The 72089-nt window shown below is 38.0% G+C and overlaps 4 protein-coding genes across 5 annotated transcripts; 1 reads left to right on the top strand and 3 right to left on the bottom strand.

The window, feature by feature from the left end:
* Nucleotides 1-1881: 1881 nt before the first annotated feature.
* Nucleotides 1882-15708, bottom strand: LOC139139826 (uncharacterized). The gene is made up of 9 exons (XM_070708763.1): nucleotides 15331-15708; nucleotides 10993-11067; nucleotides 7476-9366; nucleotides 6373-6706; nucleotides 5742-5924; nucleotides 4901-5262; nucleotides 4060-4567; nucleotides 3702-3756; nucleotides 1882-3479 (listed from the first exon to the last, which is right to left on the bottom strand). Exons 1-9 carry the CDS (start codon nucleotides 15647-15649, stop codon nucleotides 3214-3216), a joined length of 3993 nt encoding a protein of 1330 aa, XP_070564864.1. The 5' UTR covers nucleotides 15650-15708; the 3' UTR covers nucleotides 1882-3213.
* Nucleotides 15709-26502: 10794 nt separating this feature from the next.
* LOC139139825 (uncharacterized) lies at nucleotides 26503-42598 on the top strand. The gene is made up of 9 exons (XM_070708762.1): nucleotides 26503-26890; nucleotides 29025-29072; nucleotides 29402-32312; nucleotides 34386-34713; nucleotides 35018-35200; nucleotides 37111-37520; nucleotides 37801-38308; nucleotides 38928-38985; nucleotides 41860-42598. The coding sequence occupies exons 1-9, from the start codon at nucleotides 26569-26571 to the stop codon at nucleotides 42159-42161; spliced, it is 5070 nt and encodes a 1689-aa protein (XP_070564863.1). The 5' UTR covers nucleotides 26503-26568; the 3' UTR covers nucleotides 42162-42598.
* Nucleotides 42599-45291: 2693 nt separating this feature from the next.
* LOC139139823 (uncharacterized) lies at nucleotides 45292-60131 on the bottom strand. 2 transcript variants are annotated; one of them, XM_070708760.1, is made up of 9 exons: nucleotides 59971-60131; nucleotides 57391-57775; nucleotides 52468-54886; nucleotides 51707-52025; nucleotides 48344-48526; nucleotides 47432-47862; nucleotides 46356-46878; nucleotides 46016-46070; nucleotides 45292-45638 (listed from the first exon to the last, which is right to left on the bottom strand). In XM_070708760.1, exons 2-9 carry the CDS (start codon nucleotides 57713-57715, stop codon nucleotides 45367-45369), a joined length of 4527 nt encoding a protein of 1508 aa, XP_070564861.1. In that variant the 5' UTR covers nucleotides 57716-57775; nucleotides 59971-60131; the 3' UTR covers nucleotides 45292-45366. The 2 variants fall into 2 exon arrangements, with proteins under 2 accessions (XP_070564861.1, XP_070564862.1); XM_070708761.1 differs by having other exon boundaries at nucleotides 57391-57799; nucleotides 59971-60122.
* Nucleotides 60132-63029: 2898 nt separating this feature from the next.
* LOC139139822 (galactosylceramide sulfotransferase-like) lies at nucleotides 63030-68665 on the bottom strand. The gene is made up of 2 exons (XM_070708759.1): nucleotides 68363-68665; nucleotides 63030-64306 (listed from the first exon to the last, which is right to left on the bottom strand). Exons 1-2 carry the CDS (start codon nucleotides 68512-68514, stop codon nucleotides 63211-63213), a joined length of 1248 nt encoding a protein of 415 aa, XP_070564860.1. The 5' UTR covers nucleotides 68515-68665; the 3' UTR covers nucleotides 63030-63210.
* Between the last annotated feature and the right edge of the window lie 3424 nt (nucleotides 68666-72089).

Raw genomic sequence — 72089 nt, 5'->3', positions numbered from 1 at the left:
TGAGTTTTGAGTGCAGACAGAAATAAGTTTTGAGGCAACATGGCTGCGACCCCATGTTGACCCCTAGCCCTGCGTACGATGCTATGTGCTACAGCTAACACACAGCATCGTACGCAGGGCTAGCGAGAGAGTTGCCGACATCGACGGTTATTTACGAGAAGTGAATAAAAGACTGTCATTTTTGGAAGCGATCGAGTAGCTGAGGTACGCTGGGATACGACTTGGGCCCAAGAACGCTGAATTTCAGCAGTAATTTGGCTTTTTTCGTCAAGTCCCAAAACGGATTTGAAGTCAGCGACCCTACGTACGCGTACGGGTCTTTGCAGGGCTGTGGTGAGCGGGGCGATTAGCTGTAGCGGAACACACAGCATTGTACGCAGAGCTAGTTGACCCCAAGTGAAAATGTGTTCGCGATCAAATCTTCCTATATTTTTTTCAGAATTTTCGACAAAATCATTGCTTCTTACATCTTTTGTAAAATATAAAATATTAAAATAAAAATGCGATGTGCCATGTCTCCAGATTTCTAAAATATCGTTCGTTGACCGTTCGACGGAATACTCATTTCGCAAACTTGTGACGCAGTTGAAATTCAATACTGACCGCCAAATAATCTTAATGAGACGAGATCATTCTAGACATCCTCCAAATTATCCAACCATTGGCGTTAGAGTTCAGCTCGCTTAGAGGATCATAACATTCTTCGGCCTTCGTTTAGATCGACCCTAATCTCTAGCTCCCATTTGGGAAATAAATACACAAGCTACCTTGACAAAACTTCGTGCACCATCCAGGACCAAACACACTACAAATCTGTCTTGACGTCATCATCTCCTTACATGGTAATCGGCATACCGTATTTTTTAGCAAAGGAGACACAGAATACCTGTACGTCGGAATATTCAGTTTCAAAACGTATTACATTGTGTGATGTTGTCAAAAAAGGTAATGTTACTGCAGTGGTATAAATTACAAAACACAAAAGTTCAAATCAGTTTATTTTGGACTGGCTTTACCCAACATTTCATATTGTTTCTTATGCCAGATTTGACCACGTGCTTACTGGCGACCCCTTTACATGCAAATTTTGTGTCAAATGGTGTGTTCTCCTGGAAAAACAAACGTACGATTTCTATATGAAGGAGGCGAAATTTGCCCTCAAAACTCGAAACCACGCCTTGGGGTGTACATAGCTATTTTGAACGAGCTTCTCGAATCTGCAGCTCTATTTCGAAATGATGGTCTGGTTTTCTCAGCTCAAGGATAAGTGTTCTCCATCGCTGTGGGCATTACTATTCTCAACTGGGGGTACAGTTTCCAGTCGTAATGTTTTTCATTGTGTCCGGGATATAAAACCTTTCCTTTTCACAATTTTACTTCGATTAACACTAGTCCACATCTTGTCAGCGATTAAACATGTTTCAAGTTTAAATGTTAAATTCTGGTCTCGAGCCCTCCTGTTCGACCAAAACCGAAATTACCCCTCCCACTTTGGCTCGTCCAGTGGTGTGTAACAAGGGTCGTGCCATCGCCTAGGAAACGGAGGGTGCATTAATTGTTGCATTTCGATGCACATTTTGATTATATTCAGAAGATTTTGTGGCAAAAACTCAGATAGAGAAGCATTAATATTCACATCTCACTTATTCAAGACTGGCTGAGAGCAGCACTTCCATTCAGTTAACATCATTACGCCATTTATTATGCCAAGAAAGATGAAGCCAAGACATTTTGCCCTCCCTGGTCTCAGCCAGGAATGGTTATACCTTACAGAGTTTTTCCCACGGAATGAAAACAAATGTACTTGGGCTGAGGCCCAAGTACAAAAATGTACTTTGGCTGAGGCCCAAGTACAATAATAATAATAATGATAACAACAAATTTACTGAGTCCAAATATTTTTTATTTTCTTCACTTTTTAAATATTTAATCATCATCATCATCATCATCATCATCATCATCATCATCATCATCGGAGATCGAGGGCTCTATGGTTATTATATTAATTGACATGCACTCACAACAAAAACAATATTCATTATTACAGCAAAAAATTAAACATAAACGAACAACAATAACAAAACTAAAAACAAAAGGTATCCTTACACTTTATTCAAGACGAACCAAAGAAACGACGCGGTAATATTTTTTTTCTCTGCTCTTGACAAATACAGTTTTTCAAAAGTTAACTTCCCAAGGTTCTGTCATAATTATGTTGTTGATATATTACAATTGCTAAATGATTTATTTTGTAGAAGTCGTCTCATCATTTAATCGGGGTTATCTCCATGAGAAGGATACGTTACTGGGTAAAATGTTCAATGTGTAAACGAGTTGATTCCGTGTTGGTATTTCGTGACGTCAGTATTGTTATAGTCCAAATCGAGAGGAATTGCGACGGGATTGATTGCGTCCAAAGAAATATTTACTTTTGCGCTAATTTGGAAGATTATGACAAACTTATCGAAGAGAAAACATTTGAATGGAAGAAACATGGAAGAATAGAATACAAAAGATATTTATTAAAGAGACATTTGATATATTCTATTCAATTTCGAAAATAAGTCTCGTGGACGAGTCATCTGCATCTTATACTGTAAACGATACAAATGGTATATAAGGCGTCGTCGATGGCATTGATGAATCTACCTGTAAACAGTCCTTCATGTGTTTGTGTGTGACTCAATGATATTCAAAGTTTGCCTTTTTTGTGATACTTTCCTTAAACCATCAAATTACACTATGTCAAGATACATCAGATATACGAAAGTGTAAAACTTTTACTCATGTTTGATCTTAGTCCGAGAAAAATAAACCTGCTAAGATTATCAAGAAAAAATCAGAGGCCACAGTACGATTCTTTTAATTCGAGAAGCCACGCCCCTCAACTTGACCGATACTTGAAATTGAATTTTTGTTTTAAAAACGGAATATCTGTCTACACTGCTCCACTGTGTGAGTATTAAAAATATTGCATCTTTTACTCCTATCTGCAGTACACATCTACTTAATAATGTTTACATAAGTTCATCTCTGTGACAATGGAATTCGATAATTTCTATTTTCTTATATCACAAATGTGAGATCAAACAATAACAGTAATGTTTCAGCACACAAGGTAAGTAAACAAGCCACACGGAAAACAAGCAAAATTTGAATAATATTGAAAGACATTAATTTATATTACAGGCCGTAGCATGCCATCATTAAATATTACGAACTTTCAATTTTTTCAGCCAAATCGACCCGTTCAGCTTTCGTTAAGGCCTTCTTCAGGAGTTTTAGCTTGTCAGCAGATCTTGGTTGGCTCTGTCTCCAAGTGACAAGCATCTCAAATATTTGATCTTCTGTATTGCCGGCGTGATCTTTCATTATTCGTTGCATGCGGGCGTGCTTGATTCCGAGGTGAGACGCAAGCTTCCTGAATTCGAGTCCAATATGCTGTGCAAGGTCCCGTAGTCCTGCATCGCTGAGTGTACCTGATGAATGATGGTGAGAAAGAGGTTTAAGCTGTCATGAACCAGTTTAAGTTCAAGGACATTCATGATCACTTTTCTTCTTGCTGGCGGGTACACCATGTTTAATGCAATGGAATAGATGAATCCATTGAAAAGACTATATGTTTTCATTCATAAGTAGTTGCATTGTAATTTGAGAATTCACTTCGTATCGAGGATAAATGATTGCAAAACCTCGTTTACCTTTGTAATCTGTCTCGCAGAACGTCCTCTCTCGAGTCATGTGCTTTATTTCTTTCTGGAATTTGAATGAAAAAGTTGGTCAGAAAAACTGTAGAAACATAGAACATGAATATTAATTTTGTTATAAATGAATAAGATGTTAAATAAATATGGGTTGTACTAGTACCGATCCCACTTATCCATTCACACACACACACACACACACACACACACACACACACGTATGTATGTATGTATGTATGTATGTATGTGTGTGTGTATGTATGTATGTATGTATGTAAATAGGATCGGTGCTAGTTGACTAAGGAGTTATCAAAACACAAAAGGTATGTATTTCAATATTTCTATTGACACTTACCTTTGGAATCATAACAGGAAGAGACTCTTGCAATTCAAACTTCTCTTCAATCGTTGTATCGTATTTCGTCGCTTGTCGAACTGCCTTGGCATGTATCTCTACCACGCCTTTATTGAAGTCTCCCTTGTTGCGATACGGATCCTTTTCCTTGATCCAAAACTGAACTTTGTTTGAACGTCCTCGGTAAAACTTTAGTCGTTTCTCAACTCCTTCGCAAAACTCGACATTACCGTTGTTTTTGAACCTAATCGAAACTTCTTGTTCTTCTCTGAGTTCGAATTCGTTACTCGGCTCAGGTGGTCCATTGTAACCCGATTTTGATAGGTCGTCTACCAGCTGCTGGCAACCATTTTGTGGCACGATTTGAGCAATGACGTTGGTTCTGTCTTCGTCGTGGTGGTGAAAGACAAAATTGACGACAGAGACTGTTTCAGTCCATTCTTCGACTTCCCTCGCCATCTCTGTTTTTGAAGAACGCTCGTTCCCTGACGATTTTAACACCAGCAATCTTTACAAGGAAGCAAGAACATTCAGCTTTGTCAATCAATTTATAGAAACACTCTGCATCAAGTACACAGAATATCCCTGCTTGGGTTTTATGCTTCTACAAGAGAATTTGCGATTTTATTTACTTGCTCCCCATAGAAGACACGTCAACGGGACATCATCGGGTAAAACTAGAGAAGGCAAGTATAGGACAAGAAAGTACCGGGTATGAGGTATGTACAACCAATAATGATGTAAAAATGAAAAGACAGCAAATGCGCCTCTGTATGTATGTATGTATGTATGTATGTATGTATGTATGTATGTATGTATGTATGTATGTATGTACACTCACTTTGGATATGGCTGAGTCACATCAAACGTCACTACATCATTTTTATTGATGATAATGTCGTCATCTTTTAGCGCCAGTTCTTGCCACTTTTCTTCAGTGTTCTTAACCATGACATGAATGGCTCCGCCTTGGCCCTGGTCCTCGGATTGTCGCTTGCCATGACCTGGAACAGGCAAGGTGTTCGGCATAGGAGGCGCTTTTGAAGCGTTTGGTAGTGGAACTGCCATTGTCACTGGTTTCCCCAAAGTAGGTATAGGCGAGTAGGTAACGTTAATGATGGGACTGCTTGATTCAAGGTCGGCTACTTGTACTCTGTGTCGTTCTTTTAACTGATTGAAACTTGCTTGTTCAACAAGTTGCACCTGGAATTTGGATGTTACGAACTTGTTAGAGACAAGGATTTCCATGGATTGAGGAACATTGAAAGTACTCACCTCGAAATTGAAAGACTTAAAACTTTTGCTAAAACTTTCCGTAAGGAAGAAAATATTCTCCTTCAAAATCAAGAATAACGTTTTGTTTCATAGTGCAAAATTTGGTACTAAAACAATTGCCAAAAATTCCCAACACTTAAAATTCAAAATGGCCGCCATCCCTGTGTCAAATGGTCGTCTTGGGGAAAGAGAGGCTTTGTAGCTTGTCAAATATAATTTTAATTTTGTGGCGAGTCAGAGGGCAAAGAAATCTACGGGATTTCATATGTTGCATTTCCTCCCCCATACGATCCAAGTGGGTTCATGATATAATTTTAAGATACTTGAAAAAGGCTTGTAAAATAACAAGAAAGCAGCAATTTTGTAAGTTTCTGGCAGATAAAAATAGTCCGATTATGATGATGTACCTTCAATGCAACGTCAACGGCAGATTTCATGGTTCCACTAAGATACTCCAGACAAACTCTTTGTTCAACTGATGACGTTATCGTTTCCCCCTTCTTGTCGATCGTGGCATTGTCTTCGACCACTCGTGATATCACTACGTACGTTGATAGCTGTTTGGTTGCAAGTTCTGCAAACACTAAACCCTGGAATTGCCAAAATGGTAAACGGAATGACACTTTATGTAGGCGATTTAAGGTAAACGTATCGATTTGCAGATTCTAAAAGGTTTTGAGGTCAGCAAAAGAGACCGGGCATTGTAGTCAATTTGATTGATAGAACATTTACTTTAGCATATTCACGGTATTGACGAAAAGAAAAATACTATTTTGTTTATCAAGGTGCCAATTCAAAACTAGAAAAGAAGGAGAGTAGTCTCTAAGGGATTGCCCCAAAAGCATTTGAGTCTCTTGGCCTTTATTTTTGAATTTGTTTCATAAGAATTTATGTTATTTATTGTTCGACGGGCTGACTTTCAGTTTCATTTTTCCTCAGAGCAAAAAAAGACAGATCAGTTCAATGACAAAAATTCTGAATCTATAGATATAGTAGCAAGTAGATTCTACACAGTATCTTCAAGTTTCTTAGTTATACCTTAAATTGATTGATGGATCTGTCTGTTGAGTTTGTATGAGCTACATGCCATTTGGAACCATCCACTGTATTTTTCACCATGATGCTGCGGTCTCGTTTACGCTGTGGGTCGTATTTTGAGTATGGTATGCCAACAAGAACGAACTTGGCGAAAAGTTTGTCTTGTGGTTCGATTTTGATGACGGGACTAAAGACACGATCATGAGGTCCGAGGGCGCTGTGCAGTAAGTCATCTGCTATGTTGCATTGGATGGATACGTCATCCAAGATTCCTGGTGGTGATCTGATGACACACAGCAATTCATCATCGACTTCTTCACCTCCATGGTAAAACCTGTAAGTGTAAGTCAAACGTCAAATGATACTGTCGTACTTTTTAACATTAGGAGACCTTTGTTTGTTAAGTGTGCTTGATTTCATGTCTCCGATAGATCAATGCATTCCAGTGTCCAGGTCTTTGCATCGTCCTACAAAGGCCATGGCATCAACTTCTCCAAGTGAACGCGTTTGTTAACAACGCTCGATGATTAGTTAGGTTACTGTGCTCATCGAGGAAAACAAGAAAGCCTAAATTACGGTAGAACGCGCCTCGGGGACAGAAATTCGGGCTTTCAAATTTTATCAATTCTCTTCTGATCTACCACTTGTGTTGGGCTTATTTTAAAGCTCTTTGTGGAAGAAAAGTTTTCACCGTCTTAGTTTTTAAAATGTTTTATTCCCCTCCCTTAGATTTAACACTGCCATTGCAGTCATTTTCAATTCCAAATATCTCAAAATTTTAAATAAGTTGTCTCGCTTGTACCAAATTTTGCATGGTGACCCCTGATTTTTATTCTTGCTCTAGTAAAACAATGGTCGAAAGTTTCATTGAGGAAAGTTTGAGCAAAGTCCTTCACTTTCAAGGCGCATATTACCTTAGCTTTTTGAAGTTTTAACTTTTCATTTCAATTTATTCAAAGATTTTCATTGAATGAAACAGGTGATGATGCTTCTGAACGATTTTGCATAAGAACGGAAAGTGTACAAAACTTGGTAAAATTTTATTTCTCCTTTCTGCATGCCCTTATTTGAAAACTTTTTTCTTCCAAAATCACACGACTTACTTGAAAATGTCCCAGTTTGTTGGATTTTTCAGTTCCATTTCTTCTACGCTGGCGTTCAATTTGCCCACAGCACCCTTCACAGTTTCAGCAGTCTTAGTAAGATGTTCAACATTCTTGTCGATAGTTTCTTTGACTTCACTGATTTCGTCGATGGAAGGTTCGTCCTTTTTAGCTTCAGCCTGTAATTTTGCTGTCAGGGCTTGGGTTTTGTCATAGTTTGTTTTGCCTGTTTGGAGAGATTTCTTGACGCGGTCGGTGTTTTCAGTAACATGTTGAATAGCCTTTCGTGCTTCGTTCGTGTCGCGACAGCAGTTTTTGGCGGCAGTTTCTGCTCTTTCAACTGCAGTTGTGGTTTCTTCTTCGACTCTGCTATACTCATCCATACTTGTTTCGACGCGTTTCAAAAATTCCGTTATGCTGTCGTTGATCTTGCTCCTTCGTTGGCTCTTGAATCGAGTTTCAGCTTCATTGGTCCACCGACGTCGTTTTACCTTTTCCGTGTCTATCATTTTCGACATGTCTGCAATGTCGTCGCCCGTTTTCTTGACAACCTCCATCTGTTCGACGAATTCCTCATCCTCGACTTCATCAGTTTGAAGAAGAGACGTGAAATTCCTGATAACTTCTTCTGATTGACTGATCTGCTCCAGAGCGCCCTCTATGGCGGTTTGTACTTCCTTTGCAGCGATGCGATACTCGTCAATCATTTCTTTAGAGTTTTCTTCATCGTATTTGATGTCTTCAAAGAAGTTGTCCATCCTTTCCGCGATTTGTTTCAATTGATCCGTGCTGGTCTCGACGGCCTTGACGTCTTTTTTCAGTTTGTCAATAGACAGCGCCCCCTTTCCAATCGTGCATTTTCGCTGGACATCACTTGTGGAGTCCTGGACAAGATTGTTTATTTCCTCCACTTGTTTACCGAAGTTTTCCCTTGCCTTCCCCATCTCTTTGTTTTGTCGTTTGATTCTATTCGCTATTTTCGGAATTTTGTCTTTGGAATTTGGCTCTTTAGTGACGATTTTCAGCTGTGAAGAACTTTCTTCTACTTTCTTCGAAAGTTCCTTGATTTCGTCAAGACAGATCTTGCACTTGTCTTTCTTGACATCCACCTGTTTACCAATGTCAATTGCATATTCTTCCGGTGTTTGACCATTTAGTGACCTTGCTGCCCTCAATTCACTCAGATTGCCCTTCACCATCTGTTTGAATTCCTCTTGAAATCTGGCGACTTCTTCTGACATTCGAGTAAAGTCTGAATTTGAGTCCTCAACTAATTTTGTGGTTTCCACCAAAATTGCATCGACATCTTCTATCTGTGTGGCATTTTCTATGTACTCTTTCCCCATGGCAACCATATCTTCATTCGTCTCCATTAACATCTTAAGTCTGTCGCTCACCACAGTGGCTTCCTGTTTTCTTTCCTCAAGTCTTGTAAGTGTGCCATCAACATTTTCAGCCGACGATTCATCACCACTAATTGTCTGCGATTTCAGCTCGTCCCCCACCTCTTCCAACATCTTTGTAACTTCTTCTACTCTAGCTTTGATGTCTTCCGTTTCTCTGATTTTTACCGTCAATTCTTCTACCATTCGTTGATTTTCAGGCGTATCTGGTTTGATTTTTTCACACAGTCGTTTACACTCATCGGCCGCGTTTTCAGCACGCTGGTAATCTTTCTGTAGATTTGCAACCACCTTTTCAATGGCTTTGACCTTTGACTTGACTTTTGTCTCGATTTGATTTTTCTTTTTTTCTCTGTCTGCTTCTTTGGCATTTTCCAAGATCATATTCACCCTCCTGTGATCTTCACTGTCCTGATCCTTTCGATCTACTCCTTCAAGGGCCATCTGGACTTTATTCAATTGCAGGTAGAGATCTTCAAGACCAATACCTGCACAGTCAGTAAAATTAGAATAGTTACATTTTTATTCGACAGAAAAAAACTCTCAAGGCATACATCATAATAAGTAGAATATCAGCTCCGGTGCAAAGTCTTTGTATATAGAAACATTTAAAAACAGATCAATTATTGGATAGAGCAATTATTTTCCTATATGCGTTATATTAGTGAGCATTGAAATTGTAGGGACAGCCAAACTGTGATATTAGATATTACTATGTTGACAAGCATATTTTGCATTGGTTCAATGATTTTGGTGAGATGTTTGACAAAGTTGACGTTTTTACATAGGCTAACAGAAATCACTTCTTTATACAGTGATTGTACCATGTCGATGTTAGGGACTGGTCAGTTTCTTCGGCCGGGGGGGGATGGATTTATATTTTAACAGTCATTCTGTGTTTTAAAGAAATTGTTGACATGTCAGTTGTAAGGTAGGAATTTCAACGTGTCAATCTTAAAGTTTGAATACAGTACATTTTGAATGAGCTGTGAATGTATTTCACACTTTCTGTGCTTAACCAGACGTCCTGGACTGTTGTACAGAAATGGATGTCAATTATTAATATCGAAGAGGAAAAAGCAGTACTTCAAAAATTTTGATGGGTGTTAAGATTTGCCAGTCATCCAATTAAATCTCCTGAGGAGCCATAGAGAGGCATTTTAGCCAAATCTGATGTGTGCAGTGTCTGAGATGACCTTTTCTTGTAACATTGAAACCATAAAAGCACAGCTAATAATGACAAAAACTGCCGTTTTTAACTGTTATTTTGGTCATAAAAAAGCATCATTCTACAGAAAACCTGTGACACAAAGGAAAACAGTTGCATCAATGAGAACGAAAGATATCTTGTCATTTTTCTATCTCTAAAATAAGTCACTGTATCAAATATATATTGTGAAGTATTTGTGCATGTTGCTTTCTCATACTGAATTCTCATAGAGAGAACAGAAAAGATCAGGAATTTGTCTTGCTTATCATATGAAATGCAGATTTCATAACGGTACACTTTCACTTAGCAAACATCAAGATATCTCTGGCATATATCTCTGATTTATTAAAGTATGGCACCCGAAGGGCGCGGAGAAAAATATGAAACATCCTGATATCTCTGATATATATGTCTTGTACATTAAAGTCATGCACAGAAAGGGCGAGCTGAAAAATGTCTGATATATATAAAGTAATGCCCTCAAAGAGCATGTTGAACATACAGATATCTCTGATATATGTATGCCTGATATGTTAAAGTTGGGCGTGCTGAAAAATATGTCTGATTATTAAAGTTACGCGCCAGAAGAGCGCGCCGAAAAATGCAACTGAATGATGAAATTTGAGGCTGGCACGATGCATTTTAGGCAATGATGAGACTGTGTCTAAATTCAAAAACACACTGACCCCACCCCCTATTGGGCATTTCAAAAATATGGTGACCCCCTATCTCAAAAGTCAAAAACAGGGTGACCCCCCATGAATCAACCGCCCCCCGGGCGAAGAAACTGAACAGTCCCTTAACGTTAGCGAGGTATGCTCATTGAGGGCGCAGTGACGTATGTTCCCCAATATATTTTTTCAAAGAACAAAAAACGTTTTCCAAAGTCTACCGTACAGCTCACCTTTTCTTTTACGAGTCTTTGTGGTCGAATCTCCTCTCGTTTCGTCGTCTTGTTTTTGCTTTTTCTCTTTCTCTTCTGGAAAGTAAAAACAGAATTGATTTAGGCGAACAGAAAGTGGGTCAGTAATTTATGACATGCGCACATTTTTTCTGACTTGTTACCGCGATAGTGCAAGTTGTCTAGGATATTCAAGTGCATCCTTCCAGAAAATGATCATAATGATTGGATTCGTAGAGCAAGTGCGCTGAGTTAATGCTGTGGCATCATGTACACAGAGCACAGGCGCTCCTTAGCTGGTTAGTCTGCTAAGTAGATCGATTTTCGGCTCGATTTATCGATCCCGTAGTCGATATGCCCGCCACTGTATCGATCTACTTAGCAGACTAACCAGCTAAGGAGCGCCTGTGACACAGAGTCTTGGTTCATGCCAGGTTTACAAATTTCAAAAGCCAATTGAAAAGGCGAAGACACTCGTCCGATGAAGATTTGATTGACGATAGTGTGCAGCCTACGACTGACATTGTCGACGATTTTGTGACGCATAAGGCGATATATATATATATATATATATATATATATATATATATATATATATATATATATATATATATATATATGATATATATAGGATATATATATAGGATATATATATATATATATATATATATATATATATATATATATATATATATATATATATATATATATATGATATATATATATATATATATATATATATATAAGGTAGCTTTGGTTAAACCTTAAGTGCAAGTGAAACGTTTCTCCTTAATCCCCAGGCTACACAAAGTTGAGAGAGGGAAAAGTATATCGATTTTCGCCAAAGGGACTGTTACTTTGCAAATTGGGTTTCTACAGGGAAAAACAAGGTTACAGTTCACTGAACAAGAATAGTGTCTGATAGCGTTATTTGGATTCGTCTCTTTACAAACTTGGTTAATTAATTATCGATTCGTCCCAATGAGATAACAAATGAAGTTTAGACACGTTCACCGATTTGCTACATTTCAAAATCAAATTGAGATTAACTGCCTATTACTGCCGACTACGTATCCTGCTTTGTTGCCATTACTTGTTGTCCTCAACACTGGGTAAATTCAAAATTATCATAAATAGAATTCTCTATCGATTACCTTTCAAATTTTCCAGACACTGCACGCCAAGCATGTTCGAAACTTGTCAAATTGGACTTACGGACGTACCCTGCTATGGGTAACATTGCTCACAAGGCGACGCAAATCGTGATTGTCTTTGCGCTATACCCAATGAAGATTAATGTGTTTGAGCTTGTCAAGTTACTGAAGAAGTGCGCCATTTATGTTCTCGTGTATTGTGAAAATATATAATGGTCTTTTGGCGCAGTGTGGAATCTTATTGTAGCTTGACCCTTCCCTCAAATTGAAAGACAAAATCTATCCAGTAAATGGTAAATTGACTTAGTCTATCCAGTAAATGATACATTAACTTAGTCTATCCAGTAAATGCTATATTGACTTAGTCTATCCAGTAAATGCTATATTGACTTAGTCTATCCAGTAAATTGTATGTTGACGTAGTCTATCCAGTAAATTGTATATTGACTTAGTCTATCCAGTAAATGCTATATTGACTTCTATAGTCTATCCAGTAAATGCTATGTTGACTTAGTCTATCCAGTAAATGCTATATTGACTTAGTCTATCCAGTAAATGCTATATTGACTTAGTCTATCTAGTAAATGCTATATTGACTTAGTCTGTCCAAAAATGCTATCCAGTAAATGGTATATTGACTTAGTCTATCCAGTTGAGGATGAAGTAGAAAACCCACATTCCAGAAAATCAGTTATTCTTTTTTAATAATAGTGGTTAAATGTTGTAAAGTTTGTACAAACCTAGAGCAGTTCCCCTCTAGAACGATAACTTTCTCGAAACAAACACAGGAATTTATTTTATACTACTGTATGCACAACTGCATTTTTCTGCTCGAGATTCTCGCTTTTCTCTGAGTGCTTAAGTTCTCAAAACTTTACCAAGGACCCTTGGAATCATCTTTAAAGCCAATGGTGCCTTAAATGTTCAGCGGATTATTTTAACACGTTTATAGAAAAAGAGACACCGGTCATGTCACAAGAAAATGAGTCTGAAGACGCAATCGCCTCTCGAGATGAGTCAGTGTCAGTTTCAAAATCATGAAACATTTAAAATGAAAAATAAGTTTTAGATTGAATTCACAACTTTTCCATTTTAGGAATAATTTTTTTACGGATCTAGAAAAACGTGACATTAAATGTTATTTTATTAATCCTAAAAAATAATCAACCTTGGAGACTATTAGAACCTTCAATACTGATATCTGGAGAAATCCATAGACCCTCGAGAAAAACGAGGGTCGATGAGAAGACTTAACAATGTAGAGTATGATCAATTTACATGGAGACAATTCATATTTGGGAATAACCGATAGGCTACGTTTCTTGATAATATCATCTTCCTTAAATAAGTGTCGTTTGTGCAGACATTTCTCGATAATTAAAACGATCAGGACTCAATACCTGTCTGTTACCGAAAATTATTAATCATTAATTTTTTTAGGAAATTGAATAGGATTGTTTCGAAACTTAACAGTGACCTATGAGAACACATGATCCATCATGAATCAACATTTCTGTTGCCATGGCAAAATGTAAGAATGGATAATGTATGTAAAGAACAAATCAATAAATGTGGTTTGTATCAAATTGATTTTCTGTTCCCAGTTAAACAACTTATGTATCAGAAAAAAGGGACGAGCATACGTCTAAAAACAATGACGTTGAAAGGAACGACGAAGTGATAAAAAAAATTGATAAGCTTAGGCTTGATAGAATATATTCCCTTGTGTAAAGAGTTGAATATGTAAAACTCAACTTAGGATACCATATTGTAAAAATAAACGCTGCTCAAGCTGTAAGGGGATAATAATGGTTGAACTTTTTAAACTTCGAAGCAATTCTAAAAATATCGAGTAAATATAGCTCAGGGACATACCTCTCCGATTACCTGGGACCCAGAAACTTAATGCACGGCCATCACTTTGCGTGATTTAAAATTTCATCACGTCAGCTGTCCTATACAGAATAACAATTGTCTTGATTGTCATCTTATTACGGGCAGTCACCTGTGAAATGGTTGCCCTCGTTGGCTTAGTGTGACCTGCGACCTCATAACGCCACTATTAGGTAGACGAATGGGCTATTTTTTGGAGTTGATCAATTTATTATTATTTTTCGGAAAAATCGATGGCAGTATCTTACACGTACCAATTATAGAAGTGAAACATTTCACCGTTAGGGCGGTGCAATTACAATCATCATTTTAAAACTTTGCTAATTCCCAGACAACGAGATGTCACCATTGATTGTCAATGATACATATAAAATGAAACACTATCGTATCCAATGCCGTATTGAGTATATTACTCATCAATTTGGTTGTATGGATTCACTTTGTTCGAGCAGATTCACAGAAACACCTTGGTAAATCTTCTTGGCTTTAAGAGAATAATGCAAGATGATGAGGGTATTGTCATCCAAAACAACGCTGCATCTGCTTGACAACTGGAATTGCCAGATGTCCCATTACTAGTGTGTTCTGCTCGTTTTCATTGTCGACATTTTTACAAGAAAAGTGCATACAAAAGGTTAGCTGCCAGCAGTTTAAATGTCAGGATGTATGTGAGAGGGCATAGTGAAATTTGCATCCATTGTGATATACACGACAGAAAAAGAAGAAACGATGCCGGGAATTGCCATAAACTTTAAGGAGGTACCTCAATCCGTGCATTGTGTCATGAATCTTATAGTAATAGGGACATTGTACAACTCTGCGATGCATATGATCCTACCATAATAATCATCGTCGACGACAGGTTATTCAGGTCAACGCATACCAATCCCCTAAAACCAGTGCTTTTTATGTGAGAGAGTAAAGGTAAACCTCGCCCTTTGTTCACAAATTTCGAGTCTTGCATTTTACTATCTGCCATGTCATCGCTGTCTGTTTGTCTGATAATGTAGAGGAGTCGACTCAATCGTCACGAAGCCTTGGATCAAGGTCCATCGTACGCCAAGCAAAGAATAGTAAATAAACAAACGAAAAATAGAAGACTTTTTGCACGGAAAGACGTATGTAAGACATGCTTCCAAAGCTGACATTTATCAAAGTTTTAAAGATGCCATGACGTAATCCGAACTTATCTGATCTTAAATGCCCCTGTCAACCCCACCGTTAGTTTACATCACCATGGCAACAACAGACAGGGGACTGATATGTGAATCAGCATATTTAATAAGTTTCTTACCGATCTGTGTCATCAACTCTTGCCGTTTTTCTCGGAACACTTCCACACTTCGCATAACAGAGATAGAAAATGTCTGAATTTCCTGACTGAGTGCATTGCATATGGCTTCGGCGGCGGCGATTTCGTTCGTAGACTCCTTGACTAACTGTTGAAGGTCATCCAAAAACCCCTTTTCTTCGAATTCTTTGAAGGAACTCTTCAAGATTCTGTCTGTTATCTTAGGCAGCTCTTTCCCCGCTCTGGACAGTTTAGCTTTGCAGCTGAGATTATCCTTCTTGCGGTAGTCCTCGTCAAATTGCTTTGCGTCCGGTCCAGACATTTTGCGGCGATTAAGTTCCGTTTAAACGGTGTTAACTCTATCGCAGTGACTGCGGTTGCTGTGCTTATACATGCGTGTTAAGTACCTAGCCGAGTTCAACACACAACAGGTGGAATGCAAATGATCTGTAGCATTCACGCCCTCCGGCGGTTTCGATCATTTGACAAGGTAAAAAGATTTGAGGACACAAGTCGGGGTTGCAGGAGAGGTATTCACTTCAACAAAGCTTTACAAAACTTCAAACGCCATACTTTGAGCAGATCATTGGTCACATTGTCCCAGGAATGCCTCAACTCACAATTGTCTATCGTTTGAAAAGCTAACGCACTGGAAATCACACCCAGGTTCTGTACGATTGAACCATTCTCAACGCAGGTCGCCCTCAACTTCGACGGTTAAAATCTACACTTTCAGATCTAAGGTGAAGTTGCATACCATATTCAGCATTTTAAACGATGATATTATTTTACGTCGATACAATCAAACAGTCTAGGACTAATCCCTTACTAACACCGGAATGAAACACAAACGCACGAGCGCTGCATAGCTACAGCCATGAAAAAATCCATGATTTACTAAATAATCCATTGGTCTATCGAGTCCCTCCACACCTGTGGTTCTGGTAAAGTACTTGTGGCATTCATATTCACATTTCGTCGATTATTTTTTTAAAAAAAACATAAGATTATGAAGTGGAGGGCATTTGGTGTAAGACAAATTATTTTCATTTCAGTGACAAACCAATGTAACCAGACTATAGAAACTCGGGGCTAAAGGTCATAGGACTATGAAGAATGGGCAAACAAAGTTGTGAATATAATCGATATTTTACCGACTGTTACTTCTGACATATCGAAGTTACTGTATAAATCAGAATCCTAAAGTGTCTGGACTTTGAACTTTGTATTCTTTATTTAATTAATTGGTGACATTTGCGTTCACCAGGCGACAATCCAACAATATTGGCATTAACGAATACGCTTTACTTGTATTATGTACCGAGCTCAAAGTCTTTCATTTTGCTATATACCTGCGTTCACAAATACTTGTGTGTCTTATAGGGAGGGGCGCTAGAGAAATTCAGAGGGGATTTGAAAATTCTGGGGGTAGGAGAGGGAGAGACTTGAAAGTTTTGCTCTGCGTATAAGGGGGGACTGAAAATATTTTGGTTCCCTATTAATCTTTTCATTTCAGATTCCATAGTTTGGTAAGTAACTCAAAGAAAAATGAATAACATTTTTATATCATCCCATGGTTCTAATGTTAGTAATAATCAAAATCAATAAGCAATAATTCTGTACAATATATCAAATACAGTTTCGTGCTGTCTCCCCACAGCATGCTGAAACACACAATATTCGCTTTGTCGAAAAAACCTGTATATGTAAACGCTATTGGTAATAATGACATTAGAGTCCAAATGGATGTATTCCATCTTTTACCTTACCTTATGAGATGCTTATTTGGACAGGCTAGGGGCGATAAGCCCCGGAGTTGGTGATTGGCAGAACAAATTAATGAAGGGGATTAGGGAGGTAATTAAGAGATATGCACTGTTTTAATCCATTACATTTATTAATAACACAATTGGAACTATTTTGTGATTATAAGATGAACAGTAAAAGTCACAGAATGTGCTCTCTAAGAGAGGGTTTACTCAAAGCATTTAGTAATTATCAATTTTTCTAGTGAAAACATCAAAACTGTAATTATTGAATTAAATGTTAAAGTAGTATTAAAAAAATTGTAGTATTTAAAGCCATCTGCTTTTCAAAAATTGTAAATTTATCCTTTTTGACAATTTCTTAAGGATAATTTATCTCATTGATACACATTCTTGAAAATGTCAAGATTAGAGGTCAAAACTTGATGATTGCTGTATTGTTTAGAGGACCTGGATGCATTTGAAGGTTTCGGGATCATATCTGATCATATCTGTTCTTTACTATTTCAAAGTGCCTCTCTAGGCCAGTCCTTAAAAAATGTTAAGGGGTCATATCTAAGTGGTCCCTTAAAAAGATTAAGGGACACATCAGGGTGGTCCCCGAAAGTTTCAAGGACTCATCTGGGTGGTCCCTGAAAGTTTCCAGGTCACATTAGGATAGTCCTTGAAAAATTCAGGGGCACCTCAGGTTGGTCCCTGAAAGTTTCAAGGACTCATCCGGGTGGTCCCTGGAAGTTTCAAGGTCACATCAGAGTGGTCTCTAAAAGATCCAGGGACTCATCCGGGTGGTCCCTGAAAGTTTCAAGGACTCATCCGGGTGGTCCCTGGAAGTTTCAAGGTCACATCAGAGTGGTCTCTAAAAGATCCAGGGACACATCAGGGTGGTCCCTGAATGTTTCAAGGACTCGTCTTGCAATGGCGGTTTTTGAAAGATTCAAGGTCACATTAGGATAGTCCTTGAAAGATTCGGGGACACCTCAGGTTGGTCTCTGAAAGTTTCAAGGACTCATAGTCTTAGTCATGTTCACGCTACAATCACAGTCGCTGACATCATTGTCGAGATCGGGAACAGCACTGTCAGTGTCACTCCACAAAGGACCGTGGTAACAGACATCAAATTCGTCGGAGATATCCAGTATTCCGTTGCTTTCCATGTAGTCCTGTCATTAAATAAATAAACCTTTCCCGACGAAGGAATTAGTGCAGTAGTCAAAATCCATTCGAACTGTTTACACACTCGACTTGAAACACAGGCGACCCAATAGGTTCTGAGTTTTTCACACTGTTTTCTCTATCATTTTCTCTTCTTTCTTCATGCTCTGAATGATCGGAATAAATAAAATAAATGGTTTATATAACCTAACCTAGCCTCTGTGACTCTTATTTATTTTACACTCCATTACAAGGACGTATATCTCTCATACACACATGCTGTAATTAATTAGTCAACACAACTAATTATGCTAATCCGTGGACTTATCAGGGATTTTACGGGTTGGTCAACATCGCGAAAGATAGGAATGGTTACTAAAACGGGCCCCTTTTTCATTAACATCACTATCTTTCCGATGTTGACCAACCCCTGATAAGTCCACGGATTAGCATAATTAGTTGTGTTGACTAATTAATTACAGCATGTGTGTATGAGAGATATACGTCCTTGTAATGGAGTGTAAAATAAATAAAGAGTCACAGAGGCTAGGTTAGGTTATATAAACCATTTATTTTATTTATTCCGATCATTCAGAGAATGAAGAAAGAAGAAAATGACAGAGAAAACAGTGTGAAAAACTCAGAACCTATTTGGCGCCTATGCTTGAAACAATGCAGAGCCTCACAACAATGTGACCCGTGACCTTTACTATGTAAATTAGCAAAGACCATATTTATTAGTGTACGATTCAGTGTCTCGCTTAATGAGAAAAGTATCATCGACTACATCTCCAAATTAATCATGAAGACTGTAACATACAACCATAGTATTTTAAATGGTGGGAAAACTTTACAGCATAAAAGAGCAACATGTACCTTACCCGGGACCTTACACAATCGCACAATCCTAGATGCCCCTGTAGGTTAAAATGGAATATGCCATCATGAACTGATTGTTTGCGAATAATTAATTGTTTATTGTTCAGACCAGCGGCGCGTCGGCTAGTGACAGCATACTTCAACCAGCGAGTAAATTACCATTAATCGTCAAGGACTGCTCGTCTAAGTCGACTGAAGGTTCAGCACTGCCCAGTTTATCACATTTATGCCGGGAAGAACATGCCTTGTAGATCTCGTCGCGTGATAAATATGCAAAGACGTGTTTTGGAGCCGGCCGACCAGTCACACATGGGAGCGATGAGGACGCTGTGTTAAGCCATTAGGCCTACATAATCTTAACTTCGACCGTCATGAATATTGACGCTGTATGTGCAGGAAGTTGGACCAAATCTTTTCTGTGATTCGTCTGCCTGTCAGCTTTACCAAGTAATGCTTGTGAATGCACAAGCTGACGAGCGAAGGTCACATCAGGATAGTCCTTGAAAGGTTCAGGGTCTCATCTTGGTGGTCCCTGAAAGTTTCAAGGACTCATCCGGGTGGTCCCTGAAAGTTTCGAGGTCACACCAGGATAGTCCTTGAACGATTCAGGGTCACATCTGGGTGGTCCCTGAAAGTTTCAAGGACTCATCTGGGTGGTCCCTGAAAGTTTTAAGGACTCATCTGGGTGGTCCCTGAAAGTTTTAAGGACTCATCTGGGTGGTCCCTGAAAGTTTCAATGTCACATCAGGATAGTCCTTGAAAGATTCAGGGTCACATCTGGGTGGTCCTGAAAATTTTAAGGACTCATCTGGGTGGTCCCTGAAAGTTTCAATGTCACATCAGGATAGTCCTTGAAAGATTCAGGGTCACATCTGGGTGGTCCCTAAAAGTTTCAAGGACTCATCTCGGTGGTCCCTAAAAGTTTCAAGGACTCATCTGGGTGGTCCCTGAAATTTTCCAGGTCATGTCAGTGTGGTCTCTAAAAGATTTAGGGTCTCCTCGGAGTGGTCCCTGAAAGCTGCAAAGACATCTCTGCACAGTCCCTAAAAATTCCAGACAAAAACTGTTAGTTTTTGCCGTTAATTGCCGTTAATATTTTAAGGTTTCAACAGACAGATGATATTCATTACATTTTATTTATTTATTTTTTATTTACACTTTTACTGAGCGACCGAGTTACTCAAGGAGTAATTTTCGTCGGGGCTCAAATAAGAGCAAAAATCTCAAAAAACAACAAAGCTAATTACTAATTACAGAGGAACATTTTCTTTTATAAATTGTTTCACTTTCACCTTAAACGTTGTTATATTTGGAGCATGTCTTAATGCACCGGGTAAAGAATTCCATACTTGCGATGAACGATATTTAAAACTTCTCTGACCCATACATAAATTTGCTTTTGGAATGTTAAAATCCATTTTTTCTACAGAACGTGTATAATATTGATGAATTCTACTTCGGAAGATTAACATATCTGAAAGATATTGTGGAGCATTACCTATCACACAGTTAAATGTTAAAATTGCAAGGAAATAATAAATTCTTTGTCTTACTGACATAACATTGAAAAAAGAAAACAATTCTACAGAAGGAAAATCATAGGGCAATTCAAAAAGTACACGCAAAGCTCTCTTCTGCAGTGTAAAAAGTTTCTCTAGATTTTTCTCAGTCGTGTTACCCCATACTACGCAACAATAATCTAATGTGCTTTGAATTAAACCATAGTATAAAACGATACGATAATCAATGGGTATAAAAGAACGTACCCTGCGTAAAAGGCCAATTCTTTTGCTCAACGATGTACACATGCAATTTATATGATCATTCCAAGATAAGCTTTCATCAAGAGTTACACCTAAAACCTTTGCAGATGAAACACATGGTACAGAAAATCCATGAATGTTTACAGATAACGATACATCTCGATCATTTAAACGATTTAACCTATAAGGAGTTGTAACCAAAAGACTCTTTGTTTTCTTAACATTAAGGCGCATAGAATTTGCAGAAATCCAGCTCTTGATAGGTACAGCATCATTATTTATAGTATTGTTTAAATCATCTATGGATTTCCCACGTGCAAGCAACGTCTGATCGTCTGCGTACATATGTAAATGAGAAGAAACTACAGATAATGATAAATCATTAATAAAAAGTGTGAATAAGAGCGGTCCTAAAATAGAGCCTTGTGGAACGCCCGCTTGAATTTCTTTGCATCTACCAAAAAGAGTTCATTTTTAATAGAAGGGCTGAAATAGTTAAGTGATTTTTAAAAATTTTCCAGCATTAATTAGCACACGCACAAGAAAAGGGTAGTTTTATCAAATTTACCAGGTCTCATTTCCTTGTATATGAAATAAATAAATGTACAAGTCATTTTCTTAACATCTACCAAATCATTTGAAAGAGAGATCACCAAAAAAACATACACTACAGCAGAACTGATTTGGGTAGAGGTAGAAGGCCATTTTACCATCGAAAATTTAAAATTTTATCATGCATCGTTCGGTGAGAAAAGCAAATGCCTACAAATCAACCTCGGAAAGGGAATTTGTATTTTCACTTAAACCTAAACAAAATTGACAAATCAGTTACATTTACTGGGTTCTCCTTTCCTGAGAGTGCGAAAAGCTAGACAAAAATGTAAAATTTGTTAGAGATGTATTTGATGATTGTGCAATTATCAACAATTTATAAAATTTGCCCTCGTCTTCACACAAAAACACTGTTAGATTGATGATTTTTAAATAGATTATAACAAAATGCTCAAGATCTTATAATCACAAAATAGTTCCAATTGTGTTATTAATCATATTCATAACTTCTGCACGAATAATACCTACAGTTCCCGGCGGTTCAAGATGCTGTAGGGAGTAGAACAAGAACGCAGTCGAATAAAATGAACAAATATATTGTCAAAATTATCAAATTTCATACAGCTACTGCCATGCTTACGGGCAGCGTCACTACATACCGGCAGTGACAGGGGTAGATTTGACTGTGATGTAGTTGAAGAAGAGTTTGGGTCATTTGACTCACATGACAGTGAAACCTACTTGTACACAAGATCAGGCCGGAGAGCAACTCATGGAAAACCAGAAGACTTGACAGTTATCAATAAACAGTGGCTAAACCGGGAACAATAGGTGTATCACTGTTCACAAAATAGTGTTGACTGTGGAACACAAAAAGAGTGCATCTCCTTGAATGTAATGGTACGGTTTACTTCTATTCTTATATGGCTACCTGTATTTGTCATTTTTTACAATGAATGCATTGTCCACAGAATGCAACAAAGATTTTAGTGAGCAGTAAGTATGCTAAACTTGATTTTTTTAAACATTTTATTGTGTATTGACATCATTTTTTGTCGTTGCTTTTTAAAAATCATGTTGAATTACTTTAAACTTATTCACACAGATTGAGTATTAATACGCGGCAGTCGTATGGTATATTGACACTTTTCGATGTACATGAAATGCAACTGACAGCAATATAAGTGTGCTTAACACATATGTAGATAGTGTTGATAGGATGAATACTTCATCATAATAAGAAATAAAACAAGAGATTGGAGTAAATACAAAGAGCAAATATACTTTAAAGTATCAGAATTTTATGGTTGCAATATTATTTGCTTAAGGGTGTATGATCAGGAAAATTTTGGTAATTGTTATACTTTTGAATTAGGGATTTTTTTCGTTCTGGTATATTAGAATAATCAAACATTAAAAAAGATGGGGTCACCATGCTTGATTTTCTACAAACGTCGGATGGAAAGTCACTTTTTTCATAAAAATTCCTTAAAATCAATATACAAAAGCATTTATTTCAAGTTCATGCATTGAATGAAATGTTCACATTCTCATCGTACATATACAATAACACGAAAATAAAACTTTGAACACTAAAGATTCTAATTTAAATGGAAACTGTCGTCGGAACTGAGCCTGTGCGAGTTTCTTGTTTACAAACAATGTATTTCTTCCATGATATCTAGATGCACCTCATCATCATAGCTGCAACATTTAAATTATACGATGATAGATTATGACAGACATGTTTTAACTTTCATCAATCACCATTGTACCTTAGATACAGTGTTTACATTGGTTGTGTGGGTCTACTACGACCTTTGAGCGCAGTTCCGACGACTGTATCCCTTTAAATGAAAATATGTGTGAGTGGAATTTTCATTTTTCACCAAATTTGCCATTATTAAACCCAAAATTTCAGAGATTCAAAGTTTTATTTGATGGAATATTTCAACCTTCCAGTATTGTCAATTTAAAAAAAAAACCCTGATACATGTAGGTCATACATGTCTTGTCTTTTTAATAAAAACAATTCGGTAGGTCACTGTGTAGGTCACTCAGTTTTTAACTATTTGGTAAAATGTAGCCAAGAATTCACAATTTTCATACTCTCTCATGATCGTCATTTCATGTGCTTTTCAGCAGGTTCAATTGACCTGGCAAGATTTGGATGAACTCAAGTTGGCCTAGACTTATTGATCCCCAAATCCCACTGATGCATTTAATAATGAATCAATTTAAGAACTTGCCTGAGGAATATGGCTCTACAAACTACTGACGACAATTCTACAACCACTACAGAACGTTTGTGCGTGGGTCAAAAATGTTATTTTTGTTAACGTATTAATGGCAAGGAGAACGTCTGCACATGCGCTTTTAGTAATTTATTTGCAGTATTGTTGGTGGAAAACCAAACACTTTCACTGATAATACACACATATATGTCAGACAGATAGACACACAATTTAAGACATATACACCCAGGTAAGGTACATTAGAACTGCTTTTTCGTCAAAGATGTGTCATCAACGCTCACAAATGTCGTGGAGAGTCGGTGAAAGAATCGACATGCTATGTAGTACGACTGACTTTCGATCAGTGAAAATCAATTTTCCACGAAAGAATACAACGGACAATGCAGAAAGCCATCACTTGTCCTAAGCTTTCTACTCACATACAATGGCATTATTCCTTTCACCCCGAACTTATGACTTACTGTAGATAGGAACTACATTTAATCTATGGTATAATTTTCAACGCAGAACAACGAAGACATGGCATGGCATTGCCATGCCATGCATTAGCATGTCTTCGTTTTTCTGCGCTTCCTCTAGCGATAGAGGAAGGCAGAAGACATGGTGTTGCTTCTACAAATAGATATTGTACAATTTGTAATACAGAAACTGTCGAAGACGAATACCATTTTATTGTAATATGTCCTCTATACAACAACCTGAGTTTGAAATACTTACCTACAGACCTATTTTTGGAACCAAACTTTCAGAAATTTATTAATGCTATGAAATCAAATGAATCAGATGTTATGCTCAGTCTGTGTAATTTTGTTTATAGAGCTCTTAAACTTAGAGAAAGAGCTAGTGGAATTGCTGAAATTTGCTGACATGTTATCAAGTCAAACCTGTTTTAAATTAACTCTTTGTATGCATTACAAAGTATATACTGACATGTTATTCCTGTACTTATCACATCTTTGTAGCTTACATTTATTTGTATTTTAATACTTAATTTATCCCCTTTGTATATGGGCCGGTGGCCTTGGAATGCAAATAAAACCTAATCACATATGTGGTATAATTTTCTCTGCCCTCTCAGTTTCCAATTGCAAAAATCAACATTTGCTTCAATTTTTGATCGTACAAATACGTATTTTATGATATGATAAACGATACACTGTTTTATGATTAATGATACACTGTCTAGCTTGGTCTGATCATATTGACTACATTTACAACAAGGCTTCAAGATGTCTGTATTTTCTCAACCTCTTCAAAAGACCAAGGTTGAGCACAAATCATTTACAAACATACTAAATGTCAATCATAAGACCCGTGGTCGAGTATGCATGTCCCTTATGGCATAATGGCCTCACATCAGACCAAAGCACCCTTCTTGAATCAGTTCAAAAGAGAGCATTTCGAATCATATATCCAGGGAAGTCTTACCAAGAAGCTATTACAAATAAATGCAACACATTGCATCAGAGAAGAGAGAAGTTATGTCATTCTTTCTTTCATAAAATTTGTATTGATACTGACAAGTTGAACTATTAATCAATCCAGTCTCCACCGAAAAGACTCGTCACTCCAAACAATATGCTACTCCTAGGTGTCGTACACAAAGGTTTAAGAATAGTATCATCCCCTACGCTCTTTACAATTATCACAGATAGCTTTCCTTTTCATATGTATGTGCTTTTAGAACCACTTATTGTCTTTTTATGACTTTTAGTGTGCACCTTTTAAATTGTGTAAATTTCTAATTGTAAGAATTCAACCTGTCTGTACTTGTTGCAAAAAGTTTAATAAATAAATAAAATTTTAAATTTTATATTAGTTGTTCGAATTTAGTAATATTTATTCGGTCAATGTGGTTGAATAGAGTATCAATGTTGATATTTAACACTATTATCGCTAGAAATTCGAGAGCAAACGAGGGCACTCTCGTTCAAGTTCAACTCTTCATTTTCTTTAACGAAATCCATGTTATGTGCTGTGTGAAAAAAACAACTGCCCTGCGAGTGCACTGTACTTAGTGCGCGATGTTTCCTCCCATAGATAACAATGACCCATCCAGTAAAGCGAATCTAATTCTGTCGATGTCCATCCTTTGATTTATACATACATGTATGGCCTCAAGAATTCAGAATAAGACATTCTTCGTAAAACTAAGTGAAATTATCATCTGATAAATTGTCTACCCCATAACTTCAATCAGGGGAAAAGGTTCACCTCGAAAATTCCGCCCTCTATAGGTCCTCAAGAAAGGGCAATCATTCGACCGAACAGTAACACACATCTTGCGTTTCAAATGTCAAGGCCAAATACATAACGGAAGGATATATACGAAATAATGCGTATTGGGACTGATATTTCATATTGTAGACAAGTCATCTAAAACGGAAATAGTTCGACAGAAAATATTGTTGTATACATTGCATGTAGGGAGGTTTGTTCTGGGTTGTTTTACTGCACCATGGTAACTGGACGACAAGTCCCAAAGCAAACAAGCTCAGGTAGCAGCCAGTTATTGCCAACAAGCGTATCAAACCTACAGAGTAACAACTGGTTGTCGTAAACAAAACACCGCCGGCACTTTCCTGGTGAGACACAGGGGACGTTTTTTCTATAACGTAAAAAGGTGATATATTAGAACCTTAAATAGTATCTTGACTTTCAAACGTTTATGTTACCTTTTTCATTGTGTTTTGTCAATCACACGTGAAAGCGCGGGAACGTAAGAGTGTAAGAACACCCTATTTTGCGTCTGTGACTTCCATTGAAGCGAATCGGTCGCATAGTGACCGTAAGTGACGGCGAATACTGAGCAGTAAGTTTTATCGGCTTCAGAAAGGAAAACACCGAGTAACAGGTCACATCAGATAATTCAAAATGCCACCGAGCGAGGAACCTCTGTATGACGAAGACGATAGTCGGCGAGATAACATCGCCTGCAAAGGAAAATTGATGAAATGGTCGGAGGAGCTGATAGCTGAATGTGAAAAGATGAAAAAATCCTCCGAGTTTGTCAAGGACTGTCGAGAGCAAAATCTCCTTGTTACCACGCAAGAGCTCATACAGATTTCGGAATCAGGATTGCGGACCGCATCGAGTATGTGCCAGGCTTTAGCCACGGCAATTAAACAAATCACCCAGGCTATGTCAGCAAGTCAACACACCATCAACCAAAGAAAAGGGGAATTAAAGTTCCAGGGTAATGTATGAAACTAGTCTTTGTGAAGGATTTTAAGAGACGTAGATTTCCTCTTTAAAGTGTGGCTTTAGCAAAAGCGTACTCGGTAATGTTCGCTTCAGAAGCACTTTTATGAGTGTGTTAAGTGAATGTACAGGACTTTGATGTGATGTCATGACTGTATTTGAACCAAGATTGTGTGTAGAGTAGCATGGGAATAACACACAAGCTGATAACAACTTGAAAAGTGTCTATCTGTTCAACATAAAACTTGTGGAAACGAAACTTACCGAGGTGAGATGTGACAACTGTAAGCAAACGTTAACCCAATTCTATTGATTCGGCAGCAGAGAGTTGCTTTTGGTAATTTATGGTGATTGCTTTAAATTTTCACCCGTAGGCTTCAATTTGTATCCACAAACGTTGTACAGAGCTAGGTACCTAAGTGTTATGTCAAATTTACAGTGCTAACAGATGCATTTCCATTAATCGTATAGTCAGTCTGGCGACGTCTTTCATTTCAAGATGAGCGTGATTTTCAATAGACCTTAATTTGTGGATCATTAAGCTTTGTTCGCACGAAATAAACGGATGTGTACACACGAAACTATCCAATTGTAAGTTAATGTCGTAAGGTATAGCTTTGAGTGCAGTAAAGTGCAGGCACCAGCAAAAAGTAACTTATTGAATATTTCGACTTTCACATCAGTTGCCTTGATAAACAGATGGACAAGGCAAACTTTACTTGTCGACAACAACCAAGAAAGTGATCTCAATCTGCAGCGAAAATAGTATTTGAAAGTGTCCATGAGAAATACTCTACCCCCAGTAACTTCATTAATTTGCAAGGCGATATTTGTCTGGACAGTAGTTAGAAAATAATACATGTCAATCGATCACTCCACCTGGATAAAGCCATTGTGACAAACAGCTCGAATTACAGTCTATATATAAATTGTACGGTGTGACCACAGTTTCTGCGTTCATCTTTCTATACAAGAGGCTACACCTCAAGCAGTGTACGCTCTTCCATATGTCGCTCTACCTCCCCGCTAAACACTCAGCTTGGTATATACTTACTTTGCATTAGTACAAGGATTTATATGCATTTTGGTTAACTGTTGTTTCTGTCCGTTTAGGAAAAGACGTCAGTTCGATTGGCGTTACAACATGTTGTTCCGAACTGAAAAAAAATGCAAAAGATAGTAATCAGCCAATGCTGTGCTATAGACAGTCTCGCTTTAACAGTCAGTCCTTAAACTGTAGATAGTGACGTTGTAAATACAGTGTAATGTAGTCAAGAATAACACAACAAAAAACGAAAAAACAAACAAACAAACAACCCCCCCCCAAAAAAAACCCCCAAAACAAAGGAAAACACGGGTAATTCATGTACATTGACTTTTCATTAACTCATCACGCTTACGGAGACCGTGTGTTCAGTATTGCCGCCCCCTTTTTATGGAACAATCTTCCACATTTAGGTTCGTCGCTCCCCAAGACTGCCAGGTTTTTAATCAAGTCTAAAACATTTCTTTTTAATTCTGCTTTTAACTGAACTCATTCATTATATTTTTTTGTTTTGTTTTGTTTTTAATTCTTGTAACCTTTTTAAAATTGATTGTATTTTACCCAGCGTCTCTGATCACACTATTTGTGTGGATTTAGTCGCTTTATAAATGAATAAATTATTATTATTATATTACGGGATAATGTAGAGTTTTCACCGAGTAGACCAGATTGATACATGCGTTGCATGTGGATAAAATTAATACAAATTAGAGTTAACATGAATAATTCATTAATAAAAATTCTTCATAATTGCCATTGATATATAATCAAATGTCTACTCTTTGTGTTTTAAATGTTTTACAGCATTCGAAGCGGCAGTTTGCGAGCCGAGACATAATAAATCACTGTATTGTAGAGCATGTGTAAAGTTTAATAAGCATACAATATACGACACAATTCAAAACCATGTTAGATCCGGGAATAAAAATAACTTATCAAATGCGACAAGTAGACTTTAAAAGTTGCTTTAAGGAAGACGTATATAAAACTAGTCGATATTGAGGATTATAATAATCTCATCAAGCATGAAATGTACTGTCTGGCTGACTGTCCCATATTTGCGCTTTTTTAAATTTTTAAACAGAGAAATGGGATGAGTCAGACGACACGTCACAGAATTCATCTCCGGAAGGTAAGTGTTTAACCTTTAAGAGTCATGTCAACTTTATGGTTACAAGCAAACCATTCTCACCCGAAAATTTCAATCTACTTTGGCCTACCGTAGAATCTCAGCCTCTCCATCAACATATAATATCTTGATTTTACCCGTAAGTTACAGAGCAAATCGTACAAGTTTTAACAAACATGTTTTTATTTTGTACAATACAATAATTTTCAATTTTCCGATTAAATATGTCCTACATTTCAAAAAGTAGATAAACACCGTTTGATCTGTTTTCTGTTGCAACCGTTCCGTAAGGATCAAGTATTCGACATTTTCTTATCTTTTGGTTTTCAAAGCTACGGTTCTGGCAGAACTTCATAAAATGGACCAAGTCTTGTCCGCTTTGATCGCCGAAGGTAACCAAAGTCTCGCCGCTGCCGAGAAAATCACAGAAGCCGCGTCTGCCGTCACTAAAATAGTCGATATGTCCGCATCTGAAGTAGGGTCGATACTGACTGATTTCTACAAACAACAGAGGCAAGACGTGTTGGATAAGGGTAAAGAGACGTTAGATAAAATGGAGGCCATAGTTGAGAAAATCAAAGTAAAGGAAAACGAAATTGACAAAGAAATCTCTGAAGCAAAAGATGGCGCCAGATTAGTGGCCGATGATGGAGTAATTAATGAATATTTGGGAGATGCAGACAAATTGGCAAGTTCTATCGGTGAATTCTCAACAAAGGCTAGGCTGTCACGTGATGAACTCAAAAATTTAGTCGATAAGGTGAAGGGAACGCCCCAAGAGTCGTTTACTTTTAACGAGGCCAGTGATCCGTTCGAAAGGGTATCAGCTCTGAAGAAGGATGTCAGAGATGCAGAGGAAAAAGTGATGAGGGATGCAAATGAAGCGATGACGTTGACTGAGAAAGCAAAAAGTGTCATCCAGGAGGACAGGGAAAAGAAGAAACGCCTGTTTGACGAAGCGGAGCAATTTGCGGAGAAATGTAGACTTTCTGCAGAGGATATAGAAACGAGAATGACATCCTGTGCTTCGTTAATCGACGAGCTGGAACCAAAAGTTCGAGGGAGTAATCTTGAAGAAGAGGAGTTCTCACCTGCTTTACAGGAAATAAACAAGGCCAGGGAAATATTGCAGGATTTATCAGTGACAACGCGCGACAAGAATAGTCTCCTGCAAGCAAAATTCCACGATATTAAATCCATGTTGGAGAGTACAAGCTCTGTTGGTGATCTGCAAGTTGCTGTATTCAGTGTAACTGAGTTAAGCAAAGATGTCGACGCAAGCGTAAATAAATGGGACGCTGCGTTCGAAGTTGTACAGAAGCATGCGAATGAACTCCAAATTCTTGTTGAGAAAGAACTGGAAAATGACGAGAGTTGGAAACTGATTAAAGAGACGGATGAGACGTTGCCTAGATTCCTGGAGGATGCAAAGAAATCAGACGAAGCCGCCCTGGAATGCAACAAAATGGTCGAGGTAATCAAGCAAGACATGGATGAAAGCTCAAAACTTGCACACGATCTGAAAAAAATGGGCGAAAGTTTGTCCAAGTCTTCAAAAGAGACAGAAAAAGTGACGAAAAAACTGGAAGAAAGTATTAGAAACTTAGAGAAAGCTAAGACAGAACACGTTGCCTCCGAGGTAGAGCAAGAACTGGTCAGTAATGTACATTCTCTTACGAAAGAATCCCAGAATGCAGTTGGTAAGACCAGAACCACCATAGCGGAATGTAAAGGCATTTTAACAGTTGCATCAGATATTTTGGAGAAACAGAAGGCCCTAGAAAAAATTCGGTCTCATGCCAAGGAATGTCATTCTGCTGTAGATCATGCAAACAGGTTACACAAACGACTCTGTAAAGACGTCGATGCATTCAAACGAGAAGTGGAAGACACCACAAGAATTAAATCTAGTGTTGTCGATGGAACAAAGGGTTCAACCCTCACGAAGCAAACTTCCAGAAGATCATCCATCGTAAATATGATTTTACAACCGGAAATACCAGATCGCGGCTCTTCCAGAAAACCGTCCACCACAGTTCCGGGTTCGACAAGAGGCAGCAATGCGACCCAGTCCCAGTATGAAAATGACGTCGATCGCTCCGTGGTGCCTGTCAATCCTGAAATTTACCGCCAAGTTGAAAAGATGGAGAAGAGTAGCAGAGACAACACAAATAAAGCGAAAGAATTAATGGAATTGGCGGGAAACATACTCCAAGAGGCAGAAGATAAATACAAGAGACGAGAGAGCAACGAAGAGATGCAAAATATCTGTACAAAGTCCGCCGACAATTTTCAAGAAGTTACAAAATATCGAGAGCTGGTCACCTCAACTTCTGAAGAAATAAAAAAGGTGATAGCTGAATTTTTGGCGGGACTTGCTGCAAAAAAAGCGAGACAAGAAGCCGCGTGGTGCGCTAAAAAGGTAGAAGACGCAATGGAATGGTTGCTGAAGTGCGTTGGGGCTGCAGAAGAGACGGCGAGTCGAGCAAGCCGTATCGTAGACGAATTGCAGAGTTTTGGATTGGGAGATGATGAGGGTAAAGAAAATCTGAAAAGTGGAAGTACTAGAGCCAAAGCTAAAGCAGAAAAAGCCAGAGTCGAAGCAGACAGTACATCAGAGACGTTAACCAGTACTCGAACTCTTATCTTGGATTCACATCTGTCAGAGGGCGAGTTGAGAGAGCAAGAAGTAAAGTTAGAAAAACTTGCCGAGGAGATCTTGAAGTTGACGTCCGAAGTTGAAGCGGAAGTTGAGAGCTGTCACAAGTATAATGCCCAAGCTCAAAAGATGATAAACAGTCAAAAACGAACGCAAGCCGTGGAAAGAGCTCGGGAGATTCTACAGATGGCGAAAGAAATGGCAGAAGAGTGCGGTAAGGCGGGTAAAGACGCGACTGATTCGATAGATACGACGAACACTGCGGTGGATGACTGTGGACGGGACACTGATGAAGCAAGGAAGGCTATAGAACACGTCTTAGAGGTGATGAAGGTTTTCAAGGAAAAGACGGAGGCCGCTGTGAAGACACAGAAAAACAGTGCTAAAACCATCGACCAACTCTACCTAATGACAAGGCAGGAAAAATACGGAGCGGATGAAATTGATGAGGCGGCTGATGATGTGAAACGTTGTACAACGGAAATGAAAAGTGCGATCTCAAAGCTAGATGAATTGTCTAAACGACTCCATAAATGTATTGGTGAAATGGACAACAAAAACCCCAAAAAGTGGGATTGCAGAAGGTAATTACAATTTCAAGACAAAGCAATGGATTCAATAATTCCTACATACACTATCGCCAACCGTTGCAAAAACGATAAACGTAGATTAGAATCACACATAAAACCATCTATGTTGATTGACCAATCAGAGTGCTCAATTCAGGGTGTTTTTATCTACTCATAAAGCCTTGGTCACCAAATTCCAGAAACGAATGACAGCGCCGTAGTAAAGTACTGTCCAATCAAAAGTGAACATGTCATATTCTGTAGACATCTGGTACGTTTCAATATTCAAATTTGGTAACACAGCGGAAACCAGCTGCAACACAAAATCTGCTGTGCCCTAGGGCATTTATATAATGTGCCCTAGGGCATTTATAGGATGTTCCATTACATTGGAAGGCTATTTCATAAATAAAAGTTTTAATTCATATCCTAAACATGTTACATCGACAAAGGGGACGGTTGACGTAGACACATTGAAAACGAAAATATATCAGTTAGGGGCGATAGTTTTTAAGTCGGATAAAACCCTCATACTCGGGCTCTTCTGGTATATAAAGTCCAACCCTACGATAAAATGTCTCGGCCTGCGGCCTCGACATTTTATCATTGGGTTGGACTTTATATACCAGAAGAGCCCTCGTACTCGGGCTTTATCCTATACATAAGAGTTGATGTCAAATTGCTCAATGATATACTCATACTGATTCTTCAAACAAAGAGATCCTTGTAATAAAACTGACAGGAAACTAAACCACAACGAAACAGATAGATAAACCTTAAAAGTTCCACGAGTTTTAACTTTTGATGAATTTTCCACTGTTTTTATTCTGTTTTTAGAAAACATCTTCCACCATGTAAAAGTGCTGTATATTTATAATGCCTAATGTTAAAGTTGACGACTGCTTTCTACTCTGGACTTGAATTTGTTCATCTACAATAATATTTCATTTTGCACACAAGATCAACATTTTATATAACAAAGTAGACTATTTGTCTGTTTTAAACAAATACGAACGAAAGTACCAATTAAGTAAAAAGCAATTGAGTTTGCAATACCCAAACTCTCACTTATCTAAATTTAAGATAAAATGTAGCAATACTCATCTTAAAGAGGCACTCCCACTTGGTAACATTTTTAAGATACATTTTTTTAATGCCAACGGTCGATATTTGACATGACGACTGCGCGCGGATCGCGAGATATCGATAAAAACATGTCCTCAAAAAAGTTAAAGTTTGAGTTCCGGTGGCCCACCTGAATTCAGCTTCCGAACATAGAACGTTCGACACTGGGGCCATTGTCAACTAAGCTATGGAGTACGAGTCTACGCTGACGCTTCTGTACGCCACAGCAGTACCACTCGCGTCGGTGATCGGTCATGTCCCGTGGGAGAAAGCTGAGTCTTACTGACTCGGGAAAAAACGAAAAACAAAGTTTGCCGATTCCACCAGAATTTGCATAGGTGACTAGCACAGATACGTGCGGTTGATAAATAGCGGCCACCGCGTGGTATGCGCGCATACCACACGCGGCAGCCGCTATGTATCGAGTCACGCGTAACTGTGTGGCAGACAACAAAATGTAGTCATCAGAGGCAACTAATATTTTACACGTAAAAACTGATATCTATGTGGTATTGTTTAAAAATCTAATACAACTGATTTAGAATAATGAAAACGACAAAAACTAAGGAGAAGTTTTAAAAAAGAAATACCTGAGGTAAGGGCATTGATAATGATGTATATAAAGTCTTCGCAGTAGGAAGTAAATTAATTGCGTCATTCGAACGTTTTTGGACTCCCTAGAATATCGTCAATCAGCACAACAACACACTTTCGGGGGATTTCGGGTCGTAACCAGAAACGATCGTAAAACTTCGGGATGTGAAAAATACGCTCGGGAAATGACATGTTTTTATCGATATCTCATGATCCGCGCGGAGTCGCCACGTCAAATATCGACCGTTGGCATTAAAAAAATGTGTTTTAAAAATGTTACCAAGTGGGGGTGCCTCTTTAAGAAGAACTGCGTCACTGTGCAAGAAGTAGAAGATATTTTAACCTCTTTCTTTTCTCTTTGTTTCTTAGATGTTACATCGGGAACGATGAGAATGAAGATCAGCTGCTCTGTGTAATAAGAGCTCCGCACGGTGTGCTAGACGGTGTAGAAATCGTGTGTTCAGAAGAGGATCATCTTCTGAAGGGCGCCGTAGGCATGAGAGAAATGCCGTTCAGTCACGTGGTCAAACTCGAACCACAGAACATCACACTCTCTAAGTTTGCATTGGTCGCAATTCCATACGACGGGTCACTGCGCAGTAGAGATAGGGAAATTGTTGTCAAGACTACCGCTACTGGTAAGAACTGGAGACTGATGTCGACTAATTCTACGGACCGAACCTTTGACGAATATAAGGTGAGATCACCAATTCACTGATGATGATGATGATGATGATGATGATGATGATGATGGTGGTGGTGGTGGTGGTTGTGGTGGTGGTGGTGGTGGAAGTGGGATGATGGTGATGATGATGATGATGATGATAATGAGAGCATGTTCCCTCGCTTTTACGTTTTACGAGGGAGAGTTTCAATAAACAGATTGCGACTGATGCAGGGACGGCAGGCTAGTACTTATTTTGAAGTTTCATTGAAAATGCTAGCGAAACTTTGGTCACTTGTGGAGAATACAGCAAAATTATTTCATACTCTTTTATCAGGGAAAAGCTTTTGCAGAAGTGAGGATAAACAAATTCTCCACCTTTGTTGCGATATCGCGGATGGTACGGGATCATGCGAGAATGGATCGACGGGGCGGTACTCTGACGTCATCAGTAGAAAGACGAGTGAGTATCACGTATCCAGTACAGACATTCCGGTCACCCACAGAGGTTTCCATTGAGGTAAGTTATCACAGCGGGTCTGTTTCGACCAGCTGCCCGTTCATATTTCCCTCTCATCTTTCCAGCGCCATTTTAGACTGGAATGGCGGCGGTACAAACTTGCCCATTGCCACATTAAAGTAAATAGCGCTCTTACTTGACATCCGTTCCTAAAGTAATTAGCATAAATATATTCATCGTGGTCGGTGGTTTGCTGATAACTATTAATATTTCCCAAGGATGCGTTCATAAAAAACGGTTAGGGGGCTGGAGGAATTCAGGGGGGATTCGAAATTTTGGGGGTAGTAGAGGGGGGAGGGGGCTCTACCTCGGGGGACTTGAAATTTTGTTGTTTCCCTTTTTAAATATGTTTTACTATTTTCGATTCAAATTCGTGTAGGTAATTCAATGAAAAATGAATACCATTTTTATGTCATCCAATTGTTGTAATGTTTGTAAAAGTTTAACATAATCTAGAACCATTTTGTTACATTTAATGACTTTTATCTCAAAAAAATCTAAACATGTGTGATTTGTCGTAAACAAACAAACAAGCCTATAAATAACAGGGCAGAAGCTGCAAATGTTGATGATTTTTGCAATATTTCTATGCAATATATCAACTACAGTTTCCTGTTGTCTTCCTAGAGCATGCTCAAACACACAATATTCAGTTTGTCGACAAAGCCTGTATGTATAAATATGTGTTCGGTGAGAATTTAATTAGAGTCCAGACTGACAGTCAGTTGTCAGTGATACAAATGCATGGCATACATACACTGGCTGTGATAGCAAGCTGAATACTGGACAGTTCAACATGATGTACACGGTAGTTGAAGAAGAGTTTGGGTCAAATGACACTCATGACAGTGAAACATACAGGCCAGAGAGCAACACATGGAAGATCAGAGACTTGAAAAGTTATCGCGAATTTTTGAAGTCTGGCATATGAGAATAATCAAATATTAAAGAAAAAAAGGGGTCACCATGCTTGATTTTCTAAATTTTCACATTCTTGTCATAAAAATAATACAAAAGTAAAACTTTGAACAGTAAAGACTAAATGAAAAAATATGTGAACAAATGGAATTATTTATTTTTTAACCAAATTTGCCGTTATTACACCCAAAATTTCAGAGATTAAAACATTTATTTGATGGAATATTTTAGCCTTCCAGTATTGTCAATTTTGAGTAGCATCTAATTCATATATGTCTTACACTATTGAAAGAAATCTTCGGTAGGTCACTGTACACAGTTTTTTACAATATGACAATTAGCCAGAATTCACAATTTGCCTTCTCTCTCATGATCGTCATTTTGTGTGCTTTTCGGCAGGATCAATTGACCCTGCCAGAGTTGGATTAACTCAAGTTGGCTTAGACTGACAAATCCAAAAAGTTATCTGATGCCTTTAAAATGAATCAATTTAAGAACTTGTCTGAGGAATATGACTTTAAAAAGTGCTAATATAAGGTAGTGTTGAACACCTGCGAGCGGAACACCGCAATACGTGATTTTTTCTGCATGCACATCCTTTACAAATATGCGGACTTGTGATAGTTGAGGGGGACTTGAAAAGTTAAAATTAGGGTATTGAGGGGGAATCTGAAAAAAATAAGATTTCAATCGCGATTCCTCCAGCCCCCTCCCCCATCGTTATTTGTGAACGCAGCCCAAGGTGCATTTGTTCATTTTACAACCACGCACTCAACCCACATGTATGCTAAGCTTCATATAATAATCACCTGAAACGAAAGTATTGTATACATAAGACAATGACTTGACCTTTTAACTTGTGCTTCAGTTGAGACTATAATCTGCTCAAATCATATTTCCATGTATTTGAAATACCCGTCTTTCGGTCCACAAACTATTTATTGTAAGTTTGAAAAAACAACAACAAAAACAAATGGAAAACACTTTTACAGGTGCAGATGGTGGACGCTACTACTGTGGCACAGTTAAGAGATAGAATCTGTGACAGATACGGCGATATAGAGTCCTGCAGTCCCATTGTCTATGTGTCTTACTTCTCATCACCGAAATTCTACAAAGCGATGACGGTTAGAATACCTCTACCGAACAGCACCAGTCGACAAGAAGAAAAAGAGAAAGCGTCAGCCCACGGTAGACCACCATCGCAACAAAGCAGGCCCTCTACGTCCATGGAACCAGGGTTACGAAGCAGAAGCAAAGACAGTCAGGCAGTAGATTACGTTCCCCACGTAATGGGTCGAACTGGAAAAGAACCGTGGAAGGAATTTTCTGGTAACCTTATTAATACAGCCATACTGAAGAATGACGTCATCGAATTTCAGTTGGAGAAGCCAATAGATATGTAAGAATTTAATAATATACTATATGAACGACAATATGGACGCTTTTTCACTGAGTTCATGTATTTTGTTTTTGTGAGAAAATGAAGTCTAGACAATTATAATTTGTTAACGATGTTATGTCGCTTAGGGCCTATCTCCTTACAAAAGTTATTTGTCATTCAGTGCGATTATTTAGGAGAAAGAATGTTTTGAAATCTTCTTTGAGATTGTAAGTGTAGTATTAGCCTTTCACGATTAATTCATGACAAACTACAAATGTATTTATTCAATTTTTTAAAGGTTGTTGCTGATAATGTCCCCAACTGGAGGTCAGATGCATCGACCAAAGATCGCAGCTGCATTGGAGCGATTGACAAAAACATCTCTTGTCAACATCATCTTTCACCAGTACGAATACGAGAGAGACCGTGCGTTGGTTCAGCTCGTTCAAGAAGATCAGTGCTATCAGACTGTGGAAAGGCTAATGAAACACGGCTTTGTTGGTCCTCCTGATCCAAGCAAAATCATCGAGCTTCAGGAAGAACAGGAAATCTGCATGAAATTCAATGGCAACATTTGTCGCGTAGACGAAGAAGAAACGAAATTCACTTTCTACAGAGGGCGCCCCACAAGACTGGAATTCCGAATCAAAGAGGTAAATCAGTATCGCAACTTCGCCTCCGACAGCCATATTGGAACAGTAGAATTTTATGCCAAGGAATCTGACATAATGTATTCAAACACAGACCAGGCGGAAGTGAAAGAAACCGAAAGATTCCTTGATAAGCTCCCGATATTCCTGCCCAAGGTAAGACTATTGCTGTTACAATGTTGGATCATAATTTACTTTTATTAGAGGGCAAATAGCTGTATCTTTTGATGATTTTTGACCTATTTTTGTGTCTTAATTGCAACTACCAAATAGTGTCCCCATTGTCAGTTTAATTACATCGTTAATTGTAACTCCCCAAATCGTGTTGTAACACCCGCTATTTAGTTTGTCATATCACGTCTATACGTGTAAACGCACTGTTAATGTTTACAATTGAATTCTAGTCCGGACCAGAATTCACTTGTCAACAATAAAATGCAGTCTACACATGTACAGACTAAATTGACAATCTCATCACTGTGCATCAATGACGTAGAAAAGAGAAAGCGAATGAACATCACACTGGACAGAAACGTACCAAAACCCCGTAAAAACAAACAAACAAAAACAAACATAATAACATTTTTTGTCATTGAAGTGGCCATTGTTAAAAAATTCATGAGTCTATTGATACACCAAGTAACGGTGACCCAGTAGTTATATTGTCTCTCATATTTACTGCATAAACATCTTCCAATTCATTTCCCAAAATGTTTTCTCTTATGTTACATGGTAAGTTGGTCACAAATTGTGTTTTTCTCTCAAAAAACGGCAGCTGGACCAGGGACCGCCAAGGCCGAAGACATCATGTAAGACTGCAGTGAAAATTGAAGGTAATTAAGACACTAACATGAATGAATCTACAGGGCAAGTATTAGGCCATTCCGAACTTTGAAATCTCAGCAAAAAACTCTTGACCCCGTTAGATAATTTTAATAACCGCTAAAAACCGGTTTTTAGTTTCCCCTATACAAACGCTACTGTGCTTCCTATGAAATTAGCACCGACGATTTAAAGAATAATAAACTCAAAAAGAGTTCCCTAAATATCTTTCATCTGTTCAAGTTTTTTCGCTATGGCCTCCTCAAGGTGCGAGACCATTGATAAATAACCAGCTGAAAAAATTTCGTGTCATGGAAAATGATCTAGAGCCTCGAACAAATATCACAGACATACTTTCCAATATTGATACAACGACTTTTGATCATGCAAATTTCAACCGGAAACGCTGCAGCGTTTGTATAGGGGAAGGAAAAACTATTTTTAGAGATTATTTAACTGTGATCGTAATGCAAACAATGATTGCAAAATATAAATGCCAGTATTCACCAAATGCTATGCTTTCCGAAATGATATGTATGTATGTATGTATGTATGTATGTATGTATGTATGTATGTATGTATGTATGTATGTATGTATGTATGTATGTATGTATGTATGTATATATATATATTCAAAAGTAGTTAAACAACTTAAATTCACTCGGATGGAAATAAATACAGCAATGATGTAAGATAACGTCGTGCAAGTGCAAGCAATAGATCATTATGGGTTCTCTATGATGAAGATATGATGTCAGCAGGATTAGTTTATAACAATTAATATACAGCAAAGAAATAACATCATCAAAATCTCGTAGGTGTTCATCAGTTATTTACCAAGGCGACTGTTTCGGGGATTTGAAAACAATACAGTCAACTGCCTTGGCTCCCCAAGCAGTACTGATCAGGTACCACCACACCTTAAGTTATTCTGAGTCTGATGTTATATATGATGTCTTTCGATTCGGTGTTGTATTGAATTTTTCAAAAAAATGAGGATATCTTGACATAGCTTTGTGAAACTGTCTGATGATTTTAGGTTGTTGTCCTCCTTGAGACAACATCCTGTTGTACAGGCTGGCAACTTTTGGAAGAAAATCTTCTAAGTGTTGCGCGAGCAATGCGAAGATATTCTGACATAGAAAATATACGAAGAGATGTTACATTCGCGATCTGGCATTCGCACTATAGAAAACTTAAATCATCGCGCTTGTCAAAGAGTGTATAGACGAATATTCCATCTACTATAGATATGTCCAATCCGAGAAATGTAGTAATTATGTTGTCCATTATGCTCACACTTCAACGTGAGCTCTGCAGGATTTATATTTGCTCGTATGATCTACAAAACTCTCCACCATCATTTATAAGACATATGTCATCGATGAAATGTGCGCATCCATGAAATTTCCGAGCACGAGCTATATCGGTATGAATGAGTTTTGACATGAATCTACACTCATGCCTGTGTAGATATAAATTTGCCCAAAATGGTGCTGGATCAATACCCATAGGAATGCCTGTGTTTTGTAAAAGGAGTCTGTTGCCTATCTGGAAATAGCTTTCAACTATGAGATGTTTTATAGCAGACTTTAGTGATGCCTGAGAAAAACAAAGGCTTTGTTTCTCTTTGCGCCAAAATGCTTTAGAAAAAGAGAAATCAATATATCGTTTAGTTCCACCCTCAAATACAAAGTCAACTACATTATACAATTCTTTCAGTAGGTCCTTATGTTCAATTTTGGTGTATAGTGTACTGAAATCGAATGTTGAGATGCATTTGGCCTTTTTCCTAGTGTTGATGACGTTCAACTTTTCAATTACTGGAAAATAATTTTTCACAACCCAGAAAGTTTTGATGTTGCTGTAAAATTTACTTTTTAGATGGAATCTGTGTACTTGTTCAAAAATTAATTTAAAGACACTAGAAACCGCTTTACTGAGCGGTTTAGTGCTGCAAGTGCTTGATGCTACAATAAAGCGAGCTCCGGATGGGTTCTTATGCATCTTGGGCATCCAGTACATTAGTGGTAGTTTTTGTTCTTTCTCTGATACTTTAAGTCCAAATCTGTCACATACTGCAATGTTGTTCGTGATAACAGATGTCACATCTTTTGTTGATATTGTGTATGTGTCTGACCCTCCGTTCATGATACCCACTTCAGTAAGGAGACGCTTTATATAGAATGATTTGCACACAAATGCAATATTGTTTGCAGCTTTATCTATTGGTACCACAACATATTTACGGTGTAGGTTTTCGAGACAGGCGACTGCCGTAGGGTCTTTAAGAACTGGAGATGTTTTCCTTGGTTTTTTACGTTTCTTCAATTTTTGAACATTTGCATTTACCGCATCCATCACCTTACTTTTCCATTCATCGAAAGTTGTGATGTCAACATCATATTTGGCGGCCATGGATGGAATGAAGTCCTTGAGAGATGACTCAATAAACCTAACACACTGAGAATAGTTCACTGTCCTTGGCTCCCTAAAATTAGGTCCCTTGCATAACAATTTCCTTAACCTGGCATTTTCAACAATCCTGAGATCCCCTGTTACAATATGCCTGTGATTCGGATCACAGAACTGAGAATGCTGACAGTCAAAACTTTCAGTGTCAGATAGACATTCGTCTTATATATATATATATATATATATATATATATATATATATATATATATATATATATATATATATATATATATATATTGTATATATATATATATGTGTGTGTGTGTGTGTGTGTGTGTGTGTGTGTGTGTGTGTTGTATATGGGTTCATTTATTATAATCGGTAGGTAAACGGATAAACGTGCATAAATGTGTATTGTCAATAAATTATGGAAAGACAATCAGTTTTCCGTTCTCATTTTGCCTTATAGGATCCATGAGTGAAGACAACCTTCGAAATCTCTCTCAGAGGATTGGTCCAGATTTCGAAACGATCGGGGCATATCTTGGTTTCGATCAACCTAAAATACAGAGAATAAAACGTGATAATCCAAACAGTGTAGAAGATCAAGTGTTCGATATGCTGATCTCCTGGAGGAACAGTGAACGACGATCAGCCGATAAAATCTCCAAACTTTGCAATGCCTTGAGAAGGTCAGGCCGAATTGATTTGACTGAATATATGAAGGAACATCAAAGCCGTCCCGGGAGTCATCTCTCTATGTCACATTGATAGATATTAAGAGTTTGAATTATTAGTTTTTATTGAAATTAGTGTGAAAGAAAATAAAACAGGTTATTGTAATCAAGAGTGGCAGTATTACAACGACACTATTTGTTATGTAAAGTCTGTATGAGTTTCTCATACAATTAGAGTTGTTTTCTTACACGACACAAATCTTGAAAATTATGAGCTTGATAAAACTAAGAGGTGATACTATCAAGAAAGTATGTGGTTGCAATTATAAATATCTACAAAGGTCGACACATCCTGCACGACTGTGACCCTTGTCACGTGAGTTTACTGAATGGGACCTTTCTCATGATTTCTGAGAAAACTTGAGTTTATGATTGTTTTTTAATATAGCTGGAGCAAAGTTGGTTTGTAATGTAAATGTTTGTCTCGAAAGTTTGGATTTCAGTAATAAAATAGTGGTTACTATTACCAGACTCATCTATCTGATCATTACATGTTTTTAAAACATTCGTGACCTTTTTGTTCACACGATATCACTTTTGAAGATTATTTGCCACTTTTGCTCTAACGGTGAAAATTGACGTCGATTTGACCAGTGAAAGGGGTTTTGGAGAGAAAGTGTTAGCAGGTCACTTTTAAGGGAGATTCACGAATGGTTTACTTGGGGCAGCATTCCGGCTCAAATGCAAACTTCTGGTCTTGGAAATACTGACTATTAATGCAAAAAAATAAACCATTGTTGAATAAGATATTTCCCATGCATATGATATCACAGTTTCATTTGCCTTCATTGGTGTATCCATATTATAATGAGAACAATATTTAACACGATTGGAACTAATTTGGGATAATTGGATCTTCACATTATTCAAACTTCTCAAAAGTGTTAGGTGCCCTATAGCTGAATGTTACAATATTACAAATTACTCAAAAACAAGTGTATAACTTAAAAAGAAAAGAAAAGCAGATGAGCTTATATTTGCAGATTAAACCGACATTACTTCAATGACAATTATCCCAAATTAGTTCAAATTGTGTTATTTATGAAAATAATATTTGTATCTAGAAATGAACCTTAGTGGTTTGATCAAAGGTACGATGAAAAGTGGCATATTATGTATGTTCCAGGTTTCCTTAACGATTTCTTGCAGCCTTCAAAACCTTATTATACAAATCAAGAACTTCGATAAACATTTATTGAATATGATGTAAACATGAGTCATGAATATGTACATGTCACAGCGAGCCCTTTCATCATTGAAATCACAACAGCAGCCAAATGTATATGCACGCCCCCCCCCCCCAACAGGTATTATACTAGCTCTCAGGACACAAAGGTCAAATTTCGACACCGTTCCACAAACAAGCTGGAGATCAGACCGATGATGTTATCTCTTGCGACCAGCTGTATGTCAGCCTGGTTTAGTTCAAGAGGCCAGGAATGCGGTAAGAGGTGGTCTGTGATATCGCTAGTCAAAATGAATCTACAAAAGATAAAAGGCCCATCCGGTCAGTTTATAGCGTGACGATTATTCATTCAAAGTTCAACGGTCATGTATGTACGTGTGTTGTTCAATGTTATTATTCACAAACGAACTTAAGTCAGGACTACTATTCATTCGTCAAAAAACTTGGCTCTTGTTGGTGAGGCTAATACGTTACGGAGACGAATATAAAAGCAAACGTCAGTTTTAGAAGAAAAGAAATGAAAGTATTATTAATAGCTAACGCTTTTGTCCATTTAAATAATGAAAATATGATCAAAAGTTAACGCGTTTGTCTACTTAAGTAGCTGTTACGTTCACTCATGGTCATTCATGTGATCAAGAAATCAGACGGAAATCACAAGAAAGAAAAGATGTTATATTTCCTGAATAATTTTCAAGCTTTACCATGGAACACGGTGCCTGTATTGCCGACTCAAATGGAAAAATCCTGGCTATATAAAGAAACAATACAATGAAAACAAGTCTCTTAGATGTGAATATAAAAAGTCCAAGACTTTTGAAAAGTCACAAGAAGCTGGCTAGTCGGAATATCAAGAGTGGTGTATATTGAATGAAATTGACATTGAACATTGTTATATTGCTGTTAAACGTCATCACACCTATTCTATAAATCAGCAGTTTGGTTTGATATATTTGTAGGCCAACACTTCCTGCAGCAAATACAGTACAAGCAGACTCAGAAAACGTCCTTGAATATGTAATTTATTGAAGTACAAAACTTGTAAGTACATCGATATACCGTCAAATACGGACATAACATCGTATCTGATATCCTACGTGCAACTTTTTCTGTGACCTGTGACACAGAGATTAGAGATAATATTTTCTACACTCCCGTAGTACCTTAGCTCCCTCTGAAAAGATAAGAAATGTCTTGCCACCACCATTCTTAATATTATTGAGTATTTACATTTGATGAAATTGTCCAGACTTTTTACCTACGATTTTTAGTGGTGTGTATACTTGCATAGTTTATCGAAATAAAAGAGATGATGGAGGTGACATAAACAAACTAATTTTCCTGTAAGATATACAACTCTAAAAAGTAACGGAAGAAAATTTTTAACCTATCAAAAGCGAAATGACACGTATGAATAGTTTGATATAAATCATATTACTGTTTGATCACTTGAGAATGCTTACAAGTCTAATCAACAATCCTTCACCAAGTGCATGGTGGGTGACTGAGAAGAATCCTACCATTGCCTTATTGTTTCATTGCTGATGATGTAATGTATTTGACAAATGTTCTATGGTATGCTGTTACAATATGTTCGGTCCTCGATACAAACCGTTCAATATTGGAAATTTGATTGTGTGAATATCCTCATTCTACGGGAGAAGGTGTTAAATATCCACTTTTCAGGGTAGAAAGTGTCTGACATCAATTGTAACTTGAACAGGAACAGGACAGTCTCAGAAAACACCAAATACCTGTCTATTATTTGGGGTGTAAAATTAAAAGGGACGGTATACAGACTATATATATATTTGTTAAAAGTGTGTGGACGGTATAAATGATACTGGCAAATATTATATATATATTATATATATGTATATATATACATATATATATATATATATATATATATGTGTGTGTGTGTGTGTGTGTGTGTGTGTGTGTGTGTGTGTGTGTGTGTGTGTGTGTCTTATTATTGTATTTATGTTTATTAAAAGTATCTTCTGTGGTTATAAAATGTAAAATGCTCTTTTTCAACTTTTAAAACAGATACTTATTTTGGCATCTCGAGAATTTTTTCGCCAAGATCTGTGCGCCCGCATTTTTTCAGTGCATTTGCCAAGATTTCAACTTTATTCAGCGATCTTTTTGTTTTGTTTCTCCATGAGATCAATAAATCAAAGATTTGTTCTTCAGTGTTGTATGGGTGGTCTCGCTTTACGCGTTGCAATTGACTGTTTGGCATCTCCAGATAGTTGGCAAGTTTCTCGAACTCATCTCCGATCTCCTGGGCAAGATCACGCAAAGAAGCATTGCTCAAAGGCACTGTTGAGAAAAAAGACAGACGTAGAATACATAGTAAAATAAGAATGTTAAGTATAAGGCGATTGTATACTGCTTAAGCAATCTCTGGCATAGACTTTCCGGTGACATATTTTTCAATGATTTTTTTCTTTCGAGTTTTCCATGTTACAAATTTATACATGTTTGTATAAAATTGTACATCAATTAATGTCATCAACTCTGTTGTAAATATCCAACCTGGTTCACAAGTTGTTTTGCGAATTCTCTCATCGCACACATGACGTTTTCGTGTTCGCCTTTCCAATCGGCAATTTGATTTGAAAAGGGATATTTGTAAACTGGTAAATGTAACGAAAGGTGATCAAGTGCGAAGTAAAAACGGCAGGAAATATACACACCTTCTGCGTCGACAGCGTCCTTCTTTGTTTGTCGTGCTCTAAATTCCTTTTCAACCTGAAACAGTATATGACGTAAGAGAGTGTCATTTAATTGTGCTCGATTTCTGTTCATGATCGTGATCGGTAGTGAAACTCCAGGGAAGAAAATGATGGTACAAAAGTATTAATTGAGACATGTGGATTTGATGCACGCTCTTGATATAAACTTTGCAAAAGAGAATAAGTCACTACAAGATGTATTATATTGCACTCCTCGTGAATATTGATAATACAAAAATTCACAGAGAAATACTTCTAAAACTCTATCATCATGAAAATAACACCAAACTATTCCGTTTACCTTTGGTAGTGATACGGGCAAATCTGTGAGATGGTTCCAAGTCTCCTCCAGAACAGATGAATCAATATTAATTTTCGATGTTTCTGAATCTTTCTTGTAAAAATGAGCACTCCCGCGGTCGAAGTCGGAGCTGTGATTTCTGAATGGGTCAGCCGCTTCCAAAAACAGCTCCATCCTATTCGAGAAAGCTTCGCGGAAAATTATCTTCTGCTCGTGTTCGCCATAGGCCTCTTGATCCATCAACTTTATGTTTTGTTTAAACTTGACCGTAAATTCTTGCTCTTCCCTGATCTCTATTTCGTTGCTAGGAGACGGGGGACCTTCGTAGCCCTTCTTGTGGAGCTCCTTGACGGTTTCGTCGCATCTATGAGATGGTACTACCTGGATGATAACACGTGCTCGGTCATCAACGTAATGATGAAGTATAATGTTGGCTACTTTGACGAGACTACTCATTTCAACGGCAGCTGCTGTTTGGCTCGGCGGTGTTGTAGAACCCTCCTTCATTTGAATCGCAAGGACTCTGAAAGACAGAAAAAAGTTAAAATGTGAATGACAGTAATATCGGTTAAGTCTATTCTGTGTCAGTTTGAACTGGAGGATCATAAATATTGTACCGAGTAACTTAAAACATCGGTCTTTTTATTTAATGTGAATGGCATGACAAGACACCACCTACATCTAAACGATTCTGTAACATATCCTTGTGAGTGAGAGAACCGTCAATTTTTCAAGAGTAATTGAGCTGTTTCTTCAAATAATAGTGTGAGTACATGCAATAGTTCAAACGTAAATTTTTTACTCAGATATCACAGGCCTCCTCACCCCTCACTGGGAATTTCGTCAAGATAATTTAAGTTTACTTCAATGCTGCTGTACACGAACTTTCGAAGTGCTTCAATTCACTATTATGGATAATTTTATCGATAAAAGCTGCTAGTAAGCCCATTGATAATGTATGGTCAGAAGATGCAGTGAAAAAAGGTTATGGAGATAGAGAGATTCGAAATTTATACATTCCGGGATTATGACAATACTCACTTTTGTGGTAGTGCATACTAATTGAAAACTCTCACCTGTCAACGCCCTCGTTAACTTTGGCTTCGATTAAACCACTCTTCTTATACTGTACATCTGCACCACTGACTTTTCGCCAAGATCCCTTTTTATCTCTTCCCATCAGCAATACTTCTCCAGTATTCTTAGCGCCCTCTTTTCTTCTCTTCTGTTTTTGATCTCCGCCGCCACTGGAGAAAGATCCTACACCCGGAATGATCAAATCGCCTGATTGTGTGGACGAAGAAGTGGTGTTGGTCGTTGTGGTTCTGTCGTGATCTTCATCTTCTTGAGATACCAGCAGGATTGGCAAGGTGATTGTCATGGCTTTCTTTATCTTCACGTTTCGCGCGTGGGAGAAATGCAGCACAGGTGACGTCGACACCAGATGACGAAGCGATTCCCATTTGTTACGTCTGACGTTGAGTTGAGTAGTATCCGACGGTATCACCTGTAATTGAGGATTGATAGAGGGCACAATTAGCTTGTAGTAGTCAATTCCGCTGATCCACACCAAAGGAACGACGGCGGTGCAGCGAGTAACAGCAATGAGTAACAAGCAAGAAACTTTAGGCAGGGTTGTGACATGACGTATCTGATTTTTACTTGATGTTAAACGCATATAAAGGGGACTCTTTGTATATGCAAACTCTAATGTGTTTATTTTAAGACATTCACTAAGGTCGATATTGAGATTTCGAACATTGTCAGTCAACATATATGAACAAATCACGCGAATTTCAGCAACCTAGTCAGTCAGATCGGTCGCATAATGGATTTGTGGAGTGCTGCAAAACGTCTGATTATTTATCGACGAAACTCGAAATGCAGTCATTTATATCAACCGACAGCGGTTTGATGAAAATAAAACATGTATTGTGCATTTCCGTCGAATGCAGTGACACTTTTGATGACGATATATCATATATTACCTGCAATGTGACGTCAGTTTGTGAAGATAGTGTATCCTTAGCATATGCAATGGCCACACGAGGATCGATCGATGACGTCACCGCCCCTCCTCTCTTTCCCACGCTGTGCCTGTCTCTCACAACTCGCCTCACTACTACGTAGGTAGAAAAATTGTCAACTTTCACCTCGGCAAAAGTTAACCCCTAGGAGAAAGTGTCAACATGTAATATGTTATATTTAGGCGAAAAATTATTGTTTTTAGTATAATAAGTTGGTCCACTGTTTATAGTTCCTCCCCGCTATATTTAAATCCGTTATCTTGATAACACGTTTTTAGACCCGTCTTCAAGAATTATGGTGACCACTGCCTTCATTCTATGCAAGGAAGTTGACCTGACGTACAGCCAAGCTAATATGTCACAAACATAAACATTAATGATTAGACATTAATGGATTAAATACAAATTATAAGTATTTTGTGTGTGAATATATATATATATATATATATATATATATATATTTATATATATATATATATATATATATATAGATATTATATGTAATGACTATAATTACTGTATTTCCGACAAGCTCTTTTTGCCTGATAATTCCTTTACATATGTTAGTGATATGCATGGCTCCACGTCATGGTTAGATCATTGTATATCTACCTATAGCAGTCACCAATGTATAAAGTCTATGGAAATCTTGTACGACATGATGTTATCAGATCATTTTCCACTTAGTATTACATGCAATGTTGCTATCTTGCCATCGTGTGACTCTAGTAGCTCAGATATTCCCTATTGCAAACCAGGGTTGAATTTAAACTGGTCTAGGGTCAGCATCAAACAACGTGATATGTACACTGCTGTCTCAGACAGACTTCTTGCAGATATTAATATTCCTACTGATTCACTATGCTGTAAAGATATTCACTGTAAAGACAAGAATCATGCTGACAGTATTTCTGATTTTTATGACAATATCATTAATAGTTTACATTTTGCTGGCACTCGAATTAGCTCAAGTACAGAATATAGTAAAGGATGTGCAGTTGTTGGTGGAATGACCATTTAAAAGAGATTCATGAAATTGCCCGTGACGCATTTAAATTATGGCGTGAGTCTGGTAAACCCAAGCATGGTCCACTGTATGATTTTAAACGTTGTACTCATGCTCGCTTTAAGTATGCGTTACGGGCGTGTCGAGCTAATGAAGAACAAATGAAAGCAGATGCTATGGCCAAAAATCTTTTTGGTGGAAATCACAAAAATTTTGGCATTCCATTAATAGTAAAAAGTGTTCTTCCAGGCCAAACAATGTGGGTGGCTGTACTGGCGAAGCTAATATTGCTGATATGTGGCGTAACCATTACTATGGCGTTTACAACTCAGTGAATACGACACATGACCAGAAGTTTGTGTTAGATGTTGTTGAAAGTGTACTCTCGATAATGATTTCATTGTTTACCCCAGTGACATTAGTGATGCCATAGGGAAACTACAGGCTGGTAAATCTGCTGGCCCTGACTATCTCTCAGCTGAGCATTTTATGTATGCTAGCAGTAAAGTTTCCATTTTACTCAGTATGTGTTTTACGGCGATGTTTGGCATAATGTTTGCCCTAGTCGCCTTTCCGATACTGTTTTAGTTCCCATCATAAAGGACAAAAACAACAATATCAATGACAAAGTAACTATCGTCCGATTGCAGTTTCGACTGTTGCTTCTAAGCTTATGGAATTAATTTTACTTAGAAATATTGAATGTTCTCTTGAAACGTCACATTACCAGTTTGGTTTCAAATCTGGTCACTCGACCGATATGTGTGTCTTTGTACTTAAAGAAGTAATCAATCTACTATAGAAAGCATGGTAGTAATGTCATTGTCACTTTCATGGACGCCTCCAAGGCATTTGACAGAGTCAACCATTGGGTTCTCTTCAAAAAGTTGATTGATCGCAAAGTACCAGTGTATTTTGTCAGATTTCTCCTGAGATGGTATCGAACTCAACAGACTTTTATTCGCTGGGGTGCATGAACCTCCAGTGGTTTTACTGTCTCCAATGGTGTAAAGCAAGGTGGGATCTTGTCACCAAAGCTTTTTAATATCTATATTGATCATTTGAGCTTTATGCTGTCTAATTCCAAAACAGGTTGTAACATTGGAGGACTTTTCGTCAATCATTTAATGTATGCTGATGATATTTGTCTGATTAGTCCTTCTGTCAAGGGAACTCAGAAGTTAGTCAATATTTGTAGTGACTATGGTGATACTCATGATATTTTATTTAATAGCAAAAAGACCAAATGTATGTGTGTGAGATGCGATTCTTCTATGATTCGTCACATTCCTTCTGTGTATCTCAATGGAGTTAAATTAGTATTTGTCACAAAGAAGACACATTTGGGTTTTGTTCTCAACTATCACTTTCGTGATGATGACGATATCGAGCGACAGATGAGATGCTTTATATATCAGCTAATATGCTTATGAGAAAATTTTCTCGATGTACCTTTGAAGTCAAGAGTGTTCTTTTCAAAACATATTGTTATCAATTGTATGGCGGTCCAATTTGGATGAAATATTCTGTTAATATTATGAGGAAATTGAAAGTTGCTTATAATAATGCTGCTCGTCTTTTATTGGGTTATGATAAACGTAGTAGTGCAAGCTCTATGTTATATCTAACAGAATCAATAACTTTGATGCCTTGCTGCGAAGGCAAATTTATGGTTTAAAGCAAAGACTTCTAAGAAGCAGTAATGATATTGTACGATGTGTGTATGACTCATTATATTTAAACTCTGAAATGATAAAGTTATGGAATAAGCTTCTTTTTGTATAACTTAACCAAGCTGTGTATATTTATCACCAGATTTTCTTTTGTTGTTATATGGACAATGAGTCCGAAATAAAGTTTATAATAATATTTATATATATATATATATATATATATATATATATATATATATATATATATATATATATATATATATATTCTTTACCATGATAACCTCATAACAAGCATAATGAGCATATTTATATTTTTACTGAGTTATATCACCGTCACAAAATTTACACGAAGAAAATAAGCTTAGTCTTCACATTAAGAACACTGGTTTAGGTCAACATGACTGTGTATGACTTGCAATCAGAGATTTACAACTATTTGCACGTAAAACCAGTGTAAAACTATATAGGTTGACACGCTTATCATGGAAAATGTTAAATGTAAATGTCAAAATAACTCGTTAACTCAAAACACAGGTTGCATTGATGGTGGTGACTGCATGTCTGTACACACAGCAATATATTTATCTATTCTCTGTACAGGTGACATAGCACTTAATCTATAGCTATGATATTGTCTTGACTCACTCGATATTCATCGTATGATCTCTCTGTTGAATTGGTGGGAATGACTTTCCAGTCTCCATTCTGATCCCTGGCCTTGACAACCACTTCATAGCCTGCAATGCGTGTGTTAGGTGGGATGTATCTGATGCCAATCAGGGCCGATTTCTTAAGTTTAACATCTTGAGGCTCCATGGACACCACGTTGCTCAATAACTCTTCATGTTCTCCAACGACCGTTTTGGCAAGGCTTTCGTTTTCCTTGCAAACGATGGTGATTCCTTCAAAGGCGCCATCTGGTGCGCGAACTACGCTTAGAACGTCTTCATCATGGGATGTATATCTATAGGAATAACAATAGTAAAGTAATTTGTGGGCAACATCTTTACTGGTTGACCATAACCGCGTATTATATATAGTAATTTGTGGGCAACATCTTTACTGGTTGACCATAACCGCGTATTATATATATGGGAGAGTTAGAACCCAGGAGTGACTATGAGAGATAACATCAGTATACCTTAATAATATGCTGTACCTTACTTTGACAGCATATTTTCCCTCAAATTTTTATATATTATACGGTTTCTTCACTATAAAGGAAATTTCATAAACGCCGTAATTGCAACTCCCCAAAACAAGACATGGCTTTTCTCATTGCCATGTTGTCATAAAGTAAAAGAATCACTATCTGTATAGTTACCCGAACCAATGCCACCGTAAACGAAATCACATAGGAATTGTTGTCATATTTTATTTTTTGTTCGATGGGAGATTTTACTTACTTGACAGATTTCCAGCCCTTTGGATTCTTAGACGCCATATCTTCGACAGCTTTGGTGGATCTATCCATGCAAGACTTGGCCTTCTCAGCAGCCTTTTCAGCATTTTCAATGCATTTAGATAACTTGCTTTCAGACACCTTCACATCTGATGCTGTAGATCGGTCTGCCTTGATAACGCTGGTCAGATCATCAATGGCTCTATCGATTGATTCTGCTGTCCTTGTTACCTCGAAACCTGCTCTCTTAGTCTCCTGTGCGGCTTCCTCTGCGATTTGTATGGCACGTCTTGCCTCGTCGGTGTCTCTTCCACAGTCGTCAGATGCATGTTGAGTGTCCTTGGCTGACTGTTTTACATCTTTTACAAGATCTCTGGCTTCTCGAGCGACCCTCTTGGCTTCCTCAATCAGAGCGTTGGTTGATTTAGCAGCCTCTTGTTTCTCGCTTGAGGCAACTTGGTCACTCCTTGTCTTTGTTTTATGGCCGCACGTTTTGATCACATCTTTAGCTTCATCGTAAACTTTCTGTGTTTCTGCCATTTCATCTTTCAAACTTTGAATGCTCTCTTTCAATTTTTCCTTGTCTTCTTTCTCTTGAAACTGTGCTTCCAGGATGGAAATTTTCCCCTCCAGACGATCTGCTTTTATCTGCAGTTCATCTGCTTTCGTTTTTGCCAATTGGCCAGCCTCGGACAACTCTTGCTGGACAGTGTCGCTATCATCCATCTCTGTGTTTATCTTCGGTACAGTATCATCCGCCTCCTTGGAAATGGCATTCGCTGCGGCAATCTCTTCATTCAGGGATTTTGCCAATTTACTGGCTTGTTGTAAAGCGAGGTTGGCATCTTGCTTTGTTCGCTTGTCGTCGATTTGATTGATTACCTGTTTGCCGGACGATCCAGCTTGTCCGGCACGGTCTATAGCTTTTGCAGACACCGTTCTGGTCTGTTCCATGGATCTGGTAGCCCGCTCCAAATGTTTTAACAGATCTTCCAAGCCTACACGGGCCTGGTACTTATCTTCTATCTCTCCAGCTGCATCCTGGGTTGCATCAGCCGCTTTGATCACTTCATTCTGCAAGTCTTTAGCTTCCTCGATCACGACCTTTGCTTCTTTTAGTGTTGCATCGACATCTACGATTTCGACCTCTTCATCGGCATTGGACGTCTGGGTGACAGTAACCCCCTGTAATGCTTTGCCGTCTTTGCTTGTAGAGCTTTCTCGTTCTCTTTCCTCAGCGGCGAATTCGTTAGCTTGTACCAGAATTTCAGACGAATCACTTGTGGCTTGCATGACTTCATCAACCAAATATTTTGCCTCTTCACTGTATTTTTTACTCTCGTTCACTGTGTTTTGTTTCTCGACAAGAACCTTGCCATGTTCACATGCTTCCTTGCACTTCGCTGTCAGACTCCGTGCTTTCTCTGCAGCATCTTTTGCCTCCTTAATAGTGTCTTTGGTCTCGGATAAGACTTCCAAAATTTGGTCCGCTTCTCCATCTTCTGTTTTCATTTTTTCTATGGTTTCAGACAGAGTTTCTGCTTTCTCGGCTGCGGCTATCACTTCATCCGCTGTTGCTTGAGTCTCTTCGCTCAGTTTTCTCAGTTCTCCTTCCGAGGCGCTTGCCTCTTCCGTGTCTGTCACAATCGAGTCTGCCAAATCTTTGGTGTCAGAGGCAGCGTCTCTCGCCGCTTCGGCGTCTTTCTTCACGCTTTCAGAGACTTTTTTAGCTTCTTTGGCCGTCTTCCATGCTTTGTCTCTAGCTTTCTCCTCTTCAACGATATCGATCACCCTCTTTGCAGATTTCTCTGCAATTCCGGCTTGTGACTTTGCCTCTACAGCGTGTTTGTCTGTTTCTTCACTGTATTTTTGTATTTCCTCTTCGATTTTTTGCACGGCTTCAACAGACGATGACTTGCTACTAACCAGCTGGTTTATTTTCGTCTGCGCTTTCTCAGCTTCATCAGAGGCCTTCTTGGTTTCTATTGCTGATTCTATGGCAACGCGCAGAGCTTCCTGTGCCTCTTCCATCTTAGACTGTACATCCGGGTTCTGTCCGCTACTCTGTCTTGCTAGGCCTTGTGCCTTTTTCACAACTTCTTTTGCCTTATTTACGATGCCGTTGGTATCATCTGCCTCTTTTTGGGCCTTTTTCGAAGCCCTTTTCCCCTCTATTTCGATGCTTTCTTTTTGCGATTTTTCCTCCGCTTCCTTCTTTTTCTTTTCTGCTGCTATTGTTTCCTTTTGGGCTTTCTGTAACTCCTTCATGGCAGCGGCTATGTCGGCTGACGTCATTTCCGTTCTGGCTGCTGCTTCGCTGGCCATCTCTGCAGTTTTTCTCGCCAGCTTCTCAGTTTCTTTGGCGTATGCCATCAGATCATCCATTACGTTTGCGGCCTTCCAAAGTCGAACCAATACTGCGTCTGTTCAAATAGTAACAACATGAATAAAGATCATCCCTAAGTCAACTTGTGTTTTACTCGTTCGGAATACTGTGCCATTTATTGCAGTTTGCAGAACATTTGATCGCTCGTATGACGTATTCCTGATATTTATTTTCTCAAAAGCCAATTTAATATTTTCTACCCCTCTACTATTTCTGCTTGCATTTCACTCCTTGCTTCAGGACAATTTTTCGTAATCTCTTTACGTACAACGGCACTCCATGGAATCAAATGGTCTGAAATAACGTATCTCCACCTCTCTAATGTTCCTTAAGCTTACCCTGCGTCTACCGTACCTACCTACCTATATACCTACCTATCTATCTGTCATCTACCTCCCTCTTTCCCCCTGCCTGCCACGGTGGAGATGACCACACCTCCATTTCGTTAGTATGTTCTCCTATCAGACCATGAAGCTGTAGATAACACTTGAATAATTTTCTTGAAAATGTTTTATGTATAACACACGAGTACTTTCATTGATTCAGTGTCGTCTTGTCATATATAAACAGTATTAGATGTTAAAAATCACAAGGCAGTGAAATGCTACCGTTACACTTTTGAACTACTCAGTCTTTTGAGTTTGTTCCGCATGCACTCTTGACAGTCTCGCTTTCATAGATAGAATGAATATATTCAATACAACTACAGTGTTTGGAGAGCCCATTAATGAACTGCCAAAATCATTGGTTTCAATAATGACTGCAGAAGCAGTTTGCCGTCGTCGAGATGGGTTATGAGAATGATATTTACTTTCTTTTTCTGAATAGATATACCGGGGTCAAGCTGAGGACGCTAACTTGTTTCAAAAGTATCTGCATCCACCAAGAAGTGGAATATATTCTTGTCGGTACTTGCAAGGTGTCTTATTTCGCTCAATATATCAAATTTAACCCACAGTATTCAGGAGTTTGATTCTGCATGTACAGTGATGTTTGACTGTATTTGATAGTCGGTAAGTAACATGACATAGGAGTTTCGGCTCCTAGTCATTATGAGCCAAGGTATTTGTGAATTTTAGAAGATCTCAGCGTTGTTATCGATTTCTCAATAAAACTTGGATAAACAGCTCCAGCAGAAATGTTCCGTCTAATCGTGCGTGCCACCTTACACACTTTTATCACAGGGTATCTAAGGGGTCACCCGTTAAGTAGCTTTAGTAATGTTGGACCCGGACACACCTTGGTGTACGACACAAACAGCAAACCACTGAACAATGCAAGTATTTGCGTGTTCAGTGGTCCATGGAGATTTCTGCGGGGTATCGCGTCTGATGAAAACTATTTTCTCGGTCTAAAAATTCTGGACACAGGTGTATTGAGAGATACTGCAGTGTAAAGAATACAAAGCTCGACATTCAACACTGCAGGCGATACAGCAGTATGCTGGGGTGGAGTACCTGAGAGTCGATCGATAGCCACTGATTAATATATCGTTCCAGATTTATAGCTTGTTTGTTTATTAGGTTTGGCGAATGCAACCTCGCTTGAAGTCGTAAATTTGACTTGACGTCAATTTCTCTGTTTACTTTGCGAAATGTGGATTTTTGGTTATGCTGAAAAGTTTGTCGATTTTTTGTTTGTGACTACGTACAAGTAAATTGAATTGTCGGCCTAAGATCACTAATTGAAATCTATTGTAACTCTGAACAATTGCACATTAAGAGGATACTAGCCAGACCTTCGAGATGGATTGAACACTTTTGTAACCACGGCTTGAAAGTATCCAAACGGCGACGAAGAACATAACATTGAAAGCTTTTTGTGAATAAGTATTTTTTTCGTTTCAATTTCCCGTTCAGCATTACATCTCAAACAGTCTCTTATAGAACCAACTTAATAATTGATTAATCTTCGCACCAAACACTAGTTAACTACGCCTGACATTTTCCTCTAACCTTGCCATGTAAGCTTGTGAGACAGTGCGCATGGCTAGTCAACAATGGCATCGTACTTGATTATGAAATAAACTACACTACTGCTCTAGGAAAACCCATAAACAAAGCGAAAAGCAGACACAACAATTGTCAAAGCAGTTAGTTATTTCCCTGTCTAAATTTGCATTGAGGTGCACGATACAATGTGATTTCCTAGGATTAAATGCGGCATGCAGATCAGTCATTGCACAGGAATGAAGGTATCTTCATTTTTCACATTGAACACGATTGGAACTAATGTTGGATAATTGGATGGTGAACTAATGTCTTTAAAATCTGCAAATGTGAGCTCATTTGCTTTTCTTTTTACGTTACACACTTGTTTTTATGAGTAATTTGTAATATCGCAACATTCAGCTGTAGGGCTCCTACCATTTTTGAGGAATTTGAAAAATACGAAGATCCAATTATCCCAAATTAGTTCCAATTGTGTTATTGCTTAAATTTGCTTTGAATTGTATGATTATTGTTGTCTATTATTTCTTCTGTGGACGAAATCTTAAACTCTAAAGACATAAAAAAGTGGCAGAAAAGTAGTTCATATTACCATTATCAATTTTTACCCAGGGTGGGACGATTTGAATTCTGTTTCTAATGGCAGCAGCAGTACCAGCCATTGCCTCGGGCAATTCCTTGATTCCATCGGCAAGTGTGTTACAGATGAAACTGGCGATGTTCAAAGCTAAGTTGGCGTCGCCGATCGTCTTCTGCAAAGACGAGTCATCAAAGTCTGTGACTAGATCGTCAGTATTTTCTAATCTTTCGGTTTCCTTTCGGAATGAGTCACAGTATAATTCCATCTTAACCTTACATGCGATGTTGTCACGTTGGTTGCCATTGACGTCAACCAAGTCCTTTGCACTTGGCGCCATTATGATCACACCACGTAGTGTTGACTCTGACAAATCTCAGTGTAGACTCTTCAAAGCTACCTATTGGTAAAAGGACAAGAAAATCTAGAACTGAAAATCAGACATAACCACTGCTCCCATGTACAACATCGTATTTGGTATCGATGCTGTCACTTTGGAAGACACTAACGTCATAAATAATGAAACAAGATTTAAATTTCTATCAATTTTGATTTTGAGAGGACAAAATAATTGCATTTACAGTGGTTTTTTAGCTCACGTTTTCACACATGTGAGCTGACGTCGTGTCTGTCTGTCTGTCTGTCTGTCTGTCAGTCTGTCTGTTTACACGATATCTCAAGAACGCCTGAACGGATTCAAGTCAGATTTGTAAATGACAAGTTATTGGTTGAAAACCTTGCAAGTCACAACGTTCAAAGTGGTCCTGCCAATGCCATCATCATTACAGGAACAGTACCTCATTTCAATATCTGAAACTTTGATGAAAATTTACATCAAATGTCACAGCAGGATAACACAGTCTTTGCACAAATATACAATTTTGTCATGGAAGACAGTGTCATCACTTTTTTACTAGATATGATCGATGAAAATACCAGTCCATAAGCACACGACAATCAACACAACACTGTAAAGTTTCAGATCTCGCGAAACTACCGATGTTTCCCTCTGCAGTGAATTATGAAAAATATACATGAACAAACAGGATAAAAAGTATTGAATTCATGGACCGCCTGTGTACATGAATCCCGTTCTGTATTGGTTTCGTTGTATCGGTTGCTATTATTCCATCACATCGGTGTGCAAAACTCAGTGTTCACCAAATACAAACATTTAACACTTGACTGCAAATTCCCAATTTACAATGATAACATGTAGTCTACTCAGAAATATTAACCACCGGCGATTATATGATAAAGAATAGGTGAAGAACTATCGGCATCTACATGATATATCCTAATAACATAGACAATAAACTTGGACAAATTTATCAAAGTACTACAAAATGTCATTGTTCCCCATAGCATTCGACAATTTTCATTACAAAAATATTTTAAAGGTTGATAAAGAAGGGAAACCAAAGAGTGGAATTCAGTTTCATTGTATTGGCCCATGTGACATATTTTTCTCGGTGAATTTAAATTGTCTAGTGCATCAAACTCAACTCGGTTGTTTCCTGCATCGAGAGTATTGAAATGTGTAACACGATTGGAACTTATTTGGGATAATTGCATGGTGAAGTAAAGTCGATTTAATCTGCAAATGTCACCTCAGCTGCTTTTCTTTTTAAGTTACACACTTATTTATGAGTAAATTGTAATATCGCAACATTCAGGTATAGGGCACCTAACACTTTTGAGAAATTTGAAAAATATAAAGAATCAATTATCCAACATTAGTTCCAATCCTGTTGTTTATATAAAATTACATATGGACGACTAAAATCACGTTCAATTTCCTTTTAATTTGATGACATAAACTATAGAAAACACAAATCCTATTCTATAAAAAGTGGCCCACAGATGATTGAAACAATCTCTGCAGCTTCTTGAGTGTAGCCGTATGATAGAGCGAATACATACGTGTACATACGCATGCGTGTCAGCGTTTCTGTACAGGGAGTGAAAGAGCCGCGGTTTTACTAACTTAAAGTACGTGTAGGCGGTGTAGCCTAGTGTTCATTTCGCAACATATTGTTGTTCATTTTAAAGCACTAACATTCCATTCTCTTGTCGACAGAACTTGTACAAAGACTTCATTGGGTGCAAAGGTCATCGCAGGTCGGTTCTCACAATGTGTAGCACCTGTTGTAAAGTCGGGGTTTTTATCTCAGCCTATGGCTTTATAAAGAGCATTTTGATCAAAAGAATGCATTTGGGAGTCAAAGTTCCTCCAGAAGTTAGGATGAATAGACAATCGTTACCCATGATTAACTTTGTTGTTCGAACGAACCCGGTCTCGTGTACTCCGCTCAAGTAAAACTAGTTGCCGAAGAAAAGATCACATAGAATTCCGCCCATCAACTTCGATCGACAAACTTACAGTCCTAGATTTGTTTTCATGTTTTAACTGTGAGTAACACTGACAAAGTGTTTTTACATGTCACATTTATTACGTTTGGATTTTTCTTAGCTTTGTTGATGGAATTGATAAACAAAAGTTTCCTCGACGTCTATGATAACTCAACAGGTATATGTAACTAGTTACTACGTCAAGTTCAAATTTTGCAACAAACAAACATCCCAAAAACTTACCTCTGCACTCGAAGCAAATGAAGTCTTCAGTACAGACGAGTGTTTCTTGAACACGTAAGAGCAGTATGTTTTGCAACGTTCTGCAAAATAAGTCAGTATGGTAACTTCGCCCGAAACCTCTCACAAACTGGGTCAGCTGTTGCCAAAACAAAATTGATTCGCTTGTTTGGCTTAAGATTGGACTGGGCGATCATTCCCCCTGGCAGGGTTGTTAAGGTAGGAGGCGCACTCCTGCGTACTGATGTAAACCAAAATGTGTCAGGCATAACGATTTATAGTGCAGAGAGGTATAGGCCTATATGCCTGTCCAACTGAATACATGTAAGTCTGGGGGTGTGTTTAATACCACTTGAATTGAAATGTGCTAAACCTGGAGATGTAAACCCTATTCAATCCTATGACGGTTGGAATGTGTGACACGTCATTTAGGATATATGGACAAAGCCTAGCATCTCGACAAAGTTGATCTCCTGACAAGGGCTTATGGAGCGTGATCAGTCAATGTGGGATGACCTAAGCGTGACCTTTAACTTCAACGAGTTAAACTAGTTAATATAACACAGTGTTGGAATATTAAATCGGCATAAATAATGTACACGATTTGTTGCCATGTAGTCAAGGCCGTAATGCTAAGCTACCTTAGGATGCACAATGCCGCTCAGCTTACAATGCCATTAACATGAGTAACTGTACAATCTGCTTGTTATTGGTTTATTTTGACCCACTTAGCCCTCATCTGTTTGATTATGTATTGGTCTAATGGATCCGATACGTCCACTCTTTGTGTTTTTCAACCAGAGCAGCTTTAAATTAAAATTAGCTTTTAATTGGCTGTAACCGAAATCAATTTGTAGCTCTATATCGTTGGAATGGCTGTTCATATACGATGGACCGGTAGACATTTGTGTATGTCTCGTGTGTGGTACAAATGGGTCATATCGTCCAATAACTTCATTTTGATAAGATTTATTTAAGATTTATTCAAGCAATATATAGAAAAAGCCCATGCTGACGATGAGAAAAAGAAAAGATTTGTAAAAAAATTAATACTGATTCTCCAATCTCCCTGCCAGTCACTGCATTTTTCGTGAACTGCGCCATATCTAAAGTATGGTTAGGTTGCTTTCACAAATTATAATGATGGGGCGGGGGAGGGGGGCTAGAAGAATCGCGATGAAATCTTAATTTTTTCGGATCCCCCTCAATACCCTAAAAAATCCAGATACCCATATCTATATATATCATATAGTTGCATATTCACAATTGATTTATTCACAGAAAAAATAAACACATAGAAAAAAAGTACAAGATATGTATGACCTGAGTACTACTTATAAAAGTTTTATAAAATTGACAATACTTTAGGTTGAAATATTCCATCAAATAGAACTTTTTAAATCTCTGAAATTTTGGGAGTAATAATGGCAAATTTGGTGAAAAATAAAAAACAATGTCAATTTATTCACACATTTTTTCGTTTAGATTATATAACTTTTCATTTAGAGTTGAATATATGTCGTTCAAAATTTTTCTTTTGTGTTATTGTACAATGAGAATATGAACATTTCATTCAGTGAGCTTGAAATGAATGGTTTTATATTATTTTGATTTTCAGTGATTTTCGTGAAATACAGTGACTTTTCATTGTACGTTTGTAGAAAATCAAGCATGATAACATGACCACTGCAATTTTTCCAACCAAACTTTTAGTGGAATATTTTACCAATTTTTATGATTGTTTTTGTGTTGTTTTCGATAATTTTTGGTCAAAAGGACATCACGTTTTACTGGCTACAGTTTTTGATTAAAATTTTGGGAAAAACTGTTGCAAAAGATTTGATCGGATCCCAGATTTTCAAATCCCTCTGAATGCCTCCCCTCCCCTATAATATTTGTAGCCATAGGTTAGCGGTCTCATTATCAGAGTGTTGTGAGTTCGAGACCCAGTAAGTCCAGAGTATCGGACTCATTGTCGGGGGATGGTGAGTTTGAGACTCTAACACGAAGTTGTGCCCTTGAGCAAGGCACTTTAATCCCCATTGCTCCGTTGGGTAGAGGGTTATAGGCACCTCATCCTGTCATTGGGCTTTCGCCTGTTTGATGATGGATTGGTTAACAAAAGAAGAGAAGAGCGCCCCTTAGAGTTTGAGTTGAGTCATAGTAATCTCGATCAAGCGCTCATTACCCGTACATTTCATTGTATAATATATTAAAGTGTATATATAAATATTCTATGGTCATTTCATGTTTTATTGTCCTCTTGAAGTGTATCTAGAAACCCAGCTTTATTTTCTGACTCAAGTGATTAGTTCCTACGACACGGTATACAGTTAAACAGTCATAATTTGAGTTTCTTCGAAACACTTTATAACGTTAACGCTCAATGTAACTATTACATAACATCGTTTGGATGGTCTCTTTCCTTCTACATCCGTCTTCTCTTGATATTAGATAAAAAAATGGACAAGGAAGCATATTATTTGGATACTTTCAATTAAGGCAGTTTGCACCTCGAAGCTGGAAGACTCAAAGTTTTGTTCAAATTTTCCATAAAACAATCTTTAACCTGTTCCCTTTATAATTATAGACAAATCAGGGGTAAAGACGCAAAATCTGGTACCAGTGAAACAAATGACACAAAATATACAGACACATCCTTGTGATAACTCTATGGGGAAGAATTATATATTCATTCCATAAAGGCAAGCTTGTGAAAACTTTAGTTACTCCATGAGCTTCAAAAATAGCTCTAATAAGTGGTAGACAAATCAAGTAAAAGTTTGACAGTGAGAAAATTGGTCTCCGAGGTGCATTTTACCTGTCTAACGAGAGATGTCATCATTTGACTCAACAACAGTGCTTCCATTCATCGAGGTAGTAGAGATGTTCCATTCATCTCAACGTTTTGTTAAAGCTGAGCTTAAAGGCACCGTTGGCGATCCCTGGGATCTCCTTTGTTCTAGTCTGTAAGAGGATTATGGAGGTGTGATAGCCTTTTGTTTTCCATTGAAATTGTAATCTGGTGGGTAAATTTTCTGATGAGACAATCTGGTGCCAACACAGGCCTTTACGTTTGGTGTCTTCCTATTGTTCTCACTTGAGTAAACAAAGAGGACATTGTTTGTGATTATGAAATCGATTCGGTTTTTATTGAAGTCTGATGGTATACTGATCCCTTCCAACACTGTTCCACTAAAAACTACGATCCAATTAGTGACAAACTGGCTATTAAAAAGAATGTCAATTGTTTTGTTGGTTGTGTGGGGGTTCAAGTACTCTGCCTTCAAGCTGTCTATTCCGCAACAAGGCTGTGAAAGTGACGTCACCTCGCCAAAGATTTTGACACAAATCTGAAGCATTGGCTTTTAATTTGTATCTTGTTTCTCTAGGGTCGTTTTGAAGAACTGACATGTTGTCAGTGCACTCGTTCATCGCCTTCTGTCGCCTTTGTCTAAATTCTTGTAAATCTTGCTCGAATGTCGTTCCGTATTGATCAATTTTCTGCCAAAGTGTTCTGTTAAAATGTTGGTATAGCTTGAAATCTGATTTGTTCCATGCAACAATCTTTTGTCGAGTATTATCCGTAATGTGTCTGCGTTGCGTTTCGCTTCTGACGCCATTTGGAATGTACAGAATATCATCCATTGTCCAACAAAGTTGTTTTTTCAACACCAACAATGATTGGTCAAAATAATCAGCAACGAGAACCAGATCCATCTCTGAATTTAATTTTTGAATATAAGCATCAACTTTCTTATCGTCGTTAGTGTCAGCTGTATCCATGCCCAAGTCGAATAGTTGACCGTTATGACTCTGGTACCAAAAGTACACCTTCTTGTCCAGGTATGTTTGAGGATTTTCCATGAATTTTGCGATTTTATCATTCGAATCTTTGATTAATCTGCCCCACTGAAAGTACGAAAAAGCAGACTCAAAATGTTTGACTGGATGACGAATAATTGTGACATAGGTGGCATTTGGTATGACGTCATCCATTTCAGGGCGATTATATCGCACATGATTGGTCAGCATATCATAATATTTCCCGCCATTCAACGGTAACGGACTATTCTTCAGCATTGCTCGTGTAAATCTGCTGCTGCTCGACAAGATGTGTGGTCCGTACTTCCTATCAGGGGGTACCACAAATGACAGGTTTCTTGTATACCCAAATCGTTCAATAATTGATGCGAGAGTTGTACTAGCTGTCTTGTGAGTTTTTATAAACACAATTTTTTTCACAGGTTCACAGGTTTCCACTTCAGTTGATGCCATCTTCCCTCCACCACGACTGCTACCTTCGACGGTGTCTTCCCTGATATTTTTGGTGAATATTCTGCAACGGAAAATGGTTGACAAAACATTGATAATTCAGTAAATTGGAATATATTGATAACATCTTTTTCAGTGTGACTGAAAAAATTGATGTCAACTTTAAAGTGAGCGTGTCAGATTAGTAAAGATGAAAGTAATATTATTACTTTCTACTGTGGATTTTCACATTGTCTTGGCTGGTTTTATTGATATCCATATAAAATAACGTTGTCATCTTACTATAAAATGTACTGTATATTATGGCCATGAATGCAAATACAGCTCTGAAATGACATTTTTTCACGATGGTTTTTAAAATGTTTTTCAGTTGTTTAAATGACATGTTCTCAGAATATTGAGCACGTTAGATGGAAGATATTATGATGACGTTGAATTTCATTTCTTTTCACTGAGTTCTGTGCAAAATTTCATGAAAATGATGACAGGGGCAAAAGTGATTTTCCTGTGATGTAAGGAGAAACGTTAAAGTATTTGCGCTGTTGTTGGCTTACATCCTTAAAGAAAATTGTGTGTGTGAAAAGCGTGAAAACCCAGTGTCATGTGTCTTATAATGGCTGATCTGTCAAACAAATTATCCAAGCGTGGATTTCTTTGTTCACACCCAGATAACAAAGTAAATATTATTCTGCAAGTAAAATTCGCTGCATTCATGGAACGCCCGAAAGCGTCTGCTTTGCTCGTCACTTTCACTGAATACTTGGTGCATGAAGTATTCGATTATTAATTTGTATTTTCTCAAGATCTTCAAGAAAAAATATACTACTTTGTTGAATTATAGAAGAATAGCGAATGGCAAATGGACGTTGCAAAGAGCTGTAACACTAAAAGCACATTCTCCAAATTTATCGATGCAAGATTGCTTCAGTTGGAGTTTCATCTTACTGGCTTACTTTACATTTCAATTTGGTACGTACAAAGTTATCATGTGCGAAAGATACGTTAGAGCAGGAAAATAGTTGCACTTGAAATAGGAACTAAATTTTTGAATATGGGTTGTTGAAAAACCGGTAGATAATGCAAGTGATACAGACGAGGAGCGACGTGGATAGAAACTTTGGAATGAATAAGAAGAAGTGGCAAAAATGTAACAAAATCCAGTTTTGTCGTCATTTATAAACAAAAATCTGCTGACAACTAAGACCTGACATCAACAATACATGGGTCAATATTGCGAACGATTTCAGTAACAGTCTCTCTGGCAAAAGACATATTGAGTGAAAAATCATCAGTGCAAATTGGAGCAAGCCTAGAAACTAATTGTTTTAATGGAAAGGTCGGACTGAAATCACTTTAGAGAAGTGAAACAGTGTTACTCAAGTCAAAGTGGCCTCATTTCTTAGTTGAGCTCATTCCCATGGGGTCAAATTCGAGCCCAATTTATAAGCCCCAATTTATTGATGCATGGATGAACAAATAAATTAAAGCAATACCGACATTTGGTTAAAATGGAAAAAAAACAATGCGTATCCAAGCGTTCAAATATTACACCACATTTCTAATCACATACAGTATCGGTCACGTGAAAATCGATAATAATTTTATCATGAGAGTTAGGTGTTTTGTCACTTTCTCTTTCGATAAGGTACAAGATTGCTGATGACGCAACAATTTGCATACACTGGGCTGGGTTTTTGAATTCTCATGTAAACAATTGTTTATCAGGGCGTAAACACTAACTGCTACACACTAGAGGATTTTCAGCTTTCAATAATCACCTGTCTGGATATCAAAATCGCAGTCTCCACTGAACACGATTATAGTCCATACCCGGGAGAACTATAGTAAATTCCCTGCACCGTCGCGTCTGCCTGACAGTCAGGACGAACACCGAGCGGAAAGACAGCTTCGTTATAATACTACATTATGATTGCAGTTATATTTATGCCAAGTTTAGTTGTTGCATTGAATGAATGACTCATGAACAACATTTTCGCCTGCTATTTGGCAATATCGGACACTGGCAGCGTCCGACAACCTGCCGCAATTCGGCAGAGTATGCCAAGGTGACCCGACATCCGCTTCAGAAGAGAGGTAACATCACATCTATGGTGACATGTACGTATGAAGGTGAACTTGACTGCATACGATACAGGAGAGCAAATAATTAAGATATTATGTGACAAAAAGCAGAACTTAAAGTTGTGTTATTCATGTATACTGAAACTTTGAATGTAGGACAAGTGGATAACAAATCCGAACTCCGATGATTTAGTTTCGCCTCGTTGTGATGAATGAAGCCGTGATTAACCAGATACTTCGCGGTCAAGAAAAGTCTATGCTCTTGAAAGACGCTTGTCCGTTTGTGCTGTTTGGCCTTCTACGCTTATCTAGAGACGAAAATTCGCATGGCCTATAGACACTGTTATAAACTTTATAACAGTTGCGAAAGGCCATCGAGCAGCTCCGAAAGTCAGATGCTTGTTGCTCTCGTCTTTCGCCAATCGCTTGTAATATTCGTCACTAATCGACTGCCTGTGATCGACGCACACAAACAAAATGGCTTAGATAGCGTGTGAATTTAATGATTAACCGATTACCCAAGGTCTGAAGTATGCGGAAAAAACTTATCTACAACTCATTTGTGATAAAATGAAATGCAGCACTAAACAAAGTCAAAATAGACATATTCCCAAAGGATTTTCTCGACAATTACCGAAGACGATTATACGATCACTGCCAAACTTTGGTCCGTCGACATCGTCATTGGTATGTATATAGCTTACATGAACTTCCGCTGAAATGGCGTACGTCATTTTCATCATTTGTTACGATTGAAAAAACCGTGCGCCTACAGAAAGAAAGGTACCTTGCTGATTGGAACCTTTCAGACTGATACCTCCGTCCGCCATATTTGCTTCGACCAGCTTGCCAGTAAACATCGCTTTGGCCGGATGATAAATGTGAAGAATCATGATTGGCACTTTTGTAACATTTACAAAGAGGGTTCCAACGATCGTACAGGGAACACACTTTTGAAACATAAGCGTTTATTTCGACTCAAGTTTTGTCGCCATATATTCAGAGACATCATATGCAACATTCATTAAGGGAGCCGTCATTATATACGGCCTAGGGGTTGGAGGAAGGCGAGGGGGGGGGGGTCACTCAAAACATTGAAAACCTCGAGGAGGTTGCTCAAAATATGGCAGTGGAGAGGGAGAAGGGGTTACTCAATTTTTGGAGCGAAATAAATTGAAATACCTCTCAGACTGCACCATTTCACACAGCAATTTCTCAAAATTTTCAGTCCGAGAAGGGGGCACCAATCTCGTGCTCCCTTCCCCTTGTATTTTACTAGTAAAGAAGCAAATTAAACATCTCAGATTGTACCAGACTGCAGCATTGCGCACATCAATTTCTCAAAATTTTCCACACAAGAAAGGGGACACTCCCTCTGACACTTCCCCTCAGCCTCTCACGTATTCTCCCCCTGTACTTCAAATTCTGCCCAGTCAGATATCCTAGTGAAAACCCTGTCATGATACCCATCCAAATTAAATAATACTATATGGTTGGATACTGGTTATAGCGTGAGCTTCTATATCTGTATCTGTCACTTTGAATTTCATTTTGTTGGTTTCACCTTTCACAACCGTCATGAGATAACCGATGATAATCTAGCCGATACATCAGGATTTGAAAAGTCTTTACTATTGTTGTATTTTTGTAAATTTTACAAATACATGTATTGGTATTTAACTTTTCTAAGTGAGGGGGTCAATCAAAATTTCTGAGTCAGAGGGGGGGGGGGATTACTCAAATTCATCATGATTGGCAGGGGGGTGGTTCTCTAAATTTTGGAGTTTCCGATGAAATTCCTCCGACCCCCGGTCGTAAGTTAATGACGGCTTCCTAACAATGAACGCCTGAAACATGATAAAATTATGGGATTCTAGGATCAAACGCGGTACGTCCGATCAGTAGCGTGACTTTTTTCTTTTGCATAGGCTTACGATAATTCAGCTTTTATGGAGTAGACCCCTGTTCAAGTTTCCCAAAATGCTACTGGTTTGGTAAAAAGCAAAACGCAACATATAATATAAGCTGTTTTACTTACTCGAGTTTTCCCGGACCATGTTCATTTCCTATTAGTCGGCGTTCATTCAAATGTTCCTCCTTAGCGTATCTTCCTGCTTCAAAGCCAATCCAGTACACTACGTAAACACTAAAAAATATCACGATCGCTCGCAGATATGTTTTCGCAGCCATGGGCTTGCAGTATGCCGCGAAATGTTGTTGTAACGTACACGATGGAAGATGACCACGACAATTTTGTCACGCCAAATTGGACTGCACGATTTTGTGACGGGGGTTTGTGTCATTATGAGGTTGAATACGCATACACTATTAATCAGCTTCGTATGGTGTAGAATTAGTAATATCAACGATTCACATGCAATATCTTCTGAAAGAAAGGGACAATTCAATTAACTGTTGATTAATTACTGAAAATATAAGTTTCCAGTCCGAAATCGACCAAGAGTATAGATACGAAAACGACTGTCGTTCGCGCACCAACGGTATTGGCTTCAAGTGAACATCCTCTGTCTGTGGGCTGAGTGTAGACATCCTTAAACCATATGTTACCGCAAATGTTATTCTCTAAGCAATATTACACAATTCGTTATTGTTTGTACAATGCCATTAATGACACTATTGATAGAAAAATGGAACAGACAAACGTTCATTTACAATTGTAGCCACAATCCGCATATAATCTTGTATCGCCAGGTTGGAGGTCACTCAGTGTTTAGCAAAGAGTTGTATATCTGCTGTCGACTTGTTATGCAGGGCTTGTACGCACTGCATACAGTACTTGTGTTTCACTGATTAAAATGTAAAAACGGCGACAGTACTATAGCGTTTCAAGTCTACAGGCCATGACGTGCTATCATATACTGCAGTGTGAAGATTTATGTGATGTCTGAATTCGTGAAATGTTAACAAAGATAAGAAGAAGCAGGTGCAGCCAACGAACATTGCACTTTTAAAGGGGTCTTTACTATGACAAGATATATTGTGCATGACAAGTAATGTGAACTGATCAATTTTAAGTCATGAGGGTAATTAATAAGCTGTTCATAATTTGCCCTCCCACTGAAAGTTTTTCGACTTGCCCTTCCCGCACTCAAACTTCATTTTTACCCACTCCCCACTTATATTTGCCTGTTTCCCCTCTCCACTGTCAATTTTTGAAGCTCCCCATCCCTGTGGCGAAAAAAACTTGCCGATTTCCCTTGCCCTGGAAAAAAATTCCCCTCAATATTTGTCATTCTATTTCCCCTGCAGACATGAAGCTACCCTACCCTGAGATGAAAAAACCTGTCGATTTTCCCCTGCCCTGAGAAAAAATATCCCCTGAAAATTAACATTCCCATGCAGAAACATACTGTAGTGGCCTTCTCCCGAAAACACCATGGCTCAACTTACCCTGCCTCGTTTTAAAAGTAGCTTCCCTTCTCTCCTCTTGTGTCGCCAAGCCCTGTCACCGGGACAATCAACCGATATCTGCCCTGCCCGACAAAAAAACCCTAAAATGTGCTCCCCCGCCATCTAAAAATATGTCCCCTGCCCAAGCAAAATTAAAAATTCCCCTGCCCTCAAAAATTGCTCCCGGAATAGCTTTTTCAGTGAATAGCTCCGTTGGCTGCACCTGAAGAAGAAGATATCAGGTTCGGTAAGAAATAGAGTCAACTAGTGAGGAACATTTTTAATATTCCTTATTTACTTGATCAATTTTTGGTAAGTTGGTAATTTAGTGTTTGGAGTTGAGTATTCGTCATAATGTACATTCTATAACAACTACAACCTCATCAAATACTCCACTCAAGTTCCTTGTGCGTCTGGTATTTTACAGCGCTTCCGTGCAATTAAACACGGGGCAACCACCGCTTGAAAACACCGTCATTTGTCACCAAAATGTGTTGCCAAAATCTGTCCTTGAAAATAACATTGTATATAGAAGTGTGTAACTTTCCATGCAGTATTAGATAAGTGTTAGAACAAGAAATATTACACAAATGTTACTCCAGTGAACCCAATATACAGCTTTCTTCCTCGCATAAGGTATCTACGGAACACACTTCCTCTATTTATAAGTTTTTGTTTTTTACTGTGTGTTACTGGGTTGTGTGTAATTGATAAGTGAGTAAAAATGCTTTCGCCCGAAATCCTAAATAGCAGATCCTGGCACGAAATATCACAGCGTAAATGGCCCTGGTTAGTCTACTACCTTAACTCACGTCGCCCGGATATGTGCAACGTGTACGTTTTAGAAGAAACATTTTCACTAGTCTAGGCCTAACAAATGCACTATGTATATGTATGAAAATAAGGCGTAGCTTAAATTAAAATTTGTCTATTAATGTACTGTGACAGAAATGAAATCGTCCTCTGCTCTGAATTTTGAAGTTGTCAATCGTTACATGACTGACCTTCAGGTAGACGTACAGTCACATTAACAGGTGAGTATTTAAATGTTGTATACGCCTTCTACATACGTAGCTTGCTGTGACATGATAAGTGAATCATATCCTACAAACCCATCATTTCATTTTTAAAATATCAATTTGTTCAATATTTATTCACAAAATACTGTGTTGAGAATGAATACAATTCTATGTTGTTGGTAAAAAAAAACTTCATTCTGGCTGTGAAAATTTATTTTGTTTTACTCTAAGACTGTTTTCAATTTTGCTTTTTATTACTTTTTTCAATGTCAGTCTTCTGATTCCTGCTATTTACGAATGAAAATAAATAGTGCAAAATAAACAGTCGTTGTCGACTACATAACCTTTAATTTCAAATGAGATATTAAAGTGTCATTATCAAAATCTGAATGGAAGTCCAAAATATGTAACTTCTTCATTAAAAATATATACCTTCATCGTTCGAGTAAAGTATTGTTACCATAGTGAAATGACATCATCTGATTTTTTTGAAAATATTAGGTAGAGAGGGATTTCTTGCGATCTTTGATGACAAATACTGCTTTTAAAAAGTGAGTTGCTTTAACTGAATAGAAATTGTATTCTTCGTAAACTGCGCCCAATCTAAAATACACCGAATAGTATCGAGAGACACATTGTCGGTAGATGAGAGCACCCCTTAGAGTTTGAGATGTGTCACGAGTTTAATATCATAATTTTATTGCAACGTATGGGTGCAACACATTGGACATTTATTTTTTGTGTCATAGTGTAATACGTGTGGAGAGAACTTAGAAATCAAGCTTGTTTCAATTGATAAGATTCATAACATGGGACAGAGTTCAAATCGTATTTTGAGTTCAAGTGTGGTGTCCTCTTATTGTTCTACATTCGATAAATAAAGAGAACATTATTTGTGATTTGATATTGGTAGTCATTTTATTCCCATCTCAATTAAGTGATGCACTGAGGTGATATACTGACCCCTTCCAACATTGTTATACTAAAAACCATGATCCAATTAGTGACAAACTGGCTATTGAAAAGAATGTCAATTGTTTTGTTGGTTGTGTGGGGGTTCAAGTACTCTGCCTTCAAGCTGTCTATTCCGCAACAAGGCTGTGAAAGTGACGTCACCTCGCCAAAGATTTTGACACAAGTCTGAAGCATTTGCTTTCAATTTGTATCTTGTTTCTCTAGGGTCGTTTTGAAGAACTGACATGTTGTCAGTGCACTCGTTCATCGCCTTCTGTTGCCTTTGTCTAAATTCTTGTAAATCTTGCTCGAATGTCGTTCCGTATTGATCGATTTTCTGCCAAAGTGTTCTGTTAAAATGTTGGTATAGCTTGAAATCCG

The sequence above is a fragment of the Ptychodera flava genome, chromosome 9 (genome assembly GCF_041260155.1).
Source record: "Ptychodera flava strain L36383 chromosome 9, AS_Pfla_20210202, whole genome shotgun sequence".
NCBI classification, from domain to species: Eukaryota; Metazoa; Hemichordata; class Enteropneusta; family Ptychoderidae; genus Ptychodera; species Ptychodera flava.
Note: the sequence above shows the minus strand (reverse complement) of the source record. Positions and strands in the feature narration are given on the sequence as shown.

Coding starts and splice junctions, on each gene's coding strand:
- LOC139139823 (XM_070708760.1), bottom strand. CDS start 57,715: ATGGCGCCAAGTGCAAAGGACTTGGTTGACGTCAATGGCAACCAACGT. Junction 54,887..57,390: donor CTGGGTAAAAATTGATAATG/GTAATATGAACT, acceptor CTATTTGAACAG/ACGCAGTATTGGTTCGACTT. Junction 46,071..46,355: donor TGCCCGTATCACTACCAAAG/GTAAACGGAATA, acceptor ATACTGTTTCAG/GTTGAAAAGGAATTTAGAGC.
- LOC139139822 (XM_070708759.1), bottom strand. CDS start 68,514: ATGGCTGCGAAAACATATCTGCGAGCGATCGTGATATTTTTTAGTGTT. Junction 64,307..68,362: donor CATGGTCCGGGAAAACTCGA/GTAAGTAAAACA, acceptor TTTCCGTTGCAG/AATATTCACCAAAAATATCA.
- LOC139139825 (XM_070708762.1), top strand. CDS start 26,569: ATGCCACCGAGCGAGGAACCTCTGTATGACGAAGACGATAGTCGGCGA. Junction 37,521..37,800: donor TTGGAGAAGCCAATAGATAT/GTAAGAATTTAA, acceptor AATTTTTTAAAG/GTTGTTGCTGATAATGTCCC. Junction 38,986..41,859: donor GACTGCAGTGAAAATTGAAG/GTAATTAAGACA, acceptor TTTGCCTTATAG/GATCCATGAGTGAAGACAAC.
- LOC139139826 (XM_070708763.1), bottom strand. CDS start 15,649: ATGTCTGGACCGGACGCAAAGCAATTTGACGAGGACTACCGCAAGAAG. Junction 5,925..6,372: donor GATCCATCAATCAATTTAAG/GTATAACTAAGA, acceptor TGGCAATTCCAG/GGTTTAGTGTTTGCAGAACT. Junction 3,480..3,701: donor CTGCGAGACAGATTACAAAG/GTAAACGAGGTT, acceptor ATCATTCATCAG/GTACACTCAGCGATGCAGGA.